The 60,948-nt window shown below is 42.3% G+C and overlaps 1 protein-coding gene and 1 long non-coding RNA gene across 6 annotated transcripts; both read left to right on the top strand.

Annotated features, from left to right (window-relative positions):
* The first annotated feature begins 1,949 nt into the window (after positions 1 to 1,949).
* LOC135565569 (uncharacterized) lies at positions 1,950 to 18,790 on the top strand. Its single transcript, XR_010461693.1, has 3 exons — positions 1,950 to 2,018; positions 2,388 to 2,556; positions 18,688 to 18,790. It is a non-coding gene; the product is annotated as an uncharacterized LOC135565569 (long non-coding RNA).
* Positions 18,791 to 23,425: 4,635 nt separating this feature from the next.
* Positions 23,426 to 48,128, top strand: LOC115113248 (ras guanyl-releasing protein 3-like). 5 transcript variants are annotated; one of them, XM_029640691.2, is made up of 15 exons: positions 23,426 to 23,581; positions 24,257 to 24,310; positions 24,526 to 24,657; positions 24,757 to 24,904; positions 25,281 to 25,454; positions 28,840 to 28,956; positions 29,505 to 29,780; positions 29,976 to 30,056; positions 30,175 to 30,288; positions 30,667 to 30,782; positions 31,567 to 31,714; positions 33,820 to 33,856; positions 33,979 to 34,128; positions 34,222 to 34,586; positions 41,639 to 48,128. In XM_029640691.2, exons 1-15 carry the CDS (start codon positions 23,577 to 23,579, stop codon positions 41,645 to 41,647), a joined length of 1,926 nt encoding a protein of 641 aa, XP_029496551.2. In that variant the 5' UTR covers positions 23,426 to 23,576; the 3' UTR covers positions 41,648 to 48,128. The 5 variants fall into 5 exon arrangements, with proteins under 5 accessions (XP_029496551.2, XP_029496555.1, XP_029496553.1 ...); XM_029640695.2 differs by having other exon boundaries at positions 24,204 to 24,310; XM_029640693.2 differs by having other exon boundaries at positions 24,171 to 24,310.
* The last annotated feature ends 12,820 nt before the right edge of the window (positions 48,129 to 60,948 follow it).

Here is a 60,948-nt window from a genome sequence, read left to right as displayed (position 1 = left end):
CTCGTAAGCCCGAAAGATGGCAGCATTAACAGTGTCATGATCTGAACCCTGAGATCATGAGATAGAGTGGCGTAGATGTTGAGCTTTTCCCATGAAAACACTTTTGGAGGAGCAGCGACCAGATATTGCGTGGCTCTTTTAGGGCTGTGGCAATCGGCTCAAACAGAGTAAAATATACACGTACGTCCACCTCCATTTCATTGAAAGGCGGTACAAGCCAGATGTTCCTACCAAGATCGAACGCTGTTGAGAGTGCATGATGGCCTGAATGGATACTGAGTGCTTCCAGATCTAACTCTTTTAATCAAATCGCATGCTCTAACCCAAGTTCCCATTTCTTTCAATCAAACTCTAATCTCTGTTGATCCATTTTTTCCTGTAGTTCTACCTCCTGCAGCTACACGTCTACAAGGTTTGCTCTACTACCTGTAGCACCCTTTTAATCGTCCCCTCTCTCCAGAAGTATTTCCTTCTCCACCAAAACAGCATCAAGTAACTATTTGACAACGTATTATGAATGGGTAGATGTCATACTAATCAGATTTGCCTTCTTACATTTATCTAGTATCTCCCCAAGTAGGATTTTCCACAAATGCTTCCATGTATTTTTTTCTGTGCTTATTACATTGTTAAACTGATTTCACCAGTCTTATAACCCCCCTACATTGTTTGTCAGTGACAGAAACGCTACAAAATAAATGTTGTCTGAAAAGACAATCTGAAGGAAAAGCCCACACCCATTTAGAATGAGGCGTAACAAAGAATATGGACCAAACTTAACAGGGGATAAAAAGCAGATTCAGGCTTTGTTTGACTAGCTAAAGTGGAAGCTCTAAGGTGGGGTGTGGCTCTCCCAAATTCTCCTCTTAAAACAATGCCAGGGAGGGGTTCTACTAAGCTATATGGAATTGTTTTAAGAAGGTCATACCAAGGATCATTTAGCTATTTGATTTTATATTTTAAGACCCCTTGAAGTATAAAAAATATACAATATATATGTTTTTAAATGTAATGAAAAATTGGTTTTGGCCTTACTGCTATTAGCCCATCCAAGAGCATTGAATAACAGATTCAATACATGGAACAACAGAAAGACCCCCCCCAAAAAATCTAAAAGAAGTTTGTTCTGAAGTGTCTGTCCTATATTTGAGAGATATAAGAAAGATCAGGAAACATTAAAAAAAGGGTTGTCACTAATCAGTGTCCATATTATACAGTACTTCCATTCATTTTTTTCAACTGGTACTGGGGGACATTCAGACGAGTCTTGTGAGGCCTGTGGGCTTCCTAGAGCAAAATAATGACATGTACGTGTTCGTGAGGGTCTCACCTTTCCACAGAGGGGTCATATTAGTGTGTAGCTGTATCGACTTCAGACAAGTCCCAAGACGCTTGTGAACACCATTGTGTTCGTGGGAGTCTCATCTGTCCATAGAGGGGTAACACATCCTGACTAACGAGGTAACTTCAATCAGTGCTCGCCACCCCTAATCAGGACGTATCGAATTGGAGAGAAAATCTACAGCCTATAACACCCTACAGGTCAGTGGCTATCACTAACAGCTCTCATCTGTATCTGGGTTAGTTTGCTTTGAGAACCACTTGCAGTAGACAGGTCTTGTCTGGACTGTAAACCTGTTCTCCACCATAGCAAGGAAGACAGCAGTATCTAATCTGATTTATACAGCTCCTATTTGAACAGAACAGACCCTCTTTCTCAAATCCAATCCACGTGGAATTATTACACAGATTGGCTGTGAAGGGACTACGTGATTGGCAGGCATGTGTGTGTGCTTGTTTGTGTGTGTGTGCATGCCTGCTTGCGTACGTGTTTGAAAATTATGCTTCAAATGTGTGCGCATGCCTAAGTTCATGTATGGAGGAAGTATTTGATTGGCTGATACAACTCTACTCTTGCAGCCAGAACTGCTTCACATAGCTTCAAATGTCATGAGGTGGGGAGAGAGCCTGCACCAGACTCAGCCCCAAAGAGCGAGAGGAGTGATCTGAGAGAAAGTGTAAGAGCATTGATAGTGAGATAGAGAGGAGAGATTGTGTGTGTGTGTGTGTGTGTGTGTGTGTGTGTGTGTGCGTGCGTGCGTGCGTGCGTGCGTGCGCGCGTGTGTGTGTGCGTGTGTGTTTCAGCCCTTGAGTGCCATGCATACAGGGACCTTTGAAATGTTTGGATCCTTTTTTTGTGTGTGAGAGAGGGAGAGGGAGCGCTCAGAGTGCTCAGAGAGAAGAGGGAGCGCTCAGAGTGTAGAGCACAGAGAAAAGGAGTGTGTTCAAGAGAATGTGTTCAAGAGAGTGTTCACTAGAGAAAGAGAGAGAGAGCGAGAGAGAGCAGACACAGAGGGCTGTGATCACATGCTTCTTTCTCTGCACAGCACCGCTGTTTTTGTTTAGCCTCTCTGGTGCAGCTGAGAGCGAGAGTCGCTCACACTGTCAGAGCACCGCTGCCTAAGCTTGAGTGGAAAGTTTCCACAGCATGACCAGAGTCAGGACTCAACTACTCCTGTCCCACTGAGAGTAAGCCATACCGAAGAAGAGACAGAGGTAAGAACAATATGCTACACAGCAAATTCAGCTCCAGCTGAGACTGGAGACTCTCACAGTGTCTGCCAGACTCAGCAACTGAACTATAACGCACATCACAAAGGCTCTTTTCACCTGAATGTTGAAGTTGAGTAGAGATTTCAGGGAGACGGGCGGGAAAAGAAGGCGGTGTGCTGTTGTTGGAGGATAAATATTTGATTGAGAGAAGTTGGTGGAACAGGTGTTTTTGGACAATGTGTTTCCTAAAGAAAATCGGGGAGAAATCCCACCCCGTTTGTTTGTTAATGAGCTCTGGAAATGAGTTGCTACCATTGCAGTAACTTATAACTCTGTCAAAAATATGACCGAGTGTCAGCGTCTGGGGCACATAGAGAGATGCACTACTTTAATTTAGCCTCAAGGCCGGTCTGATAAGCAGTGTTGCAAGTGAGGTGGTATTTGCTGTGAGCGTGTGTCCGTGTAAAAACTTCTGTAACAAAAAAAGTGTGTGTGCATGTTGATGTACACTGAACAAAAATATAAACGTGTCAACTGTTCGTCTCATTTTTCAGGAGCCGAAAAAAAAGATCCCAGAAATGTTCCATATGCACAAAAAAGCTAATTTATCGCAAATTGTGGGCACAAATTTGTTTATATCCTTGCTATATCCTTTTTAGTGAGCATTTCTCCTTTGCCAAGATAATCCATCCACTTGACAGGTGTGGCATGTCAAGAAGTATTTCTGTCTGTACTAGAGCCCTTTTGTGGGGAAAAACTCATTCTGATTGGCTGGGCCTGGCTCCACAGTGGGTGGACCTGGCTCCCCAGTGGGTGGGCCTATGCCTTCCCCACCCATGGCTGCGCCCCTGCCCAATCGTGAAATCCATAGATTAGGGCCTCATTTATTTATTTCAATTGACAGATTTTCTTCTTTGAACTGTAACTCAGTAAAATCTTTGACATTGTTGCATGTTGCGTTTATATATTTTTTATCAGTATACATACTGTATGTGTATGTGTGTGTGTGTGTGTGTGTGTGTGTCCAAGACATTAAATTTAACTTTGCCCTGTGTCACCCATGGCGTGTTTGAAGCGTGGCGGATGACATCACAGAGGGGTGGCTCCCTGACAGCCTCATTGAGATTTATAAAAGAACATGAATTTAAGAAAAGGCAGTTAACATGTGGGGGTTGTGGAGGGGATTCGGCAACTTACCTACAGTGAAGATGATCACACATCTTGCACACAAGCTGTCCTTGTGTAATCAACACAGAGGATGCTAAAACAGTATAGCAGTTTAATTAAGTTAGTGTAATAGTTGATGATATAATAGCTATATTGGGTAAAAATATAGTAATACTATGATCATAATGCATAGTAATAGCGTTACCACTGCAGACTTTCTATGCGTCAGTGTTCGGCAGTAGCAACAGTAGCTATAGATCCTGAGAGAACGGAGGACACTATATTCTAGTCACATGCTTGTTTTATTATTCCTTTCTTTACCTAACTTTTCTGTCTCTCTCGCTAAGCTATTAGATAGGCAACATAAAAGATCATTCCCCTTTTGAAAACGTAATGTCAAAGTACATCTGGAGCTTGTGACTAGACAGAGAGTGCCTCAGGCACTTGACAGTCCTCCCCACACCTATATTGCCTGTCAGGTCCCAGTCAGATACCAGCCTGAGATAGCCAGGTACTCCTCTCTTCCTTCCCTCTTTCTCTCTCCTCTCTGTCTCTCGATCCCTCTCTCCGTTCTCTCTTTCCTCTCCCTCGCTCTCTCTTCGATCGGCACCCCTATCTGCTCCACCTGTACCTGCCAGCTGATTAATTATGACCAGCAGACAACTGAGAGGGAGAGATAAATCACTACCATGGGAGAGTGCTCTCTTCCTCTGTGTCTTTTACTGTCTCTTATCCACCTTTCTCTTCATCTCCCTCTCTTCCTCTTCCTCTTCCTCTCTCTCTTTCTCTCTCTCTGTCTCTCACACACACACAGCGGCGTCATGCACCCATCAACACTGTCTCTCTCCTCCTCCACTGACGTAGCATATCTTTGCTCTGTGGTGCACATCAGAAGGAACCACTTACTGAGGAGAATGGGGGGGAGTTAGAAGTAGTCTTTGCATGGTCCAGTCAGTGTGCCCCCTCTGCAAAATACCACAGACAGATCTTTTTTTTATTATGATGATAAAATGTGGACTTAAAATTAAGTTTGGTACTTGATTTAACATAAAAATAAATTTTAAAAATAGGACAAATCTGAGGGGAAAGGTTCACAAATGTTCACACACCTCTTTCTCTCTCTCTCTCTCTCTCTCTCTCTCTCTCTCACACACTCCTCTCTCTTTGCCTCTCCCTCCTTCTGTTTCCAGCAAGTCTACACAGATTGTTATTTGCAGAGCAGCCGTGGGCCGGGGCTTTTGTTTCCAGTAAACCCTGGGGCTATTTATAGAGTGTGTGTGTGTGTGTGTGTGTGTGTGCGTGTGTGTGTGTGTGTTCTGTCTATCAATACTTGCCGATGTCTAGTTTGACTGGCCTCTGACCTATATATTTATAGTTTTCTGTGTAATTGTCCAGTCAGACAGTACTCTTCCACCCAAAAAATGATGTCATTGTTCTTCCCTGCTTGTCCATGAATACCCCTCGGAAAATTAATTGAGGCCCTCTAGGTTCTGGGCCCTCCTCGTTGAGAATCCCTTTTCTAGGGGGTCTGAGGAGTGTTCTTGTGCACGCGCCAGTTCTGCCACCATTTGATCGGAGGAGACAGAGAGAAATATCCTCACCACCACATATGACATTGGTGTTAAAGCAAAAAACACGTAGTCCCCCACCACAGACACCGGTGGACCATGTTTAAGTACATTTGTTTACAGGTAGCTGCTCACCACAGCTCATGTGAAATAACCAGCTTTCCCACAATGCAACACATTCTACTGTAAGTTGTCCACCTCATCTCTCTGGGACAATCCCACTGGAGTCGTAAGAAAACTCCCCATCGTTGGAAACACATTCTTTTTTTGTTGATGACATTTTCTGTTTGTTGCCAAACGCTCTGAAATTGAGCGAGCTTGAAATATTGACGTATCTTGACAAGAGAACCTAGTCCAGAATGAAGACTTGCATACATTAATCATAATAACATGCTACATAATAGATTAAGTGAACTGCATGACAAAACCTGGAGGGGATTCTTAGCAAACAGCCCACCATGCTAGATCACGCACACACATACTTAGGCAGCCAGGGATGTACACACACACACACACACACACACACACACACACACACACACACACACACACACACACACACACACACACACACACACACACACACACACACACACACACACACACACACACACACACACACACACACACCAATCTACTCATGGGGTTGTTACGTAATAAGAAGATAGCATATCACTTAAAGAGACAATGTGCTGATCAAACAATTAACAAGCCGCCACTCAGCCACTGATTTGATAAATACACTCCCCTACGTATTTGTTTGGACAGTGAAGCTAAAACTTTTGATTTGGCTCTGTACTCCAGCATTTTGAATTTGAAATCAAATGTTTCATATGAGGCGACAGTATTTAAGGGTATTTTCCTACATATCTGTTTTATCGTTTAGAAATGACAAACTTGTTGGATGGATTTGCAGTTTGTTTTCGTTGTGTTTCAGATTATATTGCGCACATTGGAAATTAATGGTAAATCATGTATTATGTCATGTTGGAGTCACTTTTACCCGAAATAAGAGAATATGTTTCTGAATACTTCTGCGTGAATTTGGATGTATTCTATCATGATTACGGATAATCTAGAATGAATCATGGATAATGGAGGAGTGAGAAAGTAAGAGGCACAAGGATCATACCCCCTCAAATTATAACCCCCCCTGTTATGGTTGAGAGGTTAGAATGTCTTGCAAATGCATCCAGCAAGTTTGTGGAGTCGCAAGCGTGACGTAGTCATTGTGTGCTTGGACCAAATACTACACTTTTGACTACTTTAGTACACATTTATACTGCCTATAGAAAGTCTACACTCACTTAAAATTAAAACTCACAGTGGGATTGAAATTGATTTTATTGTAATTTTTAGTAATTGATCTACAGAAAATACTTCATAAGGTCAAATTAAAGAGAAAATTCTACACATTTTTACCAATTAATACAAATGTAATAACTATATAAATATAGTCGTTGCATAAGCATTCACCCCCCTTTGCCTTAACAAATCGCATAATAAGTGATAGGGATTCACTCTGTGTGGAATAATAGGGGCTTTGAAATGATTTTTTTCATGACTACACCTTCCTCTCTTCCCCATACATGCGACATCTGTAAGGTCCCTCAGTCAAGTATTGAATTTCAATAAAGAACGGCAGTGATTGGTAGATGGGTAACGTTAACAAGATATTGAATATCTCTTTAAGCATCGTCAACTGTATAATTATGCTGTGGATGATGTATTAAACAGCCCAAACACATCACAGATGCAGTGGTCCTTCTGAACTGAGCTGCAGGAGAGGAAGGAAACTGCTCAGGGATGTTAAAATAAGTCCATTGGTGATTTTAAAACAGCTAGATTTCAATGGCTGTGATGGGAGAGAACTGAGGATGGATCAACAACATTGTAGTGAATAAACAATAATGACCTAAATGACAGAGTGAAAAGAAGATTAAAAATATACAGAATATTCTAAAACATGTATGTACCAATGCAGTAAAGTAATAATATTAAAAAAACATTGAAAGGAATACACTTTTGTCCTAAATGAAAAGCCTAATATTTGAGGAAAATTCAACACATCACTGAGTAATTGCCTCCTTAATTTAATGCGTGGTGGTGGCTGAATCATGGTATGGGAAATGCTTGACATTGGCGAAGACTGGGGAGTTTTTAAAAAATGAAACGGGATGGAGATATGCACAGGCAAAATCTGAGCGGAAAACCTGCTTCAGTCTGCTTTACAGACACTGGTAAAGGAATGGACCTTTCAGCAGGACAATAATCTACAACACAAGGCCAAATCTACACTGTAGTTACTTACCAAGTGAATGTTCCTGAGTGGCCAAGTTACAGTTTTGACTTAAATCGGCTTGAAAGTCTTTGGCAAGACTTGAAAATTGCTGTCCGGCCATGATCTCCAATTACAATACAGCTCTTATGAGACACATCCAAGATGACTCACAGTTGTAATCACTGCCAAAGGTGTTTCAAAAATGTTGGGGTGTATTTAATTAAGGTATAGTAGTGTTTAATTTTTCAATAATCTTACACAAAAAATTACATTTTTCTTCCACTTTGACATTACAGAGTGTTAGGTGTACTGCAGATCATTGACAACATTAAATACATTTTAATCCCACTTTATTATAAAATCAAATGTGAAATCCAAGAGGGGTGTAGCCTTTTATCTAGGCACTGTAAGTTCATTTGTCCAAACTTATGACACCGTCAAATGGGTGGACTAGATACATAAAGTGCTTTTATTTCTAAACGGTAAACAGGTATGTATAAAAATGCTGTCAAAATAAAGGTGACATTCTGTACTGTCGCCTCATATAAAACATTTGAATGCGGGAGTATCGAATCAAATGTAAAGTTCTAGCTATACTTGTTATGCAGGTGAGTGAGGACCCAAAAGCGATTTAACAGAAACAGAGTCTTTTAATGTCCAAACAGGGAAAACATAAATCCTCAATCTTTACAGGAGATGTCCAAACAGGGAAAACATAAATCCTCAATCTTTACAGGAGAGTCCCCCTTCTAGTAGTAGAGGAGAATAGCAGGGCTAGCGGCAACAGACTGCTGGTCCCTCCGGGTAGGCGCGGGCCGTAGAGGACAGAGACACCTGCTCACACGCAGCATCTGATGAAGAGGCAGATTACGACGGGACGGGACAAGGGCAAAGCAAACAAGAATCCGACAAGGACAGAAGCAGAAACAGAGAGAGAAATAGAGACTTAATCAGAGGGCAAAAGAGGGGACAGGTGTGAGAGAGTAAACGAGGTCGTTAGGAGAATGAGGAACAGCTGGGAGCAGGAACGGAACGATAGAGAGAGAGAGAGATAGAGAGAGAGAAAGTAACCTAATACGACCAGCAGGGGGAAACGAAGAGAAGAGAAAGCACAGGGACAAGACATAACATGACAATACATGACAATACTGATAAAATAAATACGTAGGGGATTGTGGCTGAGAGACTGGGCTGGAGAATTTGAACTACTCTCAAATTCATAGACAGTGCGATAGATGTAAAATTACAGTTTTAATTATGTTTTGAGGTGCTACACTGTTTGTTTACAAATACATTGGTTTTTTTATTGGGTTCTGATGGGGTTAGACAATTGAACTAAGCGTATGGGCATTCATACAGTTGAAGTCGGAGGTTTCCATACACTTAGGTTGGAGTCATTAAAGCTTGTTTTTCAAACACTCCACAAATGTCTTGTTAACAAACTACAGTTTCAGCAAGTTGGTTAGGACATCTACGTTTTCCAAAAATTGTTTACAGACAGATTATTTCACTTATCATTCACTGTATCACAATTCCAGTGGGTCAGAAGTTTACATACACTAAGTTGACTGTAAATTTAAAGAGCTTGGAAAATTCCAGAAAAGTGTGTCAAGGCTTTAGAAGCTTCAGATAGGCTAATTGACATCATTTGAGTCAATTGGAGGTGTACCTGTGGATATATTTCAAGGCCTACCTTCAAACTCAGTGACCCTTTGCTTGACATCATGGGAAAATCAAAATAAATCAGCCAAGACTTCAGAAAAATAATTGTAGACCTCCACAAGTCTGGTTCATCCTTGGGGGAAATTTCCAAATGCCTGTAGGTACCAACTTTATATTTTCAAACATTAGTATGCAAGTATAAACACCATGGGACCACGCAGCCATCATACCGCTCAGGCAGGAGACGCGTTCTGTCTCCAAGAGATTAACATACTTTGGTGCGAAAAGTGCAAACCAATCCCAGAACAACAGCAAAGGACCTTGTGAAGATGCCAGAGGAAACAGGTACAAAAGTATCTATATCCACAGTATAACGAGTCCTATATCGACATAACCTGAAAGGCCACTCAGCTTGGAAGAAGCCACTGCTCCAAAACCGCCATAAAAAAGCCCGATTTCGATTCGCAACTGCACATGAGGACAAATAATAGTACTTTTTAGAGAAATGTCCTCTGGTCTGATGAAACAAAAATAGACCTGTTTGGCCCTACTGACCATCATTATGTTTGGAGGAAAAAGTGGGAGACTTGCAAGCGGAAGAACACCATCCCAACCATGAAGCACTGGGGTGGCAGCATCATGTTGTGGGGGTGTTTTGCTGCAGGAGGGACTGGTGCACGTCACAAAATAGATGGCAACATGAGGAATGAAAATTATGTGGATATATTGAAGCAACATCTCAAGACATCAATCAGGAAGTTAAAGCTTGGTTGCAAATGGGTCTTCCAAATGGACAATGACCCCAAGCATACTTCCAAAGTGGCAAAATGGCTTAACAAAGGATAGGATATTGGAGTGGCCATCACAAAGCCCTGAACTGAATTCTAAAGAAAATGTGTGGGCAGAAGTGAAAAAGAGTGTGTGAGCAAGGAGGCCTACAAACCTGACTCAGTTACACCAGCTCTATCAGGAGGAATGGGCCAAAATTCACCCTACTTATTGTGGGAAGCTTGTGGAAGGCTACCCGAAACGTTTGATCCAAGTTAAACAATGTAAAGGCAATGCTACCAAATACTAATTGAGTGTATGTAAACTTCTGACCCACTGGGAATGTGATGAAAGAAATAAAAGCTGAAATAAATCATTCTCTCTACTATTATTCTGACATTTCACATTCTTAAAATAAAGTGATAACTGACCTAAGACAATGAATTTTTACTAGGATTAAATGTCAGGAATTGTGAAACTCAGTTTAAATGTATTTGGTTAAGGTGTATGTAAACTTCCGACTTCAACTGTATATTCTTCAGGAATCCATGAGTATATATGATGAACTTAAAAGTCCAATAATGGATGTAGCAAACATAGATTGCCCCTTTAAGCCCTGTTTATACCTGGTTATAACATGCTTTGTGTTTCCTGATCTTGTCCACATTCTGATTGTGCCCACATTTCACGAGGTTACACATGATGTTGAAATGTGTCTCTTAACCACCGTTGTTCCTGTAAAAAGAAAGCGAAGATAATTTAACTAAATGACTATCGCCCCGTAGCACTCACTTCAGTCATCATGAAGTGCTTTGAGATGCTATTTAAGGGCCATATCATCTCCACCTTACCCAACACCTTACACCCACCTCAATTTGCATACCGCCCCAACAGATCCACGAACAACGCAATCTCCCTTGCACTGCACACTGCTCTATCCCACCTGGACAAGAGAAATAACTATGAATCCTGTTCATCGACTACAGCTCAGCCCTTAACACATAGTGCCCTCCAAGCTCATCACTAAGCTATGGGCACTGGGTATGAACCCCGCCCTGTGCAACTGGGTCCTGGACTTCCTGACGGGCCGCCCCTAGGTGGTGAAGGTAGGAAACAACATCTCCACTTCACTGAGCCTCAACACTGGGGCCACACAAGGGTGCGCTCTCAGCCTCCTCCTGTACTCCCTGTTCACCCATGACTGTGTGGCCACGCACGCCTCCAACTCAATCATCAAGTTTGCAGACGACACAACAGTAGTAGGCTTGATCACCAACAACGACGAGGCAGCCTACAGGGAGGAGGTGAGGGCTCTCGGAGTGTGGTGTCAGAAAAACAATCTCTCACTCAACGTCAACAAAACCAAGGAGAGGATTGTGGACTTCAGAAAACAGCGGGAGTACCCCCCTATCCACATAAGGAACTTATGTGTATCCACATAAGGAACTTATGTGGTGAAGGTGGAAAGTTTTAAGTTCCTCGGCGTACACATCACTGACAAACTGAAATGGTCCACCCACACAGACAGTGTGGTGAAGAAGACGCGGCAGCGCCTCTTCAACCTAAATGTGACCTGTCACCTAAACTGTGGCTTGTCACCCAAACTTTTACAGATGCACAGTTGAGAGCATCCTGTCGGGCTGTATCACCGCTTGGTACGGCAACTGCACCGCCCACAACCGCAGGGCTCTCGAGAGGGTGGTGCGGTCTGCACAACGCATTACCAGGGAAAAACTACCTGCCCTCCAGGACACCTATAGCACCCGATGTCAAAGGAAGCCCAAAAAGATCATCAAGGACAACAACCACCCATCACTGCCTGTTCACCCTACTACCATCCAGAAGGCGAGGTCGGTATAGGTGCTGGGACCGAGAGACTGAAAAACAACTTCTATCTCAAGGCCATGAGACTGTTTAACAGCCATCACTAACACAGAGAGGATGCTGCCTACATACAGACTTGAAATCATTGGCCACTTTAATAAATGAAAAACTAGTCACTTTAATAATGTCACTTTAATAATGTTTACATATCTTGCATTACTCATCTCATATGTACAGTATATACTGTTTTCTATACTATCTACTGTATCTGAGCCTATGCCGCTCTGACATTGCTCATCCATATACTTATATATTCTTAATTCCATTCCTTTACTTAGATTTGTGTGTATTAGGTATTTGTTGTGAAATTGTTAGATATTACTTGTTAGATATTGCTGCACTGTCAGAACTAGAAGGACAAGCATTTCGTTATACCCCGGAATAACATCTGCTAAACACGTGTATGTGACCAATAACATTTGATTTGATTTTACAACAAGTCTAGAGCCTAACTTTCATACGTGAGTTTGAAGTTTGGGGAAGATAACTTTCACTGTAAAAATGCACCTTCATAATAAAAGCATTACATGCACAATCGCTTTTGCAGTCACTTTGATAATGGTTTATCTTGTGTATATTCCCCTGGTGTACATATGTATAGATTGCATTTTGATAGTGCTACAGTGCTATTTGGATTGTTAATTGGATTCGTTGGATTTATTTCTTGCTTTTCTTTTCTGCTGTTTTTCTTTACATTTTTGCTGTTTGACGTTTGACTGCATTGTTAGGATCTAGTGATAATGATGATCTAGAGGGTGTAACTGTCCAGTATGGAATCCCGTCCATAGTGTGTTTTAACGTGTACACATGGCCTTGTTACTGTGTTGTCATCAGTTGCTGTTGTTACCTCAGCCAGTAACCTCAGGCACCTCAGATACATGATTGGGTTGTGTAGAGGTGTTGGTATCAATAGTGTGGTGGTCAGGCAATGGTGATGGGGGTAGTTGTCAGAACAGGTGGGATTGTAGAGGTGTGTGTGTGTATGTGTGTGTGTGTGTGTGTGTGTGTGTGTGTGTGTGTGTGTGTGTGTGTGTGTGTGTGTGTGTGTGTGTGTGTGTGTGTGTGTGTGTGTGTGTGTGTGTGTGTGTGTGTGTGTGTATTGAGGTTACTTTACCGGATTCATCCTATCCTCCTGATAATAACAAATAATATAAAACTGTTCCATATTTATATAGTGCCCTCAAAGCTGCTGCTATATGAGGACACCCTTTGTGTTGAAATTGGAAATGTCCTTAGTACTCCTTTACCCCAAATGCGCCCACATTCATATAGCAGTGTGTCTAGCTGTGGGATTGCCTATAGTGACCATTTAAGTGTTTTAAAGCTGTATAGAGAGGGGTCTCAAGGGTAAAGCTTCCTGGAAAACAGACAGATTACCTGCTGTCAATCTGTGACAAACAGAAGGACACATTACACACTTTCTTGGAATATGAACACGAGTGGCAAGAAATATATAGCCTTTGCACCCAAGGCCAATCGTATGGGATCAATTCAATTCAATTCAAGGGGCTTTATTGGCATGGGAAACATGTGTTAACATTGCCAAAGCAAGTGAGGTAGATGATATACAAAAGTGAAATCAAAAATCAAAATGAACAGTTAACAGGGATCCATGTCATCTAACTGTAGCTAACTGTAGCTAACATGTCATCTAACTGTAGCTAATTGTAGCTAACATGTCATCTAACTGTAGCTAACTGTAGCTAACATGTCATCTAACTGTAGCTAACATGTCATCTAACTGTAGCTAACATGTCATCTAACTGTAGCTAACTGTAGCTAACATGTCATCTAACTGTAGCTAACATGTCATCTAACTGTAGCTAACATGTCATCTAACTGTAGCTAACTGTAGCTAACATGTCATCTAACTGTAGCTAACATGTCATCTAACTGTAGCTCTACAGGCTTTCTGCTTCCGCCCTTGGAGCCGGAGCATACACCCGGTACTTGTACATCCACATCCGAACAATCAATCAAATATGTATGAGGCGTATAGGAAATGAGTCAAACATGAAAATGCAAGATTATAAATAACACATGACCCTTTCCTTCACGATGGATGCTCAGTTTCGGCTCCTGCGCTTCTTTAATGCAGGAAGGAATTCTGTTCACCTCGAATTGACATTTTCAGAACAAGCTTCCTTCCCTCTCATTTCTCTATGGTTCACTTGTGTTGTGGATGGCATTATGAAGTAGTGATACTGAGTCGAGCAGGGCTTCTTTTCAACAGAGAAGTGTTTTCACTTACTGTACCTCCCGTCTGCCCACATTCACTTCCATTTTCATATGCTGTAGTACCTAATAGTACTAAGTACTGCTATAGTACTAAGGTGCCCATACCTAAGTAGTTTCCGTCATATTGCTTCCATCCGTCCGCTCCTATCAGCTCTGGACAAGGGGAGTGTCCTTGTGGAGAGTAGGGGTGGAGTTGCCTGCCTGATAACCCCGGAATGGACAATTAATCAATTTACTGATCCAGGTCCTTCTCGGGCTCAAGGCAGCAGACTCTTCACGCGAGGAGCCGTGTGCTGCACGCTTCTGTACACCCCTGCCCTGATGTGGCTAACCATGATGTCTCTCTCTGGTTGGAGAAGACGTTTGATTTAGAGAGGTTGCGGAAGGTTTTTTTTGGTTGAGGAGAAATTGTAGAAGGTACTTTTGTGGTCATTTTTAGTAGATGTCTTTTAGCACATCCCTGAGACAGCTTGCTGCTCTGCCACAACATTCTGCTCACATTTCATTCTGTTAATCAGAGTTCAGAGCTAAAGGCTCTTCGACATGCAGAATGTTTTCCAAGCACCCACAGGGTGGTCTTAAGGATTCAAAGATCAACAGTGTCATGGGTATATATATAGAAGACACATAAGGGATGTTTACCACTGGGCAACAAACTCAACAGTCATTCGGTGTCATGTAACTACGGCGCGTAAGATACAGTAGTCGGTGCAATAATATTACCTACACGCTCCCTGCTGTATTTGTGGAAGTATAAATGCGAGGTCCTAATGGATTTACCAAATGGAGGTGTTGCTAACATTCGTGTTGCCATTAAGTAAGTAAGTAGCCTTGAACGAGCCTTGACTTGTGTGCGCTAGAACAGTTAATATCCTGTTTCTGTAGTATGAGGCAGCTTGATGTACAAGTACACCCCCTGGACAGGACACTAGTCTATTGCAGGGCCTTACCCCCAATCTAACTCCTTATTGCTGAGAGACTCATCCCAACCTTTCAGGGCGGACACTCGAACCACAAGGCTACTGTGGTTAGTCTATCTAGAACCTAAAAGGGTTATTTGGCAGTCCCTATAGGAGAACCCTTTGAAGAAACCGTGTTGGTTCCAGGTGGAACCATTTTGACTGGACATGCTTGTGGAGAAACATGCCGTTTCCAGTTGACAGCTGATGCTTATGTTGGTTCTGTCTGTCCCTCTGCACTATGGGGTCAGAACAACATTTACAGCATAGACTAATTATGTCATTCAGGACGCTACTGTACAACTCTGTGTTCACAACTGTATTGACCAAATAGCTCACTGTATGCTTTGAGCACAAAATGTATGGTGAACCTGGAGTCAAAGCAGTAGCCGAGTTGGAGACCTTTGGTTGTTGGTTTATCAGTGCTCCTCTCAGCTGATTGAAGTGTGACCCTCCAAGGCTGCTTGGCTTTTGGCTTTTGTCTGCACTCTGGCTCTGTGCGGAGCTACACAAAGGCAGACTGTGTGACTGACTGCACAGGGAGTTGGAGGTGAAATACCCAGAATAAGGGGTAGAAGTTTGTAGGATTTTAGACCAATTGTTATGGCTCTTGTAATTGCTTCAAAGTCCATGAAGTGGAGATCATGTCGCAGATCATGATGGAAAACAGTGGTGCATGATCAACCTCTTATCCGTTAGGAGGGCTGCTGTTAGTGCCTTTATGCTTATTAATCAACTGTAATTGCTTGAGATTAACAAGCTTGGGCATATCTGTCATGATGTCCAGTTCGGCTCTAAGCATCTGCTGTTTTGTTTCAGTGCAGTGATAGGCTATTGGCTAGGTAATAACGTAACAGAGTCACATATTTCCACTGAGTTGAATGTTGGTCAAATCTTCCTCACGCGTTTGCTCTTCCCTTTGCATAGACTATTGAAATAATATGTATGTATCAATATATATATATGCATACTATTCAAATGCAATATATACTGTATGTTGTAGAACATTTACATTTCACATTTTAGTCATTTGGCAGACGCTCTCATCCAGAGCGACTTAATCACGGAACTAGTGTACATCAGTTTGTTACATTTCAAATGCACCTGAAACTGTGGTAGGCAGGAGGCTTGAGATGGGATTGAAGTAGGTAGCTTGACATGAATCTCCATGGCAGAGTTGATTAATGTTCGCACCAAGGCAATCCGAGACTAGGCCTTGATTTACGAATGTTTGTCGCCGAGCCTTAATTAAGAAAGGTCGCCTTCAGTCAAGGCCATGGACATCATCCATCTTAACATTAACGACGATGAATCGGAGTTGAAGGACACATAGTAGTCAGTACGGTAACACATCCATTCTATGTCCATCTTTTAAGATCTTATCAGCTCTGTCTGCAGCTAGAGAGAGCTCACTAATCATCTTACAGTCAAGGGACAAGGGCTTGATTTCAATTCCAGAATTAAGCATGTGGCACGCACGCACGCACGCACGCGCGCACGCACGCACACACACACACACACACACACACACACACACACACACACACACACACACACACTCCTGACCCTAGCCCCCACCAATAATTAGCCAATCAGCGTTGAGCTGAGCTCAACTGCGGGTTGTCCTGGTGCAGCAAAATGCTCACCAAGGCAGGCTATGTCTGGTCTGTTTGGAGGTCAGTTTGGATTTGGCTTCACACCAATCAAATCACATCCTAAGCAAAACGTCATTTTCATTTCTGGTCTGTTTGAAGGCCATTTTGGATTTTGCTTCTCACCAATCAAATCACATCCTAAGCAAAACGTTATTTTCATTTCTGGTCTGATTGTGTTGATGTCCTGCTGTATCTAGCTTGCTAAATTAGCCCTTTCCTAAGCCATGGATGGAGATGGGATTTGGATCATTGGCTTGTACAAATAATTATGACGGCGATTCTGATCTAACCATAAATTAATATGTTGTGCCACTGGCCTGAGACGATGGAAGTGCAATATGAAGCCTAGCCCTTTCAGGCTCACGTTAATTAGCAATCTAACTTAGCTGGTTGATTGTTGCCCATGTGAGGAAGTCAGGCATCAAGCATTTGATCTAGGTAGCCTATGACAACAAAAACTAAAAGTGCATTGTATGACAGAGCCATAGACCGCTTTGCCAACATGAAAGAGCGGAGGATGGCATTGTCGTTCAACTAGTTTGCATGTAGGGTGAGTCAAAAAAGAATAATATTTGCAAGCAAGCACGCACGCACACACACACACACACACACACACAGAGACAGAAATCAGTACCATGGACATCCACATGATATTTAGCAACATAAATAGTTTTTGGTATCTATAAGTTGGTTTTCAGAGTATTAAACTATGCATATATATATATATATATATATATATATATATATATATATATATATATATATATATATATATATAGCCTTGTTGATTTGATGATGTTTAAATGGAAATGGTTCTGGAGTAGCGGAGGCAGTGCTCCTGTTCTCTTTGTGCTGACTTGCGGTAACTCTGTGGTTCAAAATCAGTAGTTGTTTCGTAAACTGTCGAAAACAACTTGCTTGACCATTTTGCAGGTCATATAACTGTTTGTTACATGCAATGTTTGCTTTAGGGACTTCACAGATGTTGCTCTCTGGTTTAGTAATGAATCAAACATACGTGTGGTTGGATTTATTCCACCACTGTGTGACTGTTGTCTTTTTGTTGTCCCGGCCTTTTTGTACATCACGGTGGTGATGGGTTATAGAACGAACAACGCAATTATCACAATATAGGTTGTAATATGTTTTTTTTACTGGCTTGTCCTCCTCAGTGATCTTACCCACGTCACCACTACCGCAACCAATCCAAATCAGCCACGGTTTCCAAAACCACCAACCAAATCTTTCGATGACGCCACCTCTAATGTCATCACTACAGACAACTCGCTCTGCTATATCAACCTTTATTGTTGTGTTGTAAAATCTAATCTGGGATTCTTAAAAAAATAGAATAACATTCTAAAATGACATTGTCTGTACTTTTCTTAACTTTGTGTTGGCATCAGTGGCGATACGATATGAACTGACAATCACTGATATTCTTCAGACAGAGAGAAACCACAGTATCCAGATTACATAAACCCAGTCCCCAACCAGGCCATTGCAGTCTTGTCCGGCTCACTGGGCCTGAAGAGTATTATGCAATTTGTATGGAATCATGAGCTGTTTTGGTGGTATCACGCACTGAGCATATCAGAAAGTCCTTAAACATTGATGGCTGCCATGGGAGTTCTCAGAAGACTGCCCAGCTCCTGCAGATGTGGAGGACAGGAGCATGATGCTGGAGGAATCCACTGAACCGGCTTTTTTCACTAGCCACTGTTGTCCATTGAAAAACCTAGTATAGCATCCATGTAGTGGTCATATGTAACGTACATGGAAATACACCTGGTGAATTGACTGTGTATGTGTTCACAATTAGAACAGCAATTATGATCGTGTGCTGATGAATAAACGACATCCACACCCATGTCTGCATGTGTTTACAATAATCCTATGAAGGGATGTAAAGCAATGTTTATTTAGCCTGGCCGTGTCTCCTCTTCTCACAGAGAGCTCCTGAGCAGACTTTGACCCCTGACCTCCAGGTGTGGTGGTGTACCATGTGTTCTCCCGCTTGGGGGGCGTGAACCCATCTCTGCTGTGAGGAGTCGTCCTGTGGGACCATGGGAACATCGACGCTGGGGAAGGCAGCCACCCTCAACATGCTACTGGATGCCTGCATCCAGGCTTTTAGTGAGTGACCAATCAAATCATATTACATTTTATTTGTCACATACACATGTTTAGCAGATGTTATTGTGGGTGTAGCAGAATGCTTGTGTTGCTATCTCCAACAGTGCAGTAATATCTAACAATTCACAACAATACACACAACCTATAAGTAACATAATGGAATTAAGAAATATATAAATATTGGGACGATCAATGTCGGAGTGGCATTGACAAAAATACAGTAGAATAGAATACAGTATGTACATATTAAATTAGTAAAGCAAAAAGATGTAAACATGATTAAAGTTACTAGTGTTCCATTATTAAAGTGGCTAGCGACTTCAAGTCTATATATATGTATATAGAGCAGCCTCTAAGGTGCAGGGTTACGTAACCGAGTGGAAGCCGCCTAGTAATGGTTATTTAACAGTCTGATGGCCTTGAGATAGAAGCTGTTTTTCAGTCTCTCGTTCCCAGCTTTGATGCACCTGTACTGACCTCGCCTTCTGGATGATAGCGGGGTGAACAGGCAGTGGCTCGGGTGGTTGTTGTCCTTGATTCTCATTTTGGCCTTCCTGTGACATCGGGTGCTGTAGGTGTGCTGGAGGGCAGGTAGTTTGCCCCGGTGATGCTTTGAGCAGACCGCACCACCCTCTGAAGAGCCCTGCGGTTTTGGGCGGTGCAGTTGCCTGGTATGGCACAGAAACACAGTGGGGAAGCTAACTCAGTGGTGTGTGATGTGATCCATACCGTATACACTGAGTGTACAAAACATTAGGAATGTCTTTCTAATATTGAGTTGCACTCCCTTTTGCCATCAGAACAGCCTCAATTCATCAGCGCATGGACTCTACAAGGTGGCGAAAGCGTTCAACAGGGTTGCTGGGCCATGTTGACTCCAATGCTTCCCACAGTTGTGTCAAGTTGGCTGGATGTCCTTTGGGTAGTGGACCATTCTTGATACACACGGGAAACTGTTGAGCGTGTAAAACCCAGCAGCGTTGCAGCTCTTGATACACTCAAACCGGTGAGCCTGGCATCTACTACCATACCCCATTCAAAGGCACTTCAATCTTTTGCCTTGCCCATTCACCCTCTGAATCGCACACGTAAACAATCCATGTCCCAAATGTCTCAAGGCTTAAAAATCCATCTTTAATCTGTCTCCTTCACTTCAGCTACACAGGTGACATCAATAAGGGATCCTAGCGTTCACCTGCATTCCCCTGGTCAGTCTATGTCATGGAAAGAGTCCGGGTTTAGAATGTTTTGTACACTCAGTGTAGATGTGTTCTCACTGTTCCTTTTCTATGGTGTGATCCCTCTCCACAGATGACAATGGGGAGTTGCAGTCCAACCCGCTCCCTCGCACTCTGCTGCTGATGCATCGCTGGTATGTCACGTCCACAGAGCTGGCCGGGAAGCTGCTCGTGAAATATCCATGTAGATTCTCATCAGACCAACAAAGAACAGTTGTCATATGCCATGTAAAGCCTTTGGTAGTGTTTAGAAATGGCAGAGTATATACTGTAATATGGGCGCTATGGAATGCTGTGTTCCCTGACTGTGCCAAATGTATTTTCTGGGTGGACACTGACTAACCCTGAGTGACTTTTCCCGAGTATACAAAATATCTTGTTTATTTTGAGGGATAGTTTTTCAGTCAACTGTTTGTGTCATTTCTAGCAACCAATTATGATTGGTTGATCGCACAGCTCTGGGTTAAGGCAGATTGTCCTATCAAAGCTACTGGAAGAATTAGACGTGTTAAGTGCAAGTGCATTTGACAGCAACGTTAGAGATGGAGAACCGCTTCAAAAGGAAGAGCAACCTGGATCGAATCGATAGCTATTAGCGTTCCATTCCTCTTTATGATTTGTAATCTGATTCAGTTAGCAGGGTCCTGGACAGTGTTTTCCTGGAGACTCCATACCACTAAGTGGTTTGATGTCTTTGCTTCTGGTTAGACACCCTGACATATTACAATGCCTGGCGTCAGGCCTCTCCACTGACGAACCCCATCTTTTCCCTGCTGCTGGTTGGAGTAATGGCTGTGATGCTCCTGATGGAAGATTCCCCTATTTGCAGATCTACAATCAGATTAGCCATCACCCTAACTCCAATCATAACCTTACCGTAAGGAAAGTGCTACAAATATCTAACCTGGGACCAGTTTGCAGAAACTCTCACCTTCTCCATGCGGTATGAAGCTGCCTCAGAGTAGAGCCTGAGCAGAGAGCCTCTTTCATGTGACAGAATACGAAGGCACTATTCTGCCCTTTCTCTCACTTTTTGCTTTTGCATTAACCCAACAAAATATACAGAACTTATCGTTGTCCTTCAGCTGTTGCTGAGATGTATTTTTAGCTCCTACACCTAATGTGTATCTCATTGAATTGCCTCCACGTTTGTGAGTTAGCCCATGAGAATATCTTTCAGTGTTCTGGAGAGAAAGCGAGACCAACTGATTGTGTGTGTTTTCCACAGTCATGTATACATCCAATAAGCATCCATCCTGACCCTCCATGGTGGGAGAGTTTCATAGTACCACAAAGAAGGCAGAGGTTAGTCTTCTCTGCTGCATGGTTGTGACTATATCCTGGGCAGAGAAATAGCTGGGTTCCTTTTGAAAGTGATAGTAGGCAGGCTACGCTCCAGACCTGGCTCCCTGCCCAAGGCCTCTCCAAAGCTACTTCTAAGAGCTACAGGTAACTACCAAAATAAAGGAAACACCAACATGAAGTGTCTTAGTAGGGCGTTGGACCACCACGAGCCGCCAGAACAGCTTGAATGCGCCTTGGAATAGACTCTACAAGTGTCTGGAACTCGAGGCATGCGACACAATTCTTCCACTATAAAAATATTTAATTTGGTGTTTTGTTGGTGGTGGAAAACACCGTCTCAAACGCCGCTCCAGAATCTCCCATAAGTCTTCAATTGGGATGAGATCTGGTGACTGAGGCATGCACACACACACACACACACACACACACACACACACACACACACACACACACACACACACACACACACACACACACACACACACACACACACACACACACACACACACACACACACACACACACACACACGTACAGCTAACCATTTGGGGGCACACAATTCAGTCCCATTCAAAATCTTATTTTCCCTGACCCCTAAACCTAACCCCAAACCGTACCCTTACCCTTACCTTAACCCAAACACCTAACCTTAACCCTAACCCTAAAACTAACCCTAGCTCCTAACCCTAACCCTAACATAATGCTAACCCTAACACTAATTCTAACCTTAACCCTAAACCCCCTTGAAATACCGTTTGACCTCGTGGGGACTAACAAAATGTCCCCATTTTGTCAAATCTTTGTTTGTTTGACTTCTGGTTGACTTCTGGTCCCCACAAGAATAGTTAAATAAGTCAACCCCCCCCACACACACACACCTTTAAACCCCCTATGCTCCTTTTGAGACCCCTCTTTCAAAGTCACTGAGATCTCTAGCCATGGTTAAAGTTGCAAAATTCCGGGCATTTTTTTATACATGATCCTAAGCATGATGGGATGTTAATTGTTTAATTACCTCATTAACCACACCTGTTTATTTTTTTTATTTTTTTTTATTTCACCTTTATTTAACCAGGTAGGCTAGTTGAGAACAAGTTCTCATTTGCAACTGCGACCTGGCCAAGATAAAGCATAGCAGTGTGAACAGACAACACAGAGTTACACATGGAGTAAACAATTAACAAGTCAATAACACAGTAGAAAAAAAATGGGCAGTCTATATACAATGTGTGCAAAAGGCATGAGGAGGTAGGCGAATAATACAATTTTGCAGATTAACACTGGGGTGATAAATGATCAGATGGTCATGTACAGGTAGAGATATTGGTGTGCAAAAGAGCAGAAAAGTAAATAAATAAATAAAAAAAACAGTATAAAAACAGTATGGGAATGAGGTAGGTGAAAATGGGTGGGCTATTTACCAATAGACTATGTACAGCTGCAGCGATCGGTTAGCTGCTCGGATAGCTGATGTTTGAAGTTGGTGAGGGAGATAAAAGTCTCCAACTTCAGCGATTTTTGCAGTTCGTTCCAGTCACAGGCAGCAGAGTACTGGAACGAAAGGCGGCCAAATGAGGTGTTGGCTTTAGGGATGATCAGTGAGATACACCTGCTGGAGCGTGTGCTACGGATGGGTGTTGCCATCGTGACCAGTGAACTGAGATAAGGCGGAGCTTTACCTAGCACCTGTGTGGAAGGACCTGCTTTCAATATACTTTGTATCCCTCATTTCTCAAATGTTTCCTTTATTTTGTCAGCTACCTGTATATTTCAACGGTTCGAGGAGGAAAAACATTGGCAAGTGACAATTATTTAGAGAATGTGCACATGCATTGGTGGAGAGGTTCATAACATGGCCAGACCTTTCATTGTTTTTATATTTCCACATACTGGGCATTCCTCTTTGAACACTTAAGTTATTCTTCATTAGAGGAGACATTTTGTCCAACTGATAAATGTGCAGCTGCTTCTCATGAAAGATGCTGTTTTATTGTTGTATTTTTTTTTAGGGGGGTTGTTGGAGATGTGGAATGTGTGTCCATTCGTAATAGGGCTTGGGACACGGTCTCCAAAAAGTGCTAAACTGTCCTTGACACAACCCCACATACCGTGACTGCCAGGGAGATGAGTGCCAAAGAACGAGACTGAAGATCTGCTATTTAATGAGGTAAAGAAAACACTGCTACATACTAATGAGTTTCTTGCTCTTTAGTATTGAAGATGTTTTGTATTGCTAGGCTGAAAATGCCCTGAGGGTTGTAAGGCTCCTCTCTTGGGGCTCTGTGACTGACTGGCTGGTGCAATGAGAGTTGAGAGGATGTCATTACAATTGACAGCCAGTGGCTGTCCTCATGAGACGTGGACCGCCGCCTGCCATCTGAGGTGGAGATACTGTTTTGTGCGAAAGCGTTCAGTGAATTAGGAGTCTTGTGATCTATTATTTACCCCAAAAACGTCCTCAGGCGATCTTTAACAGAGTACACAGACACTCATTTTCACTGGTAACCCCTTTAAAGCGATTCTCACCCACCGTCTGCCAATCCATTAAAAAAATGTGTCCTATTATTTTGTGTGCAACCTTTACATGAAAGGAAATACTAAATAAATCATCTGAATTTAATGTTAACTACTGTAACGAGGGGCCATACTAAAGTCCATGTTATATTTTGCATTGAATTTGTATCTGAAAGGGGAATACCACAATGGCCATTCCCTTGTCAATTGTTCTCTGTATTCATTTGTTATTTCCACATTAGGGAAACATGATTTGTTGGGTTGATAAAATCTAGGCCACGTTTATGACCATGGTTGCTGGACTTCCCCATCTCACCACTCCCCTTAGCCACATCACACTACAAATCACTGAGCAAGGAGCCCCCGGCAGTCCTTGTGCAGGGTCAGTACCCTCAACTCTACCTTTTCCTTCTGAGACTATGGTGTCATTGTGAATCATTCCTATTCTATTGGCACTGCTGCTTGGGGCTACACACTATGATGTTCAGCCAGACTGCCCAGCCATAATGCCCACATGCAAACAGTAAACATATTGCGTAACTGCTAACATATTAGTGCTAAATCAGCCATCCGCGTGTGTGTGTGCGTGTGTGTCAGGTACTGGATTACGGTGTTTCCTGCAGAGTTTAACCTGGACATGGGCCTTATACGCCTCACTGAGGAGTTCAGAGACGTGGCGGCTCAGCTGGGCTGTGAGGAACACTACAAACTCATTGACATCTCCACCATGTGAGGAACTACCCAAGGATGGGCACGTGCACACGCACACGCACACGCAGTCAGTAGAGATTTTCCAGTTTCTAACAGACTGTGTGTGTCTCTTTCTAGCCCGTCATATGACTGGATGAGAAAGCTGACTCAGAGGAAGAAGCAAGCCAAGAAGGGCAAAGCCTCACTCCTCTTTGACCACCTGGAGCCCATGGAGCTGGCGGAACACCTCACGTTCCTGGAGTACAAGTCCATCAGGAGGATATCAGTGAGTGTCCCTGGTGGAAAAAAACTTGTGCCCTTTCCTCCCTATCTAACCCCTGTGTGTGACATTCCTCAAGACTCTTTCCAAGAGTGCTTTTTCCACAGAACTCTTTTTTTCTTCCTGTTACTAACTACAGAACAAAGCTTTGGCTGTCAACTAATTTCATCCCCAGGATAATTGCGCACCACCACAGAATATGTTCTTAGATACGTTTCTACATTTCAGTTTGTTTTATTTGCTGGGCAGTTCACTTGTAAATTCACCAGCGACTGAGGGCACACTGTATACTGAATATGCCAATGACGTCTGTGTTATTAACTCAGCGGTACTGTACATGCCACGTACATTAACTCTCTCTTTCTTCAACCCCCAAACTCAGTTCACAGACTACCAAAGCTATGTGATGCACGGATGTCTGGTGGACAACCCAACGCTGGAGCGCTCCATCGCCCTGTTCAACGGAGTCTCCCAGTGGGTTCAGCTCATGGTGCTCAGTAAGCTGACACCCCAACACCGTGCTGAGGTCATCACCAAATACATCAACGTGGCCCAGGTAAGAAGAGGGAGATGGTATCTCTCTCTCTCTCAATTCAAAGGCTTTATTGGCATGGGAAGCAAATGTTAACATTGGCAAAGCAAGTGAAGTAGATAATAAACAAAAGTGAAATAAACAATAACAATGAACAGTAAACATTACACTCACAGAAGTTCCAAAAGAATAAAGACATTTCTAATGTCATATTATGTCTATATACCGTGTTGTAACGATTTGCAAATAGTTCTCTCTCTGTCTCTCTCGCTCTGACAGCTGGGGAGGTGCTGTTTCACGCTTCTTCATTCTCTCCACTTACATCCAATATTCCAAAACTCCTCACAATTTAGAGTGTAAAACCCACCCACTCTGACACAGGCAATTGTAAAGGAGGTTAGGGCAATTTATTGAGGCATAAATTCTCATTAACTGTACAGCACTAGCCTCCAGAGTGGTGCAGTGGTTTAAGGCACTGCATCACAGTTTCTAGCTGTGCCACTAGACATTTACATTTTACATTTAAGTCATTTAGCAGACGCTCTTATCCAGAGCGACTTACAAATTGGTGCGTTCACCTTAAGACATCCAGTGGAACAGCCACTTTACAATAGTGCATCTAAATCTTTTAAGGGGGGGGGGGGTGAGAAGGATTACTTTATCCTATCCTAGGTATTCCTGAAAGAGGTGGGGTTTCAGGTGTCTCCGGAAGGTGGTGATTGACTCCGCTGTCCTGGCGTCGTGAGGGAGTTTGTTCCACCATTGGGGGGCCAGAGCAGCGAACAGTTTTGACTGGGCTGCGCGGAGATAGAGATCCAGGTTCGAGTCCAGGCTTTGTCGCAGCCGGCCGCGACCGGGAGACCCATGGGGCGGCGCACAATTGGCCCAGCATTGTCCGGATTAGGGGAGGGTTTGGCCGGCAGGGATGTCCTTGTCCCATCGCCCTCTAGTGACTCCTGTGGCGAGCCGGGCGCAGTGCACGCTGACATGGTTGCCAAGTGTATTGTGTTTCCTCTGACACATTGGTGCGGCATGCTTCCGCGTTAATCAGGCATTATGTCTAGAAGCAGTGTGGCTTGGTTGGATCATGTTTCAAAGGACGCATTGGTGCGGGAGTTGCAGTGATGAGACAAGACTGTAACTACCAATTGGATACCACGACAAAGGGGTAATATTTTTTTAAATATATAAACTGTACACACTTGAAATGAATAGGGGTTTCTTTCACCATCTTTTTGTGCAGAACATCTCTCATTATAAGTATGTGAACATCCCGAATGAGAAAGAGGAAGGGAAAGGGACTCATGTACCATATATTAATCAGACAGTTTGCTGAGCCAGACTTGCATTAAATCATCTGTATCAATGGAGCTGGAACATTGTCAATTAGATCATAAGACCCTTCGGTCATTGAAATCTACTGCTGCCCACATACTTTCTTTTGTCTTATAGAAAGTCTTTCTCTTATATGCCATCCTCATGTATTTTTTATTTGATTTGATTTGACAATTTAAAATACATAACAATGTTACACCCGGCAACAGATACATATACAAAATACATATACATATATAAAAACGACATGGCACAAAGTCGGTGGCACTGCCTCTGGTGCCGTAAGAATGTGAGTCACTTACACGGAACCCAAACCGGCTAAGCGCGTGCGCCATCGTGTACCATCGTGCATAAATCTATTTTGTCGCCCCACACCAAACGCAATCACGACACACAGGTAAAAATATCAAAACAAACTCTGTAACAATTACATTAATTTGGGGACATGTCGAAAAGCATTAAACATTTACGGCAATTTAGCTAGCTAGCCTGCACTTGCTAGCTAATTTGTCCTCTTTAGCTAGCGCATGCGAGTGGTGTAGTCAGGGTATTACTGGGGATGCATGGGGACTATGACATACAGGATGTTGTGGATCAATCTCAATTTCAGATGAATGACCCTTTCATCAACCATTATCCACTAGAGTTCTCTGAGTTGAGAAAGGCCATCATGAGAATGAGGGCTAAGGTTCAGTGTTACCCTTCTTATCAACAATTGAAGTCTAGTCCTATAGCTTATTGTGAGAAATTGTATTTCATAATGCTGTTTAGCAGGTTGCATATCACAACATATCTCAACATTAATCCACGAGAACTTTCACAAAAATCATTACATAGGTGACCTTGAACTCCAACTCGCATAGTATTTTCAATAGTTATGGTGGCACATTGTCGTTGAATTACTTTTGATCCATCCCCTTGCTCTTTTTGCGATAAACCAAACAGATCAGTGCAGGCGGAATCCTTGCGCTATCTGACGTAAGACAATGTTATGTTAGCACAGGGCATCCCTCCAGCAATAACGTTTCATCATTATGTGATTCTCCATGTGTAATTGCTGTGTGCAATTGGGGGGGGTGCAAATGATTGTCTGTATTTCTTAACAGACATTAAGCGTCATGCATGCTATTAGGCCTTTCAATCTCATCAGAGACCGGTGGCTTCTCTCTACCATTATCATCTACCAGGATTTAGATAAAGGAATTATTCAGAAGACTAATGACAAGCACTCATGCTCATGTCTGCCTCCATTGCTTATGCAGGTCATCTGTCAGCTACAATTAAATGGCCTACCCTTTAAATGCAGAAGCGTGACCGTTTAACTCAAGAGGGCTCTTTAGTTTTTTTGTAAAGCTTCTCGCATTTTTAAATAAGATGTTCAAGCACTTTCCCCTCATGCAATTGATTCCATAAGCACAGTGTAAAGAGATCAATTTATGTTGGTTTATGTTATTTTAGGTACTGTTTTTTTATTAAGGTTATTTTAGGTGGCCTCACAAGTGGTGCAGCAGTCTAAGGCACTACATCGCAGTGCTTGAGGCGTCATTACAGACCCGGGTGAGTTCCCAGGCTGTGTCACTACCGGCCGTGACCGGGAGTCCCATAGGGCGGCGCACAATTGGCTCAGCATCGTCCGAGTTAGGAAAGGGTTTGGCTGGGGGGACTTTACTTGGCTCATCGTGCTCAAGCGACTCCTTGTGGTGGGCCGGGTGCCTGCAGGCTGACTTTGGTTGTCAGTAGGACGGTGTTTCCTCTGACACATTGGTGTGGCTGGGTAAAGTGGGCGGGTGTTAAGAAGCGCGGTTTGGCGGGTCATGTTTCTGAGGACGCATGACTCGACCTTCACCTCTCCCGAGCCCGTAGGGAAGTTCCAGCGATGAGACAAGATCGTAATTGGATACCACAAAATTAGGGGAGAAAAAGGGGGTAATTTTTAAAATATATTTTAGGTTTGTTTGTTGTTTATTGTAATAATTTTTTCTTGCACTGTTTTCTCTTCCTCGTTATCTCTATTTCTCTCTCTCACTCTACCTCCAATCTCTTCCACTTTGTTCCATGCCACTCTGTCCTTCAGAAACTCCTCCAACTGCAGAACTTTAATACACTGATGGCCATGGTTGGAGGTCTGAGCCACAGCTCAATTTCCCGTCTGAAGGAGACCCACTCTCATCTAGCACCCGAGGTCAACAAGGTCAGCACGTACGCCTGCCTGTGCTCTGTCACAGCCTCACTAATATCATCTGATCGGGTTCTACACTTGAATTGACTTTAGATCATGGTCATAATCATTTAGCGTCTGCTAAGGAACAATGTAGGTCAATTCATCAACTGCCATGTAGTGATGGTTTCAGAAAACACACCACTCAGAATTGGTATCGTCTTCATTTCCTGCCATTTGATGTTATATTCAGTGTTGGGGAATTGTGAACCACATGTAATTTAATTACATTTAGCAGAAGCTTGGTGGTAGATGAACTAAATTAAAATCTTGGTAGTGTTTTCAGTAGTTCATAACTTTTTTTGCCATGTGGTGTAGAGAATTATTTGAACTCCAGCACATTTTTTAAAGGGAAGCTTTAATGTAGCTTAACTTCTTCCAGTGTGAAGTAATTGGTAGCTTGGTGAACTATATTTTCATAGTAGATTCCCCGGCACTGGTCACTCTCTCTGTAGCTTTCCGGTGCTGTATCTAATATCGATCCTGTCCACTACTTCCTGCCGTCCTACCCCTCCCATCAGATCTGGAATGAGATGACGGAGCTGGTCTCCTCCAATGGGAACTACTGTGCTTACCGCAAGGCCTTCACAGACTCCGAAGGCTTCAAGGTCCCCATCCTGGGAGTCCACCTGAAGGACCTGATCGCTGTGCACGTGGTCTTCCCCGACTGGGTGGACGACGACAAGGTGAACATCGTAAAGATGCAGCAGCTCTACCTCACCTTCAACGAGCTGGTGTCCCTGCAGAGTGCTGCAGCCCAGGTGGAACCAAACATGGACCTCATCTACCTGCTCACTGTAAGTGTCCCGGCCTAAAAGGTCCCCCGTCAACAGGAAATGGACTTGTTAACCGTTCTGTCACATTTTTCATTTCAGTGGGTCTCAAACCACATTTTGTAGGATCATACAGATGAGTAACATGATCATAAATGGCTTCGTTATTGCAGAAACACAAAGTCTATTTTCATGTTTAATCTTAAGTGATTTCCCCAGCTCTCTCTAGACCTTTACTACACTGAAGATGAGATATATGAGCTATCCTTGTTAAGGGAACCACGGAACCCAAAGTCTTTGGTAAGTCTCCATGTTGGGGTCTATAGGCTGCATTGTTGGATCTATGGCTATTATAAATATCAACTGAAATGTATAAAGAACAGAAATAATCTTCACTCCATCTTTTCCCACTCCACAGCCTACTTCTCCAACAACCCCCAACAAGCCAATGGCCCCTCTGGACTGGGCATCAGGTGTGACAGCCAAACCTGACCCCAATGTGGTGAACAAGCACATCAGGAAGGTGGTGGATGTAAGTTGCTTCATTACAGTAACACTGATCTGCGTAAATAAAGGTACCTGCATAAAGTACAGGAGGACATAGCTTAGCTGTGGTCTGAACTGAAATTCTTATTGACTGATGAAATTACATTGTAGTAGAAATCTAAGTTTTCAAAAAAAACAACAAGACATGTTATTATCTATGAAATGAGTTACCCATTCAGAAATATCTCATAAATGACTTCAAGAATCAGTCTGTGGCTATTTCTGTCACAATACCAAATATTTGAGTAGGTACTGTATATGAACAATTTCCACAATGGTTCACAACAACTACTAAAATATGAATCACACAATTGCTGGTGCTTGAAGTCATTGAAGTCCTTTGTTTTTGTCTTATTCTGGGAAGTCTGTATTCAGGAACTACGACCATGACCATGATGGCTACATCTCTCAGGAGGACTTTGAGAGTATTGCTGCCAACTTTCCTTTCTTGGACTCTTTCTGTGTGTTGGACAAGGACCAGTGAGTGACCCTGTCTACCATTGACATTTTAAAGCTTCAGAAGTGTCACAGCTAAGTCACCTCATCCTCCTCTTCTATCTCCCTCTTTCTGTCACCAACAAACACTCTCTCACATCGCCTCTTTCTCACTCATACACACACAGGCACCAAGCACGCACACGCGCACACACACCCAACCCACACAAGCACGCACGCACCCACCCACAGATTCAAGTTCCACACCTGCAACCACATTTTGACATTTCCACACTAACCCATCTCCTCATACATCTCACCTTGTTTGCCCTTCACATATGCACCCCATATCTCTCTCACTCTCTCTTATACACAAACACAGTAATGTGATTCTTGTGCCTAATATTTGCCTTTAAAGCAGTTATGAGCATCCAAGATGCAATAGGACTGCAACTGTGGGTGTTCGGTGGCAGCCTATGAAGGACACGCAGCGCCACACACAGTGCTCTGCCCTCGTGTCCTGGGTGGTTCGTCTGTTCACTGGAACGCCTCAAATCACATTTCAGATCGCCTGAGCAGCTCCATGACTCAGGAAATAGGTCTGGGAGGCTAAGCTCCTTAGGAGGGAGACTGGATACATGCAGAGGCTGGAGCTGCTACAAACCACCTGGGTGTCTGATCTAGAGCATTTTTGTAGGTCTCTCCATGTCTGGATAAGACAGAATTAAGGGTTGGGATTTACTGTAATGTTTGCAGAACAAAAGCTGTCATTCTCGCCATCTTATTATTCTCTTATCTATAATCTTTGTCTTCTCCCCCCTCACTCCAGAGATGGCCTGATTAGTAAGGATGAGATGATGGCTTACTTCCTGAGGGCCAACCCCTTGCTCCAGTGTAAAATGGGCCCTGGTTTTATCCACAACTTTACGGAGATGACGTATCTGAAGCCTACCTTCTGCGAGCACTGTGCTGGATTTGTATGTATACCTTGTGAGAAACATGAACTGTTTATGCTCAGCGACACAGTGCAATTTCGGTTGGAGGAAAAGTAAAGGCTTTCTGGTAGTTTCTGTCAGAAACTCTGTGCTATATATTGCCGTCAACTTAGCGCAAGCCCTCAGTCAGCTACCAAATGATACAGTGCTGAGAGAAGATGTCCATCTTTATTCCTTGAAGTTGATACCCCATGGCTCTTAATGACCTTCTGAGACAGAGATTATTCACAGTGTATAGAGAGGTTTCGAAAAACAGACATGCAATATGTTGACATGAGTGCAGGCTACATTGTTTAAAGGTTTATAAAGAAACACTGACTAGCGTTGGTGGAACAATAATGCAATTTACATGGTGATGGCAACACTCACATAGTCAACAATGAAAGCATGAGAGAAGAGTTGCGTCTCCAAACACGTACACAAATGATGTTCCCTCTAGCTTTCTATTTGTGCTGATTTAGGCATCACTTGGTGAAAATAAATGAGCATTTCTATAGATAACTCCTCCTATTCTTAAACGAGCATGCACACAGGTACACAAATAAAACACACATACGAGTCTACAGGAAGGGTGTTATGAGACATTGTATCCTGTTTACAGTATTCACCCCCCCAAAGTCAATACTTTGTAGAGCCACCTTTTGCAGCAATTACAGCTGTAAGTCTCTTGGGGTACGTCTCTATAAGCTTGGCACATCTAGCCACTGGGATTTTTGCCCATTCTTGAAGTTCAAGGGTTCTGTTGGCGTACAGCAATCTTTAAGTCATACCACAGATCCTCAATTGGATTGAGGTCTGGGCTTTGACTAGGCCATTCCAAGACATTTAAATGTCCCCCTTAAACCACTCCAGTGTTTGTTTAGCAATATGTTTAGGGTCATTGTCCTGCTGCAAGGTGAATTTATTTTAATTTCATTTATTTCACCTTTGGAATCTCCATCCCAGTCTTAAATCTCTGGAAGACTGGAACAGGTTTCCATCAATAATATCTGTCACGTTCTGACCTTTATTTCCTGTGTTTTGTATTTAGTTAGTATGGTCAGGGCGTGAGTTGGGTGGGCAGTCTATGTTTGTTTTTTTAGGTTTTGGGTATTTCTATGTTTTCGGCCTAGTATGGTTCTCAATCAGAGGCAGGTGTCATTAGTTGTCTCTGATTGAGAATCATACTTAGGTAGCCTGGGTTTCACTGTGTGTTTGTGGGTGATTGTTCCTGTCTCTGTGTTTGCACCAGATAGGACTGTTTTAGGTTTTCTCACGTTTGTTGCTTTTGTTAGTTATCTCATGTGTAGTTTCTTTATAAATGAAAGAACATGAATAACCACCACGCTGCTTTTTGGTCCGCTTTCCTTCACCACAGGAAAACCCTTACAATATCCCTGTATTTAATGCCATCCATCATTCCTTCAATTCTGACCAGTTTCCCAGTCCCTGCCGATGGTGTTCTCGGGGTGATGAATGTAATTGGTTGCACCAGATCTTATTTAAGGGCTTCATAGCAAAGGGGGTGAATACATATGCACGCATCACTTTTCCGGTTTTAATTTGTTCAAATTTTTAGATTTTTTTCCATTTCACTTCACCAATTTGGACTATTTTGTGTATGTCCATTACATGAAATCCAAATAAAAATCCATTTTAATCGCAGGTTGTAATGCAACAAAATAGGAAAAACGCCAAGGGGGATGAATAGTTTGCAAGGCACTGTAGATGCTCAACAGATGCCCATACTATCTGTTGATAAGTAACTGCAGGCTATGGTTTCGGTGAGGTTTCGAATAATGGTTAAGGTTAGAGTTAGGGTTACTAGATAGTTGAACTGTTATTGACAGTCTGTAGAGAATCTACAGCTGGACTATCCAAATAAAGTGTTACTGAATGTTGTGCTAAGAGTTGTGAAAGTATACTACATATTTGTGCAAATTGCACCAAAGCGATTGTAAAAGAAAAACGGTATTACACAATGGTTTACACTGACCCCTCTGACCATATTTGCAGCATGAATATGCTTCCACATTACAAATCCTAACACTCCTTTGTATTTTTCCACCTCCCTCCTATTCCTGCCCCTCTGGACATGTTGCTCTTAGCTCTGGGGAATAATCAAACAGGGATACAAGTGCAAAGGTAGGCTCTATGGACTGTAATGTTCACGTGTATAGAACTACATATTGAAGACATTTGAGATTTTTCAATGCATGCACTGTGAGGGCTTTGGCCTGACGGTGCTGTTCTGTGTTCTGTTTCAGATTGTGGTGTGAACTGCCATAAACAGTGCAGAGAGCTGTTGGTACTGGCCTGTAGGAAGCTGCCGCGTTCCACCTCTTTGCAAAGTGTCTCCCCTGGAGGCCTGACCCACAGCTCTCTACCCAGCAGCCCCACCATGCCCACCTTCAAGGGTACAGCAGCACTTCAGTGATACACCAACAGCGTTTCAACTAACATGGTCTTGGTCAGTGTGTTTCATTCCTGTCGTACTGTCCTCCATGCAGATGAGGACGAGATGTTTGAGTTCCCCTCGGTGACACCTGGAGGTTCTGACCTGGAGCATAAGTCCATCACCCTGATGACGTGCTCAGCCCAGCGGATCTCTGTGGGTTTACAGCGGGCCACCACCAGCCAGGCCACGCAGACGGAGCACCTGTGGTCAGAGCACACCTGGGGGGCTGGGGATGGGGGCTCCCACACCTTCCCCAAGATGAAGTATCGACCACACCGGCAGGCCTCCAAGAGCAAAGGCTTTGCCCACTGGGAGAACGAGGCCCAGAAGGAGCCCAGGGGTCGGCGGGGATCCCAGGAGCAGACGGACAGACCTGCAGAGGTGGTGCAGAATGGGATAATACCACACAGAGAGAAGGTAATTGCTGCTGAGGTGTGTGTGTTGAGTGTGTAGATGGATCAGGGGATCTCTGTGTATTGGAAAGTGTGAGTACCTGTGTGTGTGTGTGTGTGTGTGTGTGTGTGTGTGTGTGTGTGTGTGTGTGTGTGTGTGTGTGTGTGTGTGTGTGTGTGTGTGTGTGTGTGTGTATTGTTTTGTGTCTTTAGGGAAGGTTAAGGTTATTTTAATTATCTGTGACACAACATATGTCACATTGAGTCTCCCATTATCACTAATTCTCCCCCAAGTGGTTATTACCCACATTCTGTTCGTTCATGTTGATCCTCTCTCATGGATGTTTGAAGACTGTCTTTTTCTTTCTAATAAAAGCCCAATTACAGCCTAACAGTTATTATTGTGTTATACATGTGTTCTTATCAAACCCAAATGGATAACCTGGCCAGATCAGATTCAGGGATGCAGAATAACACAGTGAATGATGAATCTATTTTACCTATGGCCTCACAACCTCATAATATTTTGTTATTAAAAGCCTCATTTATTTCCCTCCCCTTGGAAACAAGGGATTCAGTTACAGGGCACCGAGGGGCATTTTCTCTTTCATTCATTGGGAGTATCTAGATCAGGGATCATCATCTAAATTCAGCCATGGGCCAATTCTTTATTAAACGGATGGTCGGGGGGCCGGATCATAATAAAACAAATCATTTGTAGACTGCAAATTGACCGCAAGAAGCCTAAACAGAAACATAATCATTTCAATCCTTGATTACATTTGTGGACATTGCCCTGCGTAGGGTGCTGTCTTTCGGATGGGACGTTAAAACGTGTGTCCTGACTCTGTGGTCATTCAAAATCCCATGGCACTTATTGTATGAGTAGGGGTGTTCCAGTGTTGTAGTGGTGAAACAGTGACATACACTCTGAATGACCTATAAATGATAAATCCCATATTGGTCTTTCACAGTCAGGCCAACCCTAGCTGGCCTATAGTAGGCCTACTATTGAAACTGAGTCCGAAGTTCACAGGTTTCAGATTTTCTCACATTTTTCAGGTTTTCGTTCTCAAAGTCACACTTTTTTAAACAGAAAAACATCAAAGTGATATGTTCTAAGCCCATAACAATGGTTAATCCACATTAGGAGACCACTTTTGAGTTCCGGGAAAATCAGAGACATTTAGATTTTTGAGAGTAATTACCCTTTAATTCAAGTGTGCAGGCACACGAGACGGAGTTTGCAAAAATAAATGGCCACTGGATTAATGCAAATAATCATCATGATATCTGACAACAAGGCATGGGCTACTTTTTTTCCCCTTCTACCAGAAGACGGTTTGGCCTATCGTTTTACTTCATATTATGAGGCATGTCTTACCTTGCTTCAAAGTAGCCTATAGCCAAAGTCCCACCATAGAAATGTGGAGGCAATCTTTCTAAAGGATATTTTGATCTCTGTCCATGAAACAGCGTGCATGTGGGGTGCGTATTTTAGATCTGTGTTTTCTGCTAATTGCATTTTGGAACATTCACATATAGGCCTACTACCGTGTCTACATTGCTGCACCGAAAATGTGAAGAAATAATAGTTTGATCAACATTTTAAGCTAAACATTCCGATCTGTTCTATCAGCCCTATTTATTGATACGGCGCATTCCTCCACTACACTGTGATACGCATCGTGGAGATTTAAGAAGTGAGTATATTTTTATTTATTTTTTATTTCACCTTTATTTAACCAGGTAGGCAAGTTGAGAACAAGTTCTCATTTACAATTGCGACCTGGCCAAGATAAAGCAAAGCAGTTCGACACATACAACGACACAGAGTTACACATGGAGTAAAACAAACATACAGTCAATAATACAGTATAAACAAGTCTATATACGATGTGAGCAAATGAGGTGTGATAAGGGAGGTAAAGGCAAAAAAAAGGCCATGGTGGCAAAGTAAATACAATATAGCATGTAAAACACTGGAATGGTAGATTTGCAGTGGAAGAATGTGCAATGTAGAAATAAAAATAATGGGGTGCAAAGGAGCAAAATAAATAAATAACATAACTACAGTAGGGAAAGAGGTAGTTGTTTGGGATAAATTATAGGTGGGCTATGTACAGGTGCAGTAATCTGTGAGCTGCTCTGACAGTTGGTGCTTAAAGCTAGTGAGGGAGATAAGTGTTTCCAGTTTCAGAGATTTTTGTAGTTCGTTCCAGTCATTGGCAGCAGAGAACTGGAAGGAGAGGCGGCCAAAGAAATAATTGGTTTTGGGGGTGACTAGAGAGATATACCTGCTGGAGCGTGTGCTACAGGTGGGAGATGCTATGGTGACCAGCGAGCTGAGATAAGGGGGGAATTTACCTAGCAGGGTCTTGTAGATGACATGGAGCCAGTGGGTTTGGCGACGAGTATGAAGCGAGGGCCAGCCAACGAGAGCGTACAGGTCGCAATGGTGGGTAGTATATGGGGCTTTGGTGACAAAACGGATTGCACTGTGATAGACTGCATCCAATTTGTTGAGTAGGGTATTGGAGGCTATTTTGTAAATGACATCGCCGAAGTCAAGGATTGGTAGGATGGTCAGTTTTACAAGGGTATGTTTGGCAGCATGAGTGAAGGATGCTTTGTTGCGAAATAGGAAGCCAATTCTAGATTTAACTTTGGATTGGAGATGTTTGATGTGGGTCTGGAAGGAGAGTTTACAGTCTAACCAGACACCTAGGTATTTGTAGTTGTCCACGTATTCTAAGTCAGAGCCGTCCAGAGTAGTGATGTTGGACAGGCGGGCAGGTGCAGGCAGCGATCGGTTGAAGAGCATGCATTTAGTTTTACTTGTATTTAAGAGCAATTGGAGGCCACGGAAGGAGAGTTGTATGGCATTGAAGCTTGCCTGGAGGGTTGTTAACACAGTGTCCAAAGAAGGGCCAGAAGTATACAGAATGGTGTCGTCTGCATAGAGGTGGATCAGAGACTCACCAGCAGCAAGAGCGACATCATTGATGTATACAGAGAAGAGAGTCGGTCCAAGAATTGAACCCTGTGGCACCCCCATAGAGACTGCCAGAGGTCCGGACAGCAGACCCTCCGATTTGACACACTGAACTCTATCAGAGAAGTTGTTGGTGAACCAGGCGAGGCAATCATTTGAGAAACCAAGGCTGTCGAGTTATGCAATGCCCACTGAAAAATAAGTGGGTATACCCTCCACTAGACCACTGGTGTGTTCACCCTGGTTTCATGGCTACATTCCCAACCTAGCTACATTCCTTCATGGCCACCTAATTATCCCCTTCATTCCAAATTGGCATATATCACCTCTCCACCTGATAGCTGAGGTGGAATTAGCGTTCTGGCACAAAAATGGTTGCCGTGCATCACTGAGATGGGTGCTACACATTGATGGTGGATGATGTGAGTTTCCCTCTACTATGTAAAGCACTTTGAGTACCTCAGTTGATAGAAAAGCGCCACATAGGCCTAAATCCAATCAATTATTATTTATTATTATTTGTATTAGATCACATATGTCTCTCTATTATGCCTGGAATATTTGGGCACAAATGTCCAAAATTGAAATCCCTTGAAGCTGATGTTTTAAAGTCTTTTATGTCCAACAATGAATTATTATTTTTTAAAGATGGTGGCCTGTGTCAAAAAGTTGATGTTCATCAGTTTATAGAGGTTAAATAAAGACCTGATATTTTGTCTCAAAAGCAGGGAGTTTAATATTTTATCGAGACAAATCATGCTGTTATGAGGCACTAATGGTATTATTAGGTCATCTACCTTAGGAATATTTGGAAATACATGAAAGGTGGTGGAAGACACTGGCTCCTCTATTTTTAGACATTCAATCAAACATATTTGCAAGTGGTTTCCATCCTAAGAGCCTCAACAAAAGCCTCAACAAAACTCACTACCAAATATTGCTTTATCCCATTATGAGACACTGTATTAGTATTTATTATGATCCCCATTAGGGGCATTACGGCCACACAAAGGGGATGCCGCTGGGAAATTTGAGGCATTATCAAGTGTTTCTCAGACTGATGAAGTGCAATGTAGCCTGCGCTAAAAACAAAGACGAGGTCATGCCTTTCAAACAACGTTTTTCAAATCATCATTCGAGTCCCACCATGCAGTGTTAGAATGTATTAAAAAATCAAAACACTTCCTCAAAACGCTTCCTCCGACACATTGGTGCGGCTGGCTTCCCGGGTTGGATGCGCGCTGTGTTAAAAAGCAGTGCGGCTTGGTTGGGTTGTGTATCGGAGGACGCATGACTTTCAACCTTCGTCTCTCCCGAGCCTGTACGGGAGTTGTAGCGATGAGACAAGATAGTAGCTACTAAACAATTGGATACCACAAAATTGGGGAGAAAAAGGGGTAAAATTCAAAAAATAAAATTAAAATCCAACGTTTGAAAACAAATACTATACTAATACTAATACTATACTAATACTATAAAATAATTCCACGGAATTCTAAACAAATCTTGTCTGCTAAGTGAACTGTCTTGTCTGCTAAGTGAACTAGTGTAGCTCACAGCCATATGGCATAGCCAGATCAGAGCCTAACGTAAGAACAACTCAGAGTATGCTATTCTGAAAATGTAATACATTTTCTTCATATCATGTTTCTTTAGACCTGTCTAAAACAAAAAATTGATTTATTGTGAAGGTGTAGGCTAAATTACATCGATTTATTAGACTTGTGTGGAAGCCAGAAGATGCTAAATGTGTTTATGTTAATTAACGGTGAGTTACTGTGAGACTGCCAGTTATTTGCACGACAATCAACGGCAGACAAAATGTCATGACCGCCACAGCCCTATGTGAGTGCGTGTGTGTGTCTCTTCACAGTCCGCAATGTGCTGTGAGGTGCTTTCAACACGTCAATACCTCTCATAAAGAAGTAGTGATGCAGTCAATCTGATCTGTACTTTGAGCCAGGAGAGATTGACATGCATATTATTGATATTAGCCCTCCATGTACATTTAAGTGCCAGCCGTGCTGCTCTGTTCTGGGCCAACTGTAATTTGCCTCTGTTCTTCATTTTGGCATCTGACCATATAACTGGGCGGTAGTCCAGGTGTGATAAAACTAGGGCCAGTAGGACTTGTTTTGTTGATAGTGATGTCAAGAAAGCAGAGCAGCGCTTTATCACAGACAAACCTCTCTCCATTTTAGCTACCGTTGCGTCAATATGTTTTGACCATGACAGTTTACAATCTTGGGTTACACCAAGCTTTAGGGTTTAGTGAATGATTTGTCCCAAATTCAATGCTTTTAGTTTTTGATACATAGCAGGCTGTTTTGTCGGCTGTTTGAACTAGTGCTTTGGTATTCTTGGGTAACGGAATTATTTTTGCTTCCCTCCAGGCCTAAGGAAACACACTTTCCTGTAGGCTTAGATTGAGGAGATGGCAAATAGGAATGGCAATATAGTCCGCTACCAACCTCAGTAAAATCTGTCCAAGTTGTCAGTACCAGGTGGTTTGTCATTATTGATAGACAACAATCATTCAAAATGTTCCACACTCACTTTACAGAATTCAAAATTACAATGCTTGTCTTTCTTAATTTGATCAGTTATGCATGGACAAGAAGGTTCGGAGTTTGTTGTTGGCATGTCATGCCTAAATTTGATAATCTTGCCAATGAAAAAGTAATTAAAGTAGTTGGTAATATCAGAGGGTTTTGTGATGAATGAGACATCTGATTCAATGCAGGATGGAGCTGAGTTTGCCTTTTTCCCCAAAATATAATTTATGATGCTCCAAAGATTTTACTATAATCTTTTACATTTCTTTTTGTTTCATAGTAGTTTCTTCTTCTATTTGTTTAGTCACAGGATTTCTCAATTTACAGTACGTTTGCCAATCGGCTGTGTAGACAGACTTATTTGCCATTCCTTTTGCCTCGTCCCTCTCAACAATAATGCTTCTATTTCTCATCATCCACAGGGATTTAGCCATTTTTAGAGTCAGTTTCTTACTGGGTGCATGATTATTATACTGAACAAAAATATAAACGCAACATGTAAAGTGTTGGTCCCATGTTTCATGAGCCGGATAAAAGATTCCAGAAATGTTCCATTTGCACAAAAATATTATTTCTCAAAAATGTTGGCCACACATTTTACAGGAAATCACTATTTCTCAGTTTCCAAGGTAATCCATCTACCTGACAGGTGTGGCATATCAAGAAGCTGATTTAAACAGAATGATCATTACCCAGGTGCACCTTGTGCGGGGGACAATAAAAGGCCACTCTAAAATGTGCAGTTTTGTCACACAACACAACACCACAGATGTCTCAAGTTTTGAGGGAGCGGGCAAATGGCATGCTGACTGCAGGATTGTCCACCAGAGCTGTTGCCAGATAATTTTCTGTTAATTTCTCTACCATAAGCCGCCTACAATGTTGTTTTAGAGAATTTGGCAGTATGTCCAACCGCAGACCACTTGAAACCACTCCAGCCCAGGACCTCCACATCCGGTTTCTTTACCTGCAGGATCGTCTGAGACTCGTCACCTGGACAGCTGATGAAACTGAGGAGTATTTCTAACTGTAATGAAGCCCTTTTGTGGGGAAAAACTCTGATTTGCTGTGCCTGATTCCCCAGTGGCTGGGCTTGATTCCCCAGTGGTTCGGCAAATTACCTCCCAGGTCTAATTCATTTATTGAAATGTACTGATTTCCTTATATGAACTGTAACTATGAAAAATTGTTTTCATAAATATGTCAAGTGCGGCATCTGGTTGCTCCTCAATAAACAATACAACACAATGTTCTTTACATCTTCAACATAGGAATCACTACAGAACCTCTTTTGTATGATCTCTTATACACTATTTTAAGCCCAGCCTTCAGAACGTAAAACCTTATCATTGGCCAATTTTTTACCAATGCAATCTAATTGTAAAGAAAAACAAGAATACAATAACTGAATGTCTATTTACAGTAGTGACTTCTTGGGAATACCTGGCTAGTGTGTTCCTGTCTTCTCTCCTCTATCGTGAGCTCTGAGTATGTGACTACAGTACGTGTCTCTCCTCTTGCACTCAGGACAGCTGACTTGGAGACACCAAGGGCCGAACCCAGGGCTCCAGGAGGCCCTTGGAAGCCCGCATCAGGAAGCTCTCCTCACTGGACGAAGTACTTGGCTGCTTGAGGCCCTCGTTTGGTGACCTGGTGTAGGATGGACAGGTGTTCAGTGAACCACATATGAATACTGATGTTTAATCCCGAACCAGGGATGTGAGTGATGGGACTGAAAAAGCCCTTGTCCTCAATGCTCCCCAGCTCTACACACCCTGCCTTCACAACCCATCAGTGTCATTGGAAAAGGATCCTGGACTACTTACAGTACATGTGATTTAGGTTTGTTGGGGCTCACCAGTGTTTGACTGACTGAACGTAAATGAGCGGGTGTCCACCTGTGCCTGTATGAATGTCGGAGCATGTACATGCTTCCTTTTGAATTTCTGTGTGGTCTGTGGAGCACATATGTGTGTTATCTACTGTTGATTTGCTGAAAAAATTAAGTTATTTGGGTCACGTGGCTTAGTTGCAATAATGTATCATGTTTGATTGACATTTTGAGGACACTGTGATGTTTTATGATGGACTGGGTGGGGGATGCAAAGTGAGAAAGCATTTGGAGATGTGAGAATGCATTAATAAGAGATCAAGATGTAAAGCAATAGAAAGTTAAAGGTGAAGATGAATATGAGGGAAAAAGTGGCAGGTACATTGTTTCTAAGGGTAATGGGTTAAAAGTGGCATGACATGTGGCATGACAACTGATGGTCGTTTATGAGCCAGTTCTATATCTTAGTCTGGAATACAAGAAATGGTACTTGTTGTGTTAGCATGAGGAAAAGAACAATACAACCACTGAGAGTTGTGTTATAAATTTAAGGAAAAGTTGTCTTTTGGTTAGTCAAGAAAGCGTTATTGTTTTCAGTCTTATTATTTCAAAGGGATTTGAACTCTGTATCCACTCAGGACAATGAGGTAAACTACAGATACTTTACATTTATTTATGGGTTTAGGTATGTGATATTTCATATAGTCAGGCGATTCAATGTTTAAAGTATTCTGGTTATTTCAAAGCCTTGCAGGCTGAATATGTGAATATGGGTCAACAATGTTTCTCATTGTCCACATAAATAGAGACACCATTTGAGTGACCTTTTACCTATTTTCATCAGCTGAAGAATCAAGCCTGTTGCATTCAGGCAGAGGTAATGGAATCTCCACTAAGCCTTCAGTCAGTGGAGCACTGATTACGCACTTGCTTACAGTGGCACCAGGTGTGAGCCCAGGTGCTTGTGCTGTGGTTGCCAGGCATCAGTTGAGTGAGCAGGTAAGTTCCTCCATCACCAAGGATACAGCAGGTTACGTAAGGGGAGGGAGTTTATTTTCATCTGTAGAGAGACTTCTTGTAGGGCCTCAAGGTAGGGACAAGTAGGTACGGGCAGGTGAGTTTGACATGGAGGTCTCTGTAATGACAATAGAGTCTGACCTTCTGTTCGACACAGTAAGACAGAGCCAAGAACAGGACTGCAGGGTCAGAGGATTCCATGTTGGGGGAGGAGCATGGGGGAAATATTGTGTATATTTGCAAGAGATATCCAAGGCTTCATATACAAGAGCTAAAAAGGTCCAATGCAGCCGTTTTTTAAAATCTCAACATCAAATCATTTTTGTGTAACAATTAAGTACCTTACTGTGTTTCTTTTTGACCATTTTAATTGAAAACAAACACATAGATTCTTAGCAAAGAGCAATTTCTCAAGCAATAATTTTGCTAGGACTGTCTGGGAGTGGTCTGAGAGGGGAGGGGAAAACTAGCTGTTATTGGCAGAGAGGTTTGGAACTCTCTTTCTTATTGGACTATTAACTAATTTACCTCCTGGTGATGTCACCAGGCAGACCAAAGCTCTGTCCCACCAAAACAGGCTGAAAGTTCAGGCAGTCTTTTCAAACAGCTCTTGTGCAAAGGGCATTATGGAAATACACTGCATATAAAACACAGGAAAATTGCGTTTTTGACTGCACTGGGCCTTTAAGGGATGACAATGATTCAGTGCTTAGTGGGTGACACGAGTCAGTGCAATATCACTCTCCTTGCTGCTGGACTACTCATGGATAATGTGTTATTTCTGCAAGGTCTCCTAAACACACAATATCATCATACCTGGCTGAAATCAAGGACAGCAAAGCGTTGTGATGCCACAGAGGTTCTTTCCATATGCTTGGCTGAGCTGCTTTCAAGTACATTGGTCTGCATAAGTTCTCATTGATCTTGGTGCCAGATCTTATATAGCTCTACTGGGGTTGTTACGTGTTGGCTATTGAGAACATACACATGCATGTATAATGTTACACTAATGAATGCCACTAAGCTGACCTTGAATTCTCTGCTTGTCTCACATTCACATACACTTATATATACAAATGTATGTGGACACCCCTTCAAATTAGTGGATTTGGCTATTTCAGCCACACCCGTTGCTGACAGGTGTATAACATCAAGCACACAACATTAGCAGTAGATTGGCCTTACTGAAGAGCTCAGTGACTTTCAATGTGGCACCGTCATAGGATGCCACCTTTCCAACAAGTCAGTTCTTCAAATGTCTGCCCTGCTAGAGCTGCCCCGGTCAACTATAAATGCTGTTCTTGTGAAGTGAAAACGTCTAGGAGCAACAACAGCTCAGCCGCAAAGTGATAGGCCACGATAGGCCACAAAAGCTCACAGAACGGGACTGCCGAGTGCTGAAGCACGCAGTGCCTAAAAATGGTCTGTTATCAGTTGCAACACTCACTGCCGAGTTCCAAACTGCCTCTGGAAGCAACGTCAGCACAATAACTGTTTGTTGGGAACTTCATGAAATGGGTTTCCATCAGTGGAGACTGCTGAGGGGAGGACAGCTCATAATAATGGCTGGAACGGAGCAAATGGAATGGCATTAAACACATGGAAACCATGTTTTGATAAGATGGCGTCGAAGAGGATGGCTGACTTTTTACATGCTCCTAACCAACAGTTGTTTTGCAACTTATTTCTTAACTTATTTTGTATGTAATGTTGCAGCTACCGTCTCCTATGACTGAAAATAACTTCTGGACATCAGAACAACGATTACTCACCACGAACTGGAAGAAGCTATATCCCTTAACGAATCCGACGAGAAGGATATACTGCTTTCCTGGGAACAGGCCCAAATCCCCATAATTTGCGTGAAGAAAAGACGGAGGAAAAGAGGGCAAAGTTTGGGCTGCCTTCTGAGAATCCGTAGGCGAGAGAGTAAACTCCCACTGCCATCCGTTCTACTGGCTAACATGCAATCATTGGAAAATAAAATTGATGACCTACGATTACCCTACCAACGGGACATTAAAAACTGTAATATCTTGTTTCACCGAGTCGTGGCTGAATAACGACATGGATAATAGAGCTGGCAGGATTTTCCATGCACCGGCAAAACAGAGAAGAAGCTATGTCTGGTAAGACGAGGGGTGGGGGTGTGTGTCTTTTTGTCAATAACAGCGATATCTAATATTGAAGAAGTCTCAAGGTATTGCTCGCCTTAGGTAGAGTACCCTATGATAAGCTGTAGACACACTATCTACCAAGAGAGTTCTCATCTATATTATTCATAGTCGTCTATTTACCACCACAGACCGACGCCGGCACTAAGACCACACTCAATCAACTCCATAAGGCCAAAAGCAAAGAAGAAAATGCTCATCCAGAAGTGGCGGGGACTCCTAGTAGCCGGGGACTTCAATGCAGGAAAACTTAAATCCGTTTTACCACATTTTATCAGCATGTCACATGTGCAACCAAAGGAAAAAAAACTCTAGATCACCTTTACTCCACACACAGAGATGCCTTGCAAGCAACACTGAAGCATGCAAGAGAGCACCAGCTGTTCTGTATGACTGTGTGATAACACTCTCGGTAGCCGATGTGAGCAAGACCTTTAATCATGTCAACTTTCACAAAGCTGCAGAGCCAGATGGATTACCAGGACGTGTACTCAAAGCATCCGCGGACCAACTGGCAAGTGTCTTCACTGACATTTTCAACCTCTCCCTTACCGAGTCTGTAATACCTACATGTTTCAAGCAGACCACTATAGTCGCTGTGCCCAAGGAAGTGAAGGTAACCTGCCTAAATGACTACCGCCCAGTAGCACTCATGTCGGTAGCCATGAAGTACTTTGAAAGGCTGGTCATGGCTCACATCAACAGCATCCTCCCGGATACCCAAGACCCACTCCAATTCGCATACCGCCCCAACAGATCCACAGGTGACGCAATCTCAACCATAATTGGGTAGAACAAGCTCATGGTAATGGCTGGAGCGGAAATAAGTGGAATGGTTTCCATGTGTTTGATGCTATTGCATTTGCTCCGTTCCAAATAGTATTATGACAGTATTAGCTGTACTCAACAGCCTCCACTCGTTTCCATGGCTGATCAGCAGCATACAAGCCTAAGATAACCATGCACAATGCCAAGTGTCGGCTGGAGTGGTGCAAAGCTTGCCGCCATTGGATTCTGAGGCAGTGGAAATGCGTTCTCTAGAGTGATGAATCACGCTTCACCATCTGGCAGTTCGACAGACGAATCTGGGTTTGGTGGATGCCAGGAAAACTCTACCTGCCCAAATGCATAGTGCCAATTGTAAATTTTGGTGGAGGAGGAATAATAGTCTGGGGCTGTTTTACATGGTTTGGTCTAGGCCCCTTAGTTCCAGTGAAGGGATATATATATATATGACGCTATAGCATGCAATGATATTCTAGATGATTCTGTGCTTCCAACTTTGTGGCAACAGTTTGGGGAAGGCCCTTTCCTGTTTCAGCATGACAATGCCCCCGTGCACAAAGCAAGGTCCATACAGAAATGGTTTGTCGAGATCGGAGAGGAAGAACTTGACTGGCCTGCACAGAGCCCTGACAACTCCCTCAAACACCTTTGGGATGAATTGGAACGGCGACTGCGAGCCAGGCCTAATCGCCCAATATCAGTGATCACCTAACTAATGCTCTTGTGGCTGAACGGGAAGCAAGTCCCTGCAGCAATGTTCCAACATCTAGTGGAAAACCTTCCCAGAAGAGTGGAGGCTGTTATAGCAGGGGACCAACTCCATATTATTGCCTGTGAGTTTGGAATGAGATGTTTGACGAGCACAGGTGTTCACATACTTTTGTTCATGTTGTGTAATTACCACAAAATGACTTTGCTTGTTTTGAAAAAGGTTCTGAGTTATCATGTCTATAAGGGATATTACGACAATAACAACTTCACTTCTACAACGACATACTTTTTTTTGTATTTGGGACACATTCCAACAAGACTTTATATTATTTCTGTCAAATTATTGTCAACAATATTGATGACACTATTATCAACATTAACTGGTCTACTTGAGAAAAGTGTGTTCTCACTTGATTGTACGTTTTTCATCTATTTTCATACTGTCTAATGTATTGTTTATGTAGAGCATTTTCTAGCATTGTTTAATTAGCCATTCTGTGCCAATTTTATTTTATTTGTTGATGTGGCAAATTTATACACATTTTTATAATGTACTGTATAAAACTACAGATTTTCAGCACCTAGTATTCAGTTTAGAATTGTCAGATTGTTATTGAAGGTTACCACAGAAAACTCATTCAATGCTTTCCTGAAACCAATCATATGGCAGTGTTTTTACTCCTTCTGTATTTTTTGAAACAATGCAATGTACCGTCTCTAGCCCTGTTACCTGCTGACAGTCTTTGTTTGAGGGAAAAGTAAAGCCAACACATATTCTGAGGCCAAAAAAACTGTCACTGCAGTCCAATATCAGATCCATTATTAGAGAGGCAGAATTCACCAACTAATCAAACTTGAATACTGGATTTATGTATATAATATGAATGCACCCCTGGCTGAAGCTGAAGCGCAGCTGGGTCATGCAGCAAGACAATGATTCAAAACACACAATCAAGTCTACATGAAAATGGTTAAAAATAAAATAAAAATGAAACTTCATAGGCTACATCCAAATATATACATTACCTCTGTCAAAATGACAATTTTTATTTATGTGTTAAACGCATTACCTTGATGGATTATGTTGGGGTTATGGTCTTTAAGAACAGTGTATTTTTGAACAAAGGAAAAATAAGTGATGATAATATAATGTATTTATAGAAGTTTTACATTATTCCTATGAACCATCTGCTGTTAGTAGCCTACTCATTTCCCATATATTTTCATATTTCACTTTTATGTATAAATCTGCTCTATACTGTGCTTCAATGTTGTCCTGTTCCATCTTGTCGACCATGTGCTATGGGTTGGTTTGCCAAATCTGTCTTCTCTCTCTATCTCTGCTTAGACCTATGTGTGTTGTATATTCACTGGGGGCAACCATGTCTTAAAGATAAACCCCTGGAGTGCTAAGAATTCTGTTTCTCCATATGTGGCATGTAAACTATCAACCTTTACACTGTAAACGGCCAAATAAAGAATTGACTCCTGTTTATCAGACTGGAGTACCAGTATTTTTTTTACATGTTGAACCAGTGGGATGTAGAGAGGGAAGATGGGGTGTCCACAACAGGATGTCTCCCACAGAGAGCAGATACAGTTCATTTAGAAAGAGGGAGCAACATCTGGGAAAATGCCTTTCATGTTCTATTAAAATGACTGAATTCACTGTCATCTAAAGTGAAATGGGAAACGTAAAATGTGTGTTATCAGACACCACCCCCTAGTGGTGGCCAAATGGCACAGATCATCTACAATTTATCATTGTAAATCAAACATGCCAAGTGATATGGAAGCTCGTTCCCGCCATGAAAAAAATGAACCTGACTACCAGTTATGAGATAGTAAGTCGGAATTATGAGATAGTAAGTCAGAATTATGAGTCTTTGTTATGAGATATGTAAGTCATAATTAAATTCATGTCATAATGAAATACTAAGTCAATTATGAGATAGTAAGTTATTTGTATGAGAATGTTACTTACTATCTCATAAATGACTCATTATGAGATACAGTGCTGTAAAAAGTATTTGCCCACTTTCTGATTCTCTACTTTTGCATATATTTTTTAACTGGATGTTATCAGATCTTCAACCAAAACCTAATATTAGATAAAGGGAACCTGAGTTTACAAATAACAACAAAAAAAAATCTACTTCTTTTATTTATTTAACTAACAAAGTTATGCAACACCCAATTCCCCTGTGTGATAATGTAATTGCCTCCTTACACTGAACAAGTGGTTGTGGCACCTTTAGCTGCAATGACTGCAACCAAATGCTTCCTGTAGTTGTTGATCAGACTCTCACATCGCTGTTGGGGAATTTTGGCTCACTCTTGCATGCAGAACTGCTTTAACTCAGCGACATTTGTGGGTTTTCAAGCATGAACTGCTTGTTTCAAGTCCTGCCACAACATTTACTAGGCCATTACAACAACAAGAAAAATGTTGTTGCTTTTTAACCATTTTCATGTAGACTTGATTGTGTGTTTTGAATCATTGTCTTGCTGCATGACCCAGCTGCGCTTCAGCTTCAGCCAGGGGTGCAACTTTGGCTTTAGAAGTGGGGGGGATATCAAAGTCTACCTCGGAGGCGTCCGCATGGTCCTAAAGCACACCATTGCCTCGTATTGTATCACATTCCAATGATAAAACTGCAATTTCAGAATATCCCCCCCCCCCCCCGTCCTCAGTGAAAGTTGCGCCCCTGGCTTTAGCTTACAGACAAATGGCTTGACATTCTCCTGTAGAATTCTCTGATACAGAGCAGAGTTCATGGTTCCTCCTATTAAGCCGTCCAGGTCCTGAGGCAGCAACGCATCCCCAAACCATCAAACTACCACCACCATGCTTGACTGTTGGTAAGAGGTTCTTACTGTGGAATGTAGTGTTTGGTTTTCGCCAGACATAATAGGACCCATCTCATCCAAAAAGTTGATTCAAGTTTGCCAAGAAGCACCTGGATAATCATCAAGACCCTTGGAAGAATGTTATTTGGGCAGATGACATCGGTCCCATTATGCTTGACTTACTATCTCATAACGCGTAGTCAGTTTTTTTGGGGGGGGGGGGTGAGCTTCCATAGTATGAGCATAGGATCGCTGCCCAGATTACTTCAGTTACTTCCCAGACAGTACCTCAGAATCAGAATCACCTTTTTTCACCAAGTACATTTACACATACTCAGAATTGTACTTGGTGATATGGCTGCTAGTGATAAATAGCATTTAGAAGCAGAATACAGAGTTTAAACAAAGCTTACATACATTATATACAACTAGGTAGAGTGAGCATAGCGCTGTAAGAGAATGAGCGGATATACAAATGTACAGTGGGTGTACAGTTGCTATACAGTGAATGTACAAATTTACAGTATCAGTATGAATATATTTAAATGCAGAGAAATGAACAGAGTGCAATGCAGTATAGTGCAGTTATTTTGTGTACAGTTCAGAGATGGCTTGATGCGGTGTGCAGCATAAAGGTTCCTAGTCCTTTAGTCTCTATGGGCCAGATAGCCAGTTGGTGAGGGCCACAGCCTCTGGGAAGAAACCTTTCAGGTGGCGGGAGGTTTTGGTAATGAGTGACCTGAACCGCTTGCCAGAGGTGAATTTTTGGAGGAGGGGTTTTGGAGGAGGGATTGATAGAGGAATTTTAGATTCCTTTATGCTTTAATTGCCAAAACCAATTAGCACTCATTTCTAATTCATTAATGAATTGTAAGTTCATTAATTATGCATGAAGTAGATCGAGACCAGTCTTAAAAGCCAGGTAAAGAGCGTTTAATTCCAGAGAGTACTGAATGCTTACACACATTTCCACAGGTTATAAACTGAAAATGACGTCAGCGTTTTCCAAACGTTCCGTTTCACAAACAGAGGGCCCCTCTAGCTCACAAGCCTCCGCGTTATCAGCACGAAGTCAAGGCCAGTCAGCATAAATCAACATTCCCGACCATTTGGAGATGGCCCGTTCCCACCACCTGGAGATTTGTACAACTGAATGAACTATGAAACAGACCTACATTGTTACTAACTCCTGACTACATTATATACAATTGGGAAAGGGAGCAAGAGGGAAAACTCACATGTACAGTACATTATAGCATTTGGACTAGTCAGTTTCTGATTGGAATGTATAAATAATTAGTCATTTCAACCATATTTTCCTCTATCAAACCTCCCTTTGATCAAATATTATACATTCAAATCTACAAAATAAAAATATTATTATAAATGTTTACCTGACTCTTCACCCATCATTAATCAAATCTAACCTTAACTCCAACTGTTTTTAAACCTACATCAGAATCATAACTCCTCTTTCAGGATTTTTTTCTTTTTTTCTTTTTACAATCTTTATTAAAAAACAGTTTAATCATTGAAACAAATTACAATCTAATTCCCCTTCATCTCAACACTATTCTCATCAAACATAAATTCCCCACAAATGACAGATCCAGATTTGTCCACTTCCTCTGTAGACATGCCTTCAGTCCTCCACGGGTCAGAACCTGGAATCGGCCCATAACGCACCATCTGTAGTGTCATTGATCTCTCCAGAGTCCTGGAAACAATAACTTTCATACATACACGCAATCAACCACGTACGTACAAGACTAACACAGTCACACCGGTTAAGGTGGCCCATAACACCACATTTTTCCATAAATACTGTCTACCCAATTTAGTTCAGAGAAGTATCCACCCCAGAGTTTCTGCCAACCCGTGAGCCAGGGTGGTCAAACCAGCTGAGGCTTCGGGCACTGATTCGTCCGGAGCCGTGCTACCTGGGATGTAAGACACGGTCCTGATTACCATGCCCACTTCCTCCTTTTATCTAATGCAATTCTATTCTGTCAGGTCTTCCAGCTGATTGCTTCAGTCTGTTCTACAAACCCTTTAATAACCCTTCTGGTAACTATAATTAATCCAGTCTACATTCTTATTGAGAGTAGACCACTCTAATCCTGCTAGTATCTGATTTCTTGCCTTGAACTCATCCGGCACACCTCGTGGAACCCCAATGTTATCAATATATACTCTTTCACCAAAAGACCCAGATGGAGCATCTCTTCTCTCCCGTTTGGCTAACTTCATGTCTTGGTGTTGTATGAGTGTAAAAGGCATTCCTAACCAGTCCAATCAGTCGGCAATACTGATAACAAACTCATTCCCCCGCACAACCACCAGATGGCGACACTGGCCCATTTTATTTTATTGAAATCCCCAGAGTTCAACCAGCCTGTCAATTCAGACATGGTCTCGTCAGTGGTCATATTCTCTGTACTAACTTGGTTCCTGGGGATATAAATAGTGCAAATCAATACAACTGTCATTATCTGGCATTCCTGCTTTCATGAACAGCTTTACCATACATGCCATTCCCTTAGGGGAATTAATTCCGTTCAGTGGGAAAGGGATAGTTGTTAACTGGGGTTTAGCGTTCGCACAGGCATAACATTCTTCTTTAGCCACTGATCTGGCCGTATTGAATCCATTCCAACCATAAGTTGGACTCCCCAAACCCAGTCTCCACCTCTATAACTTAACTGGTCGAAGCCCACATACCATAACCCGAGGTCCTGAGTATTGACCGCCTTAATGTTAATTCGCACCTTTATACAATACTTCCTTTGCTCGGGAACACAGTCCAAAACGCCAACCCTTACTATACTCCACCTGATCCCAAATTGAGTGTATGGGTTTACGTAGCCATCCCTTTCAGTATGAGCTATGACCTGTGTCCACGATCAATATGGGGAACCTGCACTGATATCTCTTCTGTTTTGGAACAAAATCCTCACCGTCTAAACCAGGGGTGTCAAAGTCAAATGGACGGAGGGCCAAATAAAAAAATCAGCTACAAGACGAGGGCCGGACTGTTCGAATGTTCATTGAAAAATTTTTAAATGACGCATATAGTCTAGTGAACCTAATTGAACCTACTGAAAACCTAACAAATATATTACAATATGATCAGATAAATAAAGCAATATTTTCTTATGGCTCTGTCAGTAATCTTTAATTTTCAACAGACACAAAAGACAAATTTCCTTTATATAAATATCCCCATAACATGAACATTAAATGAAAGAAACCGGTATTCAAGGCACCATCAGTAGACTATATTTTCTATTTTAGCAAAAGTGGGCTAAATTTACTTCAAAGAAAAAACAATAATAGCAATTTTCTATCATCCACTCAACTGAAATATTTTAAAATATAATTGGATTGAAATACAAAAAAATAAAGTGCAAAAATCTATTAATCAAAGGAGGCCTCGTTTTAATTCCTCTGCCTTTTGTAGCCTTTGTTCCATGTCCATATTCTTGTTTTTGTCCGCGTGTTTCGTTTCATAATGTCGTCTCAGATTATACTCTTTCAGTACCGCCACACTTTCTCCACACAGAAGACACACAGGTTTTCCAGCTACCTTCGTGAACATATACTCCGACTCCCACCTTGTTTGAAACCCCGGTTCTCAGTATCCACCTTCCGTTTTGCCATTTTTGATGGGTATCTGAAAGTTAATTTTACTGTGATGCTGACGACTGCTGTGCCAATAAATATTGAAATGAAGCAGCCTACTGCTCACAGCGTCACCTTTGCATTGTGGGAAATGTAGTATTGGTGCGTGTAAAAGATCTGCGGGCTGCCGGCTTGCTGCGGGCCGGTTCTAATAATAAATCAAGATCATCCCAGGGGCCGTAAAAAACTTTCTTGCGGGCCGGATGTGGCCCGCGGGCCTTGACTCTGACATATGTGGTCTAAACCATGGGTCAAATTACCACTCTCCGCATATCTAGTAGGGCGTGCTGTATCAGGAATACGTCACCCACGATAAGACAGCTCAGACGAACAGCTTCCATGTGAAACCCCACCCTTTCCCCGAGAACACATCACTTAGCAAGAGCCAGATACATCTTCACTTCTATGAACAAAAACAGGGGTGACAGGACAGGGAGGGTTACTTCATTCGAGAGATGGCCCCCGGAATTCTGTTAATTCCAGTTCTCCTCCCGAACACTGTTTATTTGTTCGACAGTGAAATATGTATCTTACCCCCGCAGTGCGATATGAATCCGGGTGGCCCACAGGACTGGATTGAGTGTCTTCACCTGTAGTTCACCTGTAGTGCATAAACTCTTGGACATACAGGTTTGGTTAATAAAACAGTTTCTTATTCGTCAAACCAATTAACATTTTTTTTTTTTATTAGTTAATTATCCCGTAGGTCACATCCTATTCTAGAACACTATTTACCCATCCCCCTTTTGTTACCTGGCTCTGCCCAGGTAACAACAATGCCTTATTCTTATACAATGACTTAGATAAGATTTAGTGAATTATCCTTATGTCTGAAATTCCATTTAGGAGTGTCCCTTTCATTTTCCACATGTCCAATTCTCACTTTTGTCTCCACTCAGTAACTTATCTACCCACTATGTTATCTTTGCTCGTCCTGGCCCCCCTTGTAAAACTTCTCTGCTCTCCAACCTTCAAGGTCTCTGCAGTGCGGGGGAGGGCTCCTCTGTATGTTTCTCATGTTTTCCAAATTTGAACTACATGTCTCACTGTTTGGCTCCATCCAAACCCATGGACCCTCTTGTAGAAAAAAACATGTCTATGAGCGGCTTTTCTCCAAATTCCTTAATCAATCTATCTTAATCCTAACAATAATCCTAACTCCTCATAGATGTCCTATATTCCTGTTAAATATAATACTATTTAAAAACTTATAATCTAATAAATACTAACCATATTAAAAATCCTTCCTACACTAACAAGCCCTCTCCTTGGGGACCCTCAGTATTCTATCTGACAATAACATGGATTTAATGTGTTGCAAAGTGTGGAATAAAACTTTGGTCCTGTAAAACAGAGTAAAGCAGAACAAAGCATTCTTATAACCCATCTGGTCCTCTCAGCTATTCTTATCCAGCACCAGGTGGGCACCATGCCACCCTTCACGACAGGGAGAACAAACATACATGGGTCATCCTCAGTCAGTCTTATCCTCCCCTCAAAGCATGCTTCACCTCAGCCTCTCCAACTGGAGCATCAAGCAAAGGCATCATGCCTGAAGCCTTCACCACATCTGTAACAGACTTCTTAAAACACGGTATGATGCAAGCAGCACATCACATCAATAACAAATAATACAAGAATTAGGGTCAGAAATCCAGTAACCACCATACCAGTATACTTACCAAACCAGTCTCCCAACCAGGTGGACAGTCAGACTCCTCTACCCCCGCCATGGTCCTCATCTCAGCAGATAGTGCATCAAGCCCATTAAGGCCCTTAGATATACTACCATCTGGACTGGTGTTATTAGGGATATACGTACAACATTGTTCACCGAACATCTTGCAGACTCCCCCCTGACTAGCAAGAAGCATATTCTAAGCAAGTCTATTCTGTATAAGACAGCCACAAATTGTCCCTACCATCAAAACCAGTCTCCGTGTCTAATTGATCAATAGCTGAATAGTCTAACATTAATTACCTGAATGGGATTTTTAGCACAGTGGTGGCAGGTTCGGTCCAGGGGTGGTAGAGGAGTGTGTCCGGCCCTGGTTCGTGTGAGACCTCCGGTTTTGGCAGTACCTTAATAGAAAACACACCCAACGTGTCTGTCCCGGTCCTTTGTAGTCCGGGGGTGTAAGTGCCTGCATCAAAGAGCTTAATAGTTTTGATGGTTTGTAGGATTTCATTACCTTTACAAAGTTCAACAGTACTCCCAGGTTTCCCACATATCATGGAAAACCTATCCACCTTTGTGGGATTCCCTATGCCATAAGGATATCCTCTTCTCCAGTCCCAGAACTGTCCCAAGTTGGTTATCATGTAATCCCCATACGGACACCCTCCCCCCATTACACAGGTAATGTCCCCCGTCTTTTGACACTCCTGTACACGGGTGTTAAAATCAAATAAAAATACCTCAATTTCTTCCCTGCCCTGTTGGCTCAAAATATGTTATCTTCCCCTATTTATTCTCAATGATGAATATGACTTTCTCTCTGTTACAATACCAACTCCCTAATAGCCCATTAAAAAAAAAAACTTCACAGCTAATGTTATAAGACAGAATACTGAACCACTTTCTTATTTGCGGTTCAAACAGTAATTCTAAACCCTCAACCAAAACTGCTTCATTTCTAATGAATTTACCTTAAAACTAGTAACTCAATATGACTCCATTCATTATACAAATGACTCTCCCCTGAGGCTGATCAGACCTCAGAAGCCAGTCATGATAAGGTCAAAAGGCCATACCATATTAGACATAAAGATCCCGTTATCCTTACAATAGAAATAGTCACCTGTGTGAGCGTGCCTCTAAAACCTAATGATAATTCCCCTTTGACTCAAATCAATAATCATAAGTTTTAAACATCGCCTACGGATATGTTTACTTAAATGACCATGCTACCTTTAGATACAATTAACCCGATAACATTATTATCCAATGCATTACTTTTTCTCTCTGCCGCAAATGTCGTACATTTCACAGTGTAAGGAATCCGTAATTTAATCCCCGATATTTAATAAATATGCATTCGCATTTCTCTCATGGCTCCTTTAATTTACTTATTTTGGTTAACTCTCATCCGTTCCGGAACAAAGAGTTCTACCTAAACCCGCCAGAACACACTGTTCAACTAAGTTAAATCAAACCCTAAAATTGACTATAACCAATAAACAAATAAACAAAACACTTTTATCTCAACTTCTGAAAGGTTGCTCGAAGCCTCGATACACACACTAACAGCCATACAGTTTGCTCCGTTATTCCCAGTCTCTGGTGACAAAAGTGTCTCGCTAGTGACGTCATCATCAAGCGCTCAACCTGCCAATTCGTAGCGACTTCAAATGGATTGTAAATCATTCTTGTTCGATTAACCAAACCTAATTTATCACATCTGTTCTAATCCTGAATTATAATTTACCACCCCAACCAACATCTCTAAATTCGCCAATTTCATAAAAGCTTTTCGATGGGCATAAATCATAATTGTCTCTTTGTTATCATTTAGAATCCATTTTGCTCTAAATACCTGTCTCGTCTTTGACTTAGTATTTTAATTACAACTCTATTCCCAATACGTTATTCACTTGTCTAATTACAACTCAGACCAGCATTAGTGAGTGCACGCCTTAGAAATGCCTTGTCTCTGGGAACAGGGAAATCCCCTTAACCCAAAATTTCACTCCTACAACGACACCCAATAATTCTGATGATCCCTTCACATCGTTCGTTTTAAATCTCTTGATGTATCATGTAACTTATTTTTCTATCTTCGAATTGTCGTCCCACAATATATTTTTTCCACTGTCATACACTCAAACCACTGTGATTACCGTGCACTGTCCCTTTAAGATAAGACTTTTCATTTGTTCCCCGCAACGAGAACGGAAATCAGATCATTTTTAGAATACGTTACTTTTTGTTCAAATTCAATGGTGTTACCTTAACCAAAAATCAATAATCAGAAAAACAATCACAACTTCTTACGATTAAACTATTCTTACCTAATTTATAGTCCAAAGCGTTGCACTATATAGCCCCATTGAGTGTCTAGCAATTCTGTTGCTTGGCTATAGACACAAATCTGCCCGCCTTTGTAAAATATATATTCCCTATTCAGATTGAGTTCAGTTTTAAATTCTAATCATCAGAGTTAAACCCAACCGAACTTCTCAATTTACTATTCTGCTTGCCTATGTGTGTGTCCCTTTAAAAATAATCAGTATGTATTTTCCATCTCGGTCGGGTGCGTTTCTCATGATTTAAGTTTAGCTCTTTTATGGAAATCTTACCAATAGCTTTGACTTTTGAAACAAACATTAGGTCTAACCTTACAACCATAAGCCCAGGGTTTGTAAAGCCCTAGTATTTTCCGGTTGTGTCAGAGGGCTTTTAAAGAACGCTAATAATCGTTATCTCATGCCACTAATTGTTATATTTCCCTCTCGCATTAGATTTAAGTTACCCTCTCCCCCTTATTCGGCTAAACAATCATTCCTTTTTTGTCGTAATCTCTCATGATTAAGTTTAGCTCTTTTATGGAAATCTTACCAATAGCTTTGACTTTTGAAACAAACATTAGGTCTAACCTTACAACCATAAGCCCAGGGTTTGTAAAGCCCTAGTATTTTCCGGTTGTGTCAGAGGGCTTTTAAAGAACGCTAATAATCGTTATCTCACGCCACTAATTGTTATATTTCCCTCTCGCATTAGATTTAAGTTACCCTCTCCCCCTTATTCGGCTAAACAATCCTTCCTTTTTTGTCGTAATCTCTCATGATTAAGTTTAGCTCTTTTATGGAAATCTTACCAATAGCTTTGACTTTTGAAACAAACATTAGGTCTAACCTTACAACCATAAGCCCAGTGCCATTAAACCCCTACAACTCATCCAGAACGCCGCAGCCCGTCTGGTGTTCAACCTTCCCAAGTTCTCTCACGTCACCCCGCTCCTCCGCTCTCTCCACTGGCTTCCAGTTGAAGCTCGCATCCGCTACAAGACCATGGTGCTTGCCTACGGAGCTGTGAGGGGAACGGCACCTCAGTACCTCCAGGCTCTGATCAGGCCCTACACCCAAACAAGGGCACTGCGTTCATCCACCTCTGGCCTGCTCGCCTCCCTACCACTGAGGAAGTACAGTTCCCGCTCAGCCCAGTCAAAACTGTTCGCTGCTCTGGCCCCCCAATGGTGGAACAAACTCCCTCACGACGCCAGGACAGCGGAGTCAATCACCACCTTCCGGAGACACCTGAAACCCCACCTCTTTAAGGAATACCTAGGATAGGATAAAGTAATCCTTCTCACCCCCCCCTTAAAAGATTTAGATGCACTATTGTAAAGTGGCTGCTCCACTGGATGTCATAAGGTGAATGCACCAATTTGTAAGTCGCTCTGGATAAGAGCGTCTGCTAAATGACTTAAATGTAAATGTAAAGCCCTAGTATTTTCCGGTTGTGTCAGAGGGCTTTTAAAGAACGCTAATCATGTTTTAAGTTTAGCTCTTTTATGGAAATCTTACCAATAGCTTTGACTTTTGAAACAAACATTAGGTCTAACCTTATAACCATAAGCCCAGGGTTTGTAAAGCCCTAGTATTTTCCGGTTGTGTCAGAGGGCTTTTAAAGAACGCTAATAATCGCTATCTCACGCCACTATTTGTTAAACTTCCCTCTCGCCTGGAACTGTCATGTATAAAGAATGGCTTTTATCTCATTTCTTTAGATTTAAGTTTCCCTCTCCTCCTTATTTGGATATTTCCCGTAGTATTAGTTGAATCTGGACGGTGATCAATACTGCCACTATTCACATGACCAATCCAGTTATCTTGCGCTTGCCGTCTCTCTATGCCCAGTATTTGTACAAAATCACCGTCCTATCTCCCAGTACCTATTTAATATCCCTTCTTAATCTCGGGCTGGTGTGCCACTCATGACTAAGTTTTAGTTTATTTTCGGTAGTGCACATTACCACAGGTTATTTTCGAACCTGCTTCAGTGTATATTGGTTATACAAAACCCAGTGTATGATGGTCATACATACCCTGTGGGAATAGCAAGGACCCCATTATTGATGATTTCTGAAATATTCAGAACATCAATTAAAGAGCTCAAATCCCCCCAGAATCGAGAATAAAGGCTACTTTACCTGCTGCCGGCTGGGAAAACATTGTTCGTTTGAATCTAGTCACCCTCCCTGTCCTCTGTGATAATATGCAGGCCTGTTTCAATTTTAACCTCAATTCAGAGGTCAGGTCTTTAGTAAAACGAGTCAAAAACTCGTCCGTGCACGATTTTCAGCGTATTATCTTCAGGCACAGTGAGCGTTATTTAGATCCGGCACATCGAAGGACCAAATTGATAGAGGAATTTTAGATTCCTTTATGCTTTAATTGCCAAAACCAATTAGCACTCATTTCTAATTCATTAATGAATTGTAAGTTCATTAATTATGCATGAAGTAGATCGAGACCAGTCTTAAAAGCCAGGTAAAGAGCGTTTAATTCCAGAGAGTACTGAATGCTTACACACATTTCCACAGGTTATAAACTGAAAATGACGTCAGCGTTTTCCAAACGTTCCGTTTCACAAACAGAGGGCCCCTCTAGCTCACAAGCCTCCGCGTTATCAGCACGAAGTCAAGGCCAGTCAGCATAAATCAACATTCCCGACCATTTGGAGATGGCCCGTTCCCACCACCACAACTGAATGGAAACAGACCTACATTGTTACTAACTCCTGACTACATTATATACAATTGGGAAAGGGAGCAAGAGGGAAAACTCACATGTACAGTACATTATAGCATTTGGACTAGTCAGTTTCTGATTGGAATGTATACATAATTAGTCATTTCAACCATATTTTCCTCTATCAGGGATCAGCGATAATCTTTCCTGCACACTTCCTTGCCCTGGAGTCGTGCAGGACTACGATTGAGGCTGGTGGCAGCCCTCTCTGCAGACAGGACAATGCATTGCAGTTTGCCCTTGCAGCGGGAAGACCCAAACCAGATGGTGATGGAGGACGTGAGGATGGACTCAACAATTGATGTGTAAAACCGGATCAGAATTGACTGGGAGATTGAGTTTTTTCAGCTGCAACAAGTAGTGCATCCGCTGGTGTGCCTTTTTGTTGACTGTTGTGATGTTGTCCTCCCACTTCAGGTTGTGGGAAATGATGGTCCTCAGGAATTTGAATGATTCCGCAGTGTTAGCAGCTGAGTTATCAATCTTGAGGTGGAAATATTTGTCTGTGTTAAACTGGAACTCAATAACCTGAGGATCTGAGGGCCCATGCCAAATCTTTTCAGCTTCCTGAGGGGGAAGAGGCATTGTCGAGCCCTCTTCATGATTGTGTTGTGTTTGGACATGATCGGTCCTTAGCGATGTGGACATCGAGGAATTTAATAAAGCACTCAACCCGCTCCACTACAGCCTCATTGATGTGAATGGGGGCATGTTCAGCCCTCCATTTCCTGTAGTCCAGAATAAGCTCCTTTGTCTTGCCCACGTTGAGGGAGAGGTTGTTGTCCTGGCATAACACTGCCAGGTCTTTGACCTCCTCCCTATAGGCGGTCTCATCGTCATTGGTGATCAGGCCCACCATCATCGTGTCATCAGCAAACTTGATGATGGTGTTGGAGTTGTGCGCAGCCATACAGTCGTGGGTGAACAGGGAGTACAGGAGGGACCTCCCCTCACCACCATGGGGCGGCCCCTCAGGAAGTCCAGGATCCAGTTGCAGAAGGATGTGTTTAGTCCCAGGGTCCTTAGCTTAGTGA

This window comes from Oncorhynchus nerka, linkage group LG28, assembly GCF_034236695.1.
Source record: "Oncorhynchus nerka isolate Pitt River linkage group LG28, Oner_Uvic_2.0, whole genome shotgun sequence".
NCBI lineage: Eukaryota > Metazoa > Chordata > Actinopteri > Salmoniformes > Salmonidae > Oncorhynchus > Oncorhynchus nerka.
This window is presented reverse-complemented; position numbering and strand designations above follow the sequence as displayed.

What these genes read in the sequence shown, in the direction of transcription:
- LOC115113248 (XM_029640695.2), top strand. Translation starts at nt 24,213, where the DNA reads ATGACCATGGTTGCTGGACTTCCCCATCTCACCACTCCCCTTAGCCAC. An exon ending in ACATCAGGAAGGTGGTGGAT is followed by an intron (nt 30,289 to 30,666) that starts GTAAGTTGCTTC and finishes TATTCTGGGAAG; the next exon opens with TCTGTATTCAGGAACTACGA. An exon ending in GCGAGCACTGTGCTGGATTT is followed by an intron (nt 31,715 to 33,819) that starts GTATGTATACCT and finishes TGTTGCTCTTAG; the next exon opens with CTCTGGGGAATAATCAAACA.